Source organism: Malaclemys terrapin, chromosome 19, assembly GCF_027887155.1.
Source record: "Malaclemys terrapin pileata isolate rMalTer1 chromosome 19, rMalTer1.hap1, whole genome shotgun sequence".
Taxonomy (NCBI): domain Eukaryota; kingdom Metazoa; phylum Chordata; order Testudines; family Emydidae; genus Malaclemys; species Malaclemys terrapin.
This window is the reverse complement of record NC_071523.1, coordinates 11413109-11465458: the sequence shown is the minus strand read 5'-3', so window position 1 is coordinate 11465458 and position 52350 is coordinate 11413109. Positions and strand designations below refer to the sequence as shown.

Here is a 52350-nt window from a genome sequence, read left to right as displayed (position 1 = left end):
CTTGCTCTTGCTCCAGATGCTCCAAGGCAGCCAGGCTGGGGGCAGTGCCAGCTCTGGGACTAGCAGGGTAAATGTCCATCTGGGCAGAGCCTGGATGAGTCTGGTCCCAGCTGTGTCCCATTAGTGCCTCCTTAGGGCAGAAGCACCATGTGCTGCCTCGCACTCCCACAAGCAGCAAACCACCACCAGCTGCCCAGACCACTTGTGCCTCTGCACTGCACATGGCCAGCACTGAGCCCAGTAACCCTGCCCCAGCCTCCACTGGGCTCAATGTAAAACTTGGCATGGAGCCTCTCAGGAGAAGCCTGTCTCTGGTTGCTCCAAAATCCTGGTTAGGAGCACGTAGGGGATTTCCCTAGACCATTACCCCTCAGCACACTGTCTTGCCTGAACTGGCCGCCAGTGATATGAACTTCCTCCCAGCAGTGCCCAGCTAAGGCTCCAGCAGGCTGAGTTCTGGGCTTCCTCATGTGTGAAACACCTGTTATCTTTTATGCCTGTTGATAAATGTATAGTCAGTTGCTTGAGCACACTTTGGTTTGTTATGAAATATACTCAAGAGATCAACTCACCAACATCAGTCCAGTTTATTACTATGATGCAGGAAAAAGGTTTTATATGATCCTAGTCTCCGAAGAGCAGTCCTGTTCAGTCATGTGACATTCACCTTACACAGAAGGCATGCTCCCTTAAGTTATATCCCTTTTTGTATCAGTAAAAGGTGCTATATATGTATGGCATCTGAAACTGGATTTAAGGAATCAGGTTTTCACCTTGTTAGTTGCTGGTATCCTGATGCACCCCTTTATCTTCTGTGATGAACCCAGGTCATGATGCAACCTTATCTTTGTTCTGAGCACTCCACATACTAAAGGGCCTGGAGCCATCTCCTGGGCTTGTACCAGGGTAAATAGGTTTGTGAGGAGGGTAAATCCCTTTCTGTTGCTGTTAGAAAACATTTATATCTCCTGACACTGACAGTCTTCCTATCTACTTAAGCCAAAGTTTACTTCTGCTAATGCAAAGTGTTATGGGATACTTAGCACAACTCAACAGGATTATAAAAAAAATATAGGCCAATATGGGATATATAATTGCTATATTAATACTTAATAATATGTATACTTAAACGTTTGGAATATGTATTGTGTGTACTATTATCAGCATAATATATAGGTATGCTAGTCTGCATATATTAGTCAGCATGTCCTTTTCCCTCCAACACCTTTCAGGCCAGACCTTGACCTTTGCCCACCACCCACCGAGTGTGTCAGAAGGTCCAGATGTGTGTGTGTGCATTTAGCTGCAGCAGGCACAAACAAGCAGACCCATGTTCCCAAGGCGCCTCTCAGCCATGCTTTATTTGTGAATGGAGTAATAAACAAACAGAGCTCAAATCATTTGAGGAAAACAGAAACCATTGACATGTGGATGCTATTTACAATGCAGGTACAGTTCTTGTGTTCTAAAGGGGACAGGGGACATCTGAGGGGGCCTGGATCCAGGGCTGGTAGTGGGGCTTGGGGGTTAACAGGAAGTGAAGGTTTTCCAGAAGAAGTTTTTACAGGGGGCTTTGCGGTCTCGCTGTGATAGCTGGGCTAACCGCCCCAAAGCCAGCTGTTCCTCCTCCAATTTGCTCTCCGGGGGCTCTTCAAAGTCAGTGGAAGCTGTCTCGCGCCCCGTGTCCATCCCATCCAGGAGACCCACCAGCATCTTCAGGATCATGTCCTTCCGGGCCTTGGTCTGCTCCTGCAAGTGGAAAGCACAAGAGAGGTGATGCCATCTCCATAGGTCACTCTGCAGGTACTGGCCTAATGCTCTCCATTCCTCATCACAGACCCCAGCTCTAACCCTTAGGACACTGGGCAATCCTCTGCGGTGCTAATCCCCTCAGAATGGCCAGTTTCATAGTGCTGGATGGGAGTCATTGGGGTCTTCATGATGGTGGTGGTGGGGGGGAGTTGAGGCAGAAAGGTGGGGACGTTTGCCAGTCCCAGTTGGCCTCCTCCTCTTTCCTGGTTCACATCTTTTGGCCCGTGAGCCAGAGGGGAGGGGGACAGCATACACAGGAGGGAGAGCTAGCACAGAGGCTCTGGCATAGAGACCTGGATGGTTCTCTGCAGTGGCAGATTAGACATTGGGCCAACGAGGCCTGAGCCCAGGGGCCCCAGCCAACTGAGGGGCCCTAGAAAAATGGGCACCCCCAGGCCCTGACCTGCTCCACCCACCCAGCACTCCTGTCCCCGTGCCCTGACCCCATTTCCCCAGCAAGAGTGCCGGAGGTGGGGGGGGGCTCCCCACTTGCTCTGGCCCAGGGACCCACAAATCCCTAATCTGTCTCTGGTTCTCTGCTCAGTGCTCAGAAAGCCTGGGTCTCAGAGAGACAGGTGAGGCGGAAGAGGGGGACAAAGCCAGGATCCCAGTTCCCTTGGTTCCCCCTCCCTCACCACAGGATCCTGGCCTGAGGGGTCTCAGCACCTGTACAGCACTTGGTCTGCAGACAGGAGAGAGTTAATCCTCACCCTGTCTCCCAGGGTAACAGGAAACAGTTATTACTACCACCATACAAGAGGGGAAACCGAGGCACAAGGGGGCATGACTTGCTCAAGCTCACACAGCAAACCAATGACAGAGCTGAGATTAGAGCTCCGGAATTTCTGGCTCCCAGATCCATACTAGATCATGCCATACTTACCTGGCCAGCTGGGCTGAGACAGCAGCACCTGTGTGTCATTATACCAGTGAACAAACTGGTTCGCTCCGTTACAATCTCCCCTGCTCCTCCCACCCTCCCCAAACCCAGATAGCTATAAATCCCCCCCCCCCGACTCCATTGCCAGGCAGTCACAGCACCCACTTGGGAAGGGCTATGGAGGGGCAATGTGCTGAGGAACGTTATTAACATGAACAGGAGTACTTGTGGCACCTTAGAGCGGGTACTCCTGTTCTTTTTGCGGATACAGACTAACACGGCTGCTACTCTGAAACCTGTTATTAACATGGGGAAACGTCATGCTGCGACTCCTCTGGCCAATCATTGCCAGGAGGACAGAGTTAAGGGTGAAGGAAGGAGGCAGCCATGGGGGCGACGGGGGTGGGGGGAAGCTGTAGTTCCAAATGGCTGGAAACGCTACTTGTACCAAGGAGATATGAAACAACCCACATTGCCTGTTTTCAAATAGCCTAGGGTCAGATTCTGATCTCAGTTACACCAGCCTTGATCCGGAGTAACTCAGCTCGGTTTCTTCGTTACCCCCAGAAGAATCTCGCCCCTACGGATTCAGTGTTTGCTCCCCGCCGATGCTCCGGCAGTCCCTAGCCACGAACCGCTGGCCTAGGCTCTTCCCAGGGAGCTGCCACATTAATCCTCCTGATTCTTGAAGGAAACCTTTGTGGGTATTAGCCGGGCGCTAATGATTCGCCCTTTAGACAGACGGGGAAACTGAGGCACACCGCTGCCTGCGGCCGTGGCAAGGGCAGAAGCCCCACAGGGCGCGGGGAGGCTGATTTCCCAAATCCTGCCCGTCTGGCAACACCTGGGTCGCCGCTCCCTCGAGTCCTGAGCTGGGAAGCAGCGCTCCAACCTCCTACTGGGTGTCCCTGCTACCTGGGCACGGGCTGCCTGCCCCATTCGCCTACCCATGAACCGGGCGGGACAAAGCCCTGGCTCCCTGGGAACCAGCGGAACCAGACAGCGCTGGAAGCCGGCGGCCACTGGCCCCAGCGAGGCGCAGGTGCCAGGGGAAGGGGCCATGGAGCCGCCTTGCTCCAGCCCCGTGCGCTCGCCCCTTGCTCCCACCGCGGTGTCGCGGCCGCCCTCAGGGATGTCCCGCTGGCGAGCTCCGAGCCGCTAGAGCTGGTTATGGGTTCGCGCCCCTGGGTCTTACGGCTGCTGGCTGCTCTGCGCCGCTTCCACTGGGACGTGGGGATACCCCGGCCGGTGCTTTCCTGTGCATTGGGGTGTGTGTGTGTGTGTGTGTGTTTCATAACAGCTTATGTCTCAAACCCGGGGGGGCTGAGCCTGAGAAAGGGATCCGCGTCTTTCTTCTCCAGCCACCAACCCACCGCTATCTGCTCCTGACCGGACTTCGGGAAAGTTATTCACTCTGGATCTCCCTTCTAGCAGCGGCATGGGACCGGCCACTGAGAATCGTTCCTTGCACTCACTTCCACTGAGCCTTCGTGACTGGACTTAGCCGCCTAACCCCGCGCTCTTCCCTTCTCCCTGCGGTTTAGACTTGGGATAAAAACCTGTCGGACACACAAAGGGTTAACCTGTTGTCGTGGCGAGAATCTGCAGAGGATAGCGACTGTGCTCCCCCACCCCCAAAAGGGTTAAGGCCGATCTAAGGGCCGCTTGCTAATGGGATGCTGTCCCCCCAGCATCTCACTGTGTATGCCTGTCTCTTGTTCAGTCTCCTCGTTCGCTACTCATGGGACGCGCGCCCCTCTCCAAAGCGCCCCAGAGCCCCTCTCCAAAGCGCCCCAGAACCCCTCTCCAAAGCATTAACCTCGGACGCTGATGGAGAACCACCTCTGAAGCTGAAAAAGCGACACCGGGAACTAGACACAGGTGCCTTTACGGGGTACTCCGGGCCCCTTCCTTCCCCTTTTGTGCTGCCCCTGGTTCCCAGGCTGGGAGGCGAGTCTGCGAGCCGCGCTGCAGGGATGGACGCGCACCGGAGTGAGACTTGCACAACTAAAGGCGCAGGGCAGCTCTGGAGGCGCACAGGTGCTGGCAGGCGGAGCGCAGGGCGCGGGGCAGAACTCTGGACACAGTCTGGGAGCACAGGGCAGAAGCTGTTTCGTGGTGAAGTGCCCCCTCCCGTTGGCTGTACCTCCTGGGGTTTATCTATGAGGGGAACTGACCGGCAGAGGACTAGCGGTACCATTACACTGCTCCAGCTATGCTGGCGTATGTCCCATGTGAACACTCTATTCTGGTGTGATTATTCCGCTTCTTATTTCTTGTTACCTTCCTTCTTTCCTATTGCGCCGGGTCCTTCCAGCATTCTTCCGCCCCCGGGGTCCTTTCTGGAGCAGGGACAAGAACCCCCTCTAGCCTTCTGTTCTCCTACACGCCCCTTCTTTTCCTGCCCGGCTCCCTCTCGCCGGACTCTCCCAGCCATCTGCCTTTCTCCTCCCCTCCTTCCCCTCTCTCCCCTTCTTCACCGTGCCAGTTTGCGCCTAGCACCGACTCTGCTTTCGCGGCCCCCTCTGCGGTCTGCCTTGACCCCCTCCTCCCAATCAGGGGCCCAGCCGTCTCCAGTCCCCAGCGCCTCAGCTCCGGCGGATCCCGGAGCACAGAGCGCCCACCCGGGTGGCCCCGGCGGTCCCCTCTGCCCTGTCTCCCCTCCCGCCCCGGGGTGCGCGATCCTCACCCTGCTGTTCGCCACGGCGGCTCTCTCCTCGCCGGGCAAGGCGCTGGCTCTCACGCTCCACACCAGCAGCAGCACGGACACCAGGCTGGCCACCATCTGCATGATGGATCGGCGGGGACTGCAGCGATGGATCGGGCACGGCTGGGCGGGGGGAGCTGCCTCTGGGCTCTGTTCTGCCACAGACAATGGCTGCAGCCCCTTTTATAGCCCGCTCCCGAGCCCTGCAGGTGACGCAAACAATCCAGTCCCTATCAAAGGCAAATTAGACTCTGGAGGGGTGTCAACACTTGGCTGCTGGAGCGGGGCCCTTCAGCGCCCCGGGGCTTTCCAGGTGCCCCTGCTGCAAAGACCTCTGCGGGGAGAGGGAGGGAGCAGGGGGCTGGGACCAAAGTAACCCGCCCTCCCACACCCGCGGGTGCTAGGCACTGTCTGCAGCTGCCACGTCTAGAGGGGCTGCTCCTGGGGTCCTAGACACTGCCTGCCAGAGCAGGCCAATGGCCCCTCCAGTCCTGTAGCCTGTGGCCAGTGCAGAGGAAGGTGTCAAAGCTCCCTCCCCCATAGTTACAGATGGGCCTGGACCCGAATCCAAACAACCGCGAGTTCTTGGGATGTTGGGGTCCGGATCTCTGCAGCTCACCCCTGTGTCTCCCCACAGTGATGCTTACCGGGTTATGCTGAGCTGCTCCCTGCTCCCATTCTAGCACCTCTGGGTTCCAGGTGTCTGGAGACGTCCCCCAGTTCCGACTGTAGCTTGGCAGAATGGATCCCAGCCCCAGGGTGCTTGGGTTTCATGGTGCTAAAGAGAAAAGCAGAGGCTTAGCTGGGTTGGGCCGACTTGGAGCAGCTGTGCCTAGCAGGGCTTGCTCATGGCATGATGACCCCTGCTTTAGGTTCCTTCTGGGTCCCCCTTTCTCCCCAGCTCTGCCCTGCACAGCCCCTTTTCAAGCAGCCGTTCAGAAGGTTCCTCCTGCCCAGACTGATGTCCCTGTAGTAACAGGCTGTGGCCCAGGAGAAGGTTCTGTAAGGACACTGCAGCCTACCCCCCATTCCCCTGTCACTATGGTGTCATCTGGCCCCTGCCTCCTGGGATCCGAGGACTCAAAGTTCACATCTCTTCTCACCCTGGAACCCACTGCCCTCTCCCCTGGGAACACTCTTAAGGGGAGGCCCAGCATTGCAGCTCAGCTCTCTTCCTCCTTCCAGCACCCCCTGTAGATCAGGTAAGTTCTCACTTTCCAGATGTGGAGGCACAGAGAGGTGATGTGGCCAAGGGGACACAGTGACTGAATGGCAGAGCTGAGGATAGAACCCAGACGTCTGTCCCCACCCCACCCTCTCCATCCACTAACAGCCCAAGCACCTCCACTCCTGTTTGAACAAACAGAGACCCAGACCACAGAGCAGTGGAGCCTTCCCCTAGCACCTGATGCCCAAATATCAACACACGAGTGCTAGAAGAAACCTTTGATAACCTCGCTGAAAGACACAAAGGAAAGGAACTATTCTGTGTGAAACAGATTCTCCCTGGGAGATCCCTAGGCCTAAATTCTAATCAGGAAATACAGCACCCCAACAGGGGTGCTGGTGCAATTTGTATAGTGGGGTGCTGCTGAGAGCCATTAAACCAAACTGTAAACTCTGTATCTAATGGAAACCACTTCAAGCCAGGGGGGTGCTGCAGCACCCCTAGTTCCAGCACCTATGTGGCCTGACTGTCTTTCCCACCATGCCCTGGGATAGCTGGGGAGTTAAGGTCATTGCCAGCTTGTGCACCCTGATCCAGGATGAAACGTCACCTGCTCCCTTCAGGAACGATCACGCCGATTTATCCGAACCCACCCTGCTGCCCTCCCTAACGCAGTCCATCGAACTTCTCCAGCCCAGTGAGACGCCCTGGGGTGCAGGATGCAGAGCGCACTCACCTACTGAGCCCCAGTTCCTGAGCATGGCATGGGGACCTGCCGGCTGACCCAGGACTGAACTGCTTGGCGGAGGGAGCAAAACCAGGGGATTGCAAATGGGGCCTCAAGAGGAACTGGGGCCTCATCCCATTCCAGTCTGAGATGGGGCTGCGATAACAGACAGGCAGGAGGTGAATCCAAGACAGTCACTTACGAGACAGGACTAACCCAAAGGGCACATTAGCCCAAATGCTAGCCAGACAGCAGTGGAGGCGGACAGCCAATACAGCTGGGTCTCCACTCTGGGGGCTGTCTAGGTGAACCAGACTGTTTGTTTGCATGGATACAGCTCTGTGTGGTGCTGTGTCTTACATATGGGCTGTTCCCTGAGACACCACAACAGAGTGAATGGAGTGACAATCCAGCAGCAAAGGGACAGGTGAAGGGGATAAGCGGTGATGTCAGAAAAGAGTTGGAGAGGCAGGGAGATGCCCAGGGAGGCAGAAGCTGTGAAGATGGCTTTTCAACCACCAATGCCCAGACAATGACCAGCATGGAGGGCAGCCTGAAAGGTGCAGATGTTGAGCAGGTCTGTAGGGTTGGCTCAGGCTGCAGCAAGAACAGCAAGAGAGGCTTAAAGGGCAGGAACGCCAGGAAGGAATAGCACCCTCCTCAGGGAGCAGGCCCGGGAGACAGCATCTGCCCAGACGTGACAGCAAAGTCCCTGTCCCCACTCTCAGCTGCCAGACAGGCTCCAGCCGGAACATTCTACGATGCTTCTCCCAAGAGCTTAGCTGCTGTGTGAACTGAGGGGATGTGGCCGACGGACACTCACAGGTGGGATGGGTTCAAAACCACTCGGCCCTGGCTCTGAATGGTTCATACAGGCAGCTGCTGTGGGCCCCGCAAGAAGTGACGGAATTAGGTGCTGGTACAAAAGCTGCTGGCTTTTCTCTCGGTCTCCCTGTGCATGAGAGGCAGTGAGCCTGGCTGGGCAGCGGGATCCAAGCTGGCTGCCTCAGAGGTGGTGATGGGCCACACTACAGCTTCCTTTGCCTGCAGAAATGCCCGTCTCCCACATTACCCAGCAGCTCCCTTCCCTTCTCCACCACAGACTCCCCAGCCAACTCCTCCTCGGCCCTCCGCAAGAAATAACCCTGTGGGGCTTCAGTCTCACTAACTCTGAGGTGGGGATTGGCCCATGAGCCAGGCCGGGTGCCAGCTCAGACCTTTGCTCTGTAATCTTGCTGATCCCTGCCCCCTTCATAAAGACCAGCTAACCTCTGAGGCATTCCCTCCTCCTAGCCCCCTAAGCACCTGTGCAGAGAAAGTCAAGAACTTTTCTGACCGGGAGGGATTAACATGGCCCCTCCATTTTGCCCTGTCACTTCATCTCCCACAGCCCTGACCACACCCATTGGCTTCTCAAATCCCTGCCTTGGCTTCCCCACTGGGGTCACATCAAGGTAAAGCTTCTCCCCAGCTTCTGAGTCCTACATGGCTCCAGTCCCTGGCACCCTCCCTCCCCCACATTGGGGTCTTCTCCTTTCTGCTTCCACCATCTTCTCCTCCTATTCCCTAGCTGGTGCTACTGCTTAGCCTCCCAGTGAGGCTACATCTCCTTGTGCTCCTCTCACTCTCTCCTCAGGACGCAACTCCTCTTGGAAGCCTGTCGGTGGTAGCACCTCCATAACACTGCGATCTGCCTTGCTGGTGCCTCCTGACTGACCGCCTCAAGGCAGGGGCTGTTCCTTGGCTGGCATGTAGCTCGCAGCCCCTGGTGCTCGCCCTCCACTTCTCACTTACATAATCAATTAGGACTGTGACTGCTGTTGGACGTGGGCCTAGTACGGATGGCCCCGCTCTGGACTGCGACGCAGGAGATTGGCTTTGGGTTCCTGCCTGTGCCAGAAGCTCTCTGTGTGACCTTGGGCAAGTAACTTCATGGTGCTGTACCTCAGTTTCCCATTCTGTAAAAGGGGGATAATGAGCCTTCCTTTGTCTATTTAGCCTGTAAGCTCTTTGAGGCAGGGACTCTCTTCCTATGGGTAAGTGCAGCACCTTGCACAGCAGACCCCCCTAAGTGCTGCTATAAGAACAATCATAGAGCATTGTGGAGGCAGATTGTCACGTTGAGGGGTGGGGATGTCCCTCCCAGCTGCTTTACTCTGTTGGTTGGATGTGCCTGGTCTCCGGACTATTTCTTGCCTGGCCTTAGACCAGATCACAGTATTTTCTTGCTGCACAAAATAGAGTTGGATCTGGCTCCCAGAGGCCAGAAGCTCAGTTGCATCTGAAGGAAAGGGTTCAAAGGCCTTAGCTTTCCTTGGTAGCCAGACGCCTCCCCAACATCTCCACGGGGATCTGAGTGCCAAAGAGCAACACAATAAACAAAGCAACAGTCAGCTGATGGCAGCAATCCTCCTCGAGAGGGGAAACCAACTGGCAATTTGCTCACAGGCCTGAAATTGTAACTCATTTATCAAGGCAGTCTCAGAACGGTCCCCTAACACCAGCAGCCCCATCCCTGAGGCACCTCGGTGCAGCATGGCTACACACCAGATGGATGGTTCAGTCACAGCTTTCATTAGCACGAATATAACAAGCCAAGGAAGAGAGAGTATCTGAGTGTGGGTTGGAGCCTGAAGTCCCTGCTCATCTCTGAGCCAAGTCTTAAAGCAGGTGCACAGAGGAAGGAATATCACCAGAACATGGATGCCATGAATTACTGAGTCCTGTGTAGTTCTCCAGGGAGGCTGAGCTGGGAGACAGGTCCTACCTTCTCTGGCCACTGCTCCATAAACCCAGCTGGGATTGAGAGAGGCTGAATGTGGGTACAGGGGGGTGGTGGCCGCTTGCAGAGGAACGTTCTAAAACATCACAATGTTTAATTTCAACAATGTCATAACTTCAGCGCTATCCATACAGTGCGTTGTGGGGGAGTGGGCGCCCGCCCACCGTTGCGGCTGCATCAGAGTTTGCCATTTCAGGGTAATGATGTGTTCAGTTCTAAGGCTTTTGTTCAATGATACGAGGTAAAAGTCCAAGTGAAAACAAAACATTTCAAAAACTTTTCCATAGAAAATGTCACCAAAATCAACACGTTCCCATGAAACAATTTCGATTTCAACTACACAGCAGCTGCCTGTGGAAACTCATTGATGGATTCTAATTAGGAGGCAGTTCTAGTACTGGGAAACAGTGTGAAGAGGCCTGGGGTGGGGGCTTGGCAATCTCAACTGACTCTCACGGGGGCTGAGACTGCCAGACTCATCTGAGAGATGGCCAGAGATGCTGGGGAATGACCTCTTGTGCCATGAGATTTATGAGCGGCTCTTTCATACAGCAGATCATGGTCCCCACAACCCCTTAGTTAAATTTAATCCCAGAGATCAGACTAGTTGTATTGTATTGAGCCTACCTGCCCAAGGACCCTTCCCTAATGAGTTCACACAGTCTGCTCCCAGGGAGAGTCCGGCTCACGCCTCTGGTGGCCCTCTTGGAGTTGAAGTGAGGGACACGTGCGGTGGTACTGTACCCCGGTGTCTACAGATAGAGCTATAGCCTTGTTCAGCAAATCCCATATAAAGGAGTCCCCGAGAAGCTGAATCTTCGGCTGCTGTGTACAAATCACACAGAGCCTTTCAGTACCATGGAGAGGGCAGCCTCGCTCTTGTCAAGGAAGTCTCCTGCTGGAGGGAAGCGAGTGCTTATCATTTGCAAGAGCAAGAGGCTATTAAAATTCTATTAGCCGTGCAGCTGGCAGCCCTGAAAGATGGGCCACCTACTTCCATAGCATTTGTGATCATTCCTCCCCCACCAACTTTATCTGCTTCACACATCACTGTCCTATAATTGAGATCCCGGTTTCTAATTCCCCACCTTCTGCATATTTTAAAAGCATTTAACTCCCTCCTATGCAGATAGTCAGAAAAGAGCTTCACCCAAAGTGCCCGGCCTTTAACTCTGGGAAATTTCTCATTGTACTTTTTAATGACATTTTGCCTGAGTCTCTTTGTCTGGGCCCTGGCTGGTTCCTCAGACTTTCCCCTCCTCTCCCTCATCCCTGCAAAGGAAACTGCTTCCCCCAGCAGCTTGGGGGCAGTTGTTATCACTTGTAGATTGTTTGCCTGTGGAGGCCTCCTGTTCTCTGACAAAATTGTCCTCAGCTTGGCAGTCTCGCGCTCTGGCTGGGCGCCATCAATAATCCAGCCAGGCCCTGAGAACATTAGCACGGGCTGAATGAGGTACTCCTGCCAATTAAGTGGCTGAAAGGACATGGGCAAGATATTTTTCATAATGAGGTTGTTTTTTTTCCCCAGAAAAATGTATGAAACTTTTTGGGAACTGAAGAAGTTTCATTGGCAAAGTACAGGGTTAGGCGTCAGCCCCAGGCAAGCAGACTTGACAACGGGCCTCTGGGGCACCGAGGCTGCTGCCTACCACTACCCTCTCATTGTGTTCCTCTGTCCATCTCCACCTGTTGTTTCCTGTCATATTCTTACACTGTGAGCTGTTTGGGGCAGGGCCTGGTTTTTTGTTGTGTTCGTACAGTGCCTAGCACAATGGGGTTCCAGTTCTAAGATTGTGACGGGCCCGGGTGGTACCGCAGTACAAATGGAGACCACCCATAGACTCCGTTCTTAACTCTGCCAACTTCCCTAGCCTTGCACAAATCACGGAGTTTGGCTGGCCAAGCTTATCCCAAGTGACTATTGATTTTCAGGGCCCCGCTGGAGACACCTTAAACTGGCCCAGTTTTCAGATGACAGCAGACGCTCAGCACATTAAAGCTTCTTAAGTTTAGCACCGGAGATCACTTGTCACTTTTGAAAACCTTGATCTCATGTACCTGCGTTTCCCACGCTGCAGATCAGGGTTAACAGCTGCAGCCCCAGGTGGGGAAGGGATAATCATAGATGAAATTCATGTGCAGCAGCCTAGCTGAAACTCTATATGCCACGTAAGTCCCATTGTAAGGGCTTGACTAGTGCACAGAACCTGTCAGCCCTCTACGCAGGGGCGACTTTCACCCTAACAGTCAAAGTGCTTGGAGCTGCTCAGATGGCACTAGGTACTGCTGTGCAAACTATCCTTCCATTCCCTGGCTGCATTGTTCATGACTGCCAGATTCAGGCAGGGAGCGGTCTCTCTCAGTGTAGAGCACGGAAGCAGTTGAAACTGCCTATAAAGAACAACGGTCTGGCCATTACTGTGGAGATATGTGTAGGGCTCTAGCGGTAGATCACAGGCCACTTGGATTGCAGATGGCCCTCTCCTGCCAGGGTGGTAACTGACTTGTAAATTAGGTTATGCTAGTGAGATTAAATCTTTGCAAAGAGCTAAGGAAAAAGGCAATCAGGGCCAGCTGAATGGAGGTGCCTGGAGCAGTTCACCTCTAGGGCACGATGCATAGTGGGCAGTAATCTTACACATCACCAAACGGTGGCTGCTCAGGGGCCTTGCTTGACTTTGGTGGCAGACTGAGTCCCCTTCCCCATATATAAGAAAAGCCTCATTGGCATTCTCAGCAGAGATGTGAAGGATTGAACAGGTTATAGGGATTGAACCATCCTCTGCCATGGGGGGTATGGAGTAACTCCAAGGGGGGGGGGTGAGGCATGTTAACGGGGAAGCTTGCAATGCCCCCTGCCCAGTCTGTACCTGATCTGTGGACAAAGGGATTTGCAGAGATGTCAATCCAGCACCTTTCCCCAGCACCAACTTAGACTGTAAACTCCTGGGGGCAGGGCCTGGCTTTGTGTTTTGTTCGTACAGCACCCAGGGTCCCTGAGTAGGGCTCCTGGATCCTACAGCAATACAAATAATCAACAGGTGGGAAGAGCTTTCTAAAGGTGGGTCAGTATGAAGGGCTGTGCCCTGGAGCCCTTTAAACAGGGCAGAGGGGCAAAGCTTCAAGGTGAACAGAAAAGCTTTTAAAGTAAGAGAAAATTCAACAAGAACCACAAGAGCAAGCAGGAGGCGAAATCGCAGAGCTGGAAATCACCTCCCCCTGTACTTAGCACATCACCTGCGTGCAAGGGCCTGGGATTCTGCCACACCAGGGACACTTCCCGCCCGGGATGGAATGCAGCTCCCTGCTGGGCTTCAGGAGGATGTTATCAACAGAGGCAGGAGGAACAGACCCCATAGCCCCAGGCTTGGCAGGTACAAAACATCTTTATAGCTCTCCCTTCCCCCAAACCTTATCCATTCCCTTTTAGTGATCATCTCCCTAGCCTCCCCCGGAGGCTTTGACACAGGATTACTTCTTCCCTCACTCACCCATCATGCTGCTTTCATACTTGTAACTCATAAGACGACGACTGCTGACCCTCCTAGAGAGACTGGACCCAAAGTGCTTTGGTAGCCTTACCGAGACATCACGAGGTAAGAGAACGACCCACCCGTGCAAGGGATGGAAAGACGGCTTTTGGCCAAAATCAATCCAGGATGCCAGGGGCCTGATCTCCCACTAACTCCATTTCCACCAAGAGAACTACAGGTAGCAAACTGCATAGAACTCTGGTCAGTTGCCCCAGAGAAGGAAGGGAGGAATTGGGATCAGATCATGTGCAGGTATCATTTGGGGGGGGGGGGGGGGGGGCAGGGGAGGGAAGGGGGTCAAACCAGAGTGTAGGGGACTAGGGCGACCCCTATTGGATAAGAAAAGGCTCTGTTCTGGGGACCACACTAAGACACAACAGCTGGGGTGGGAAGAACATGTATATAGGGCAATAGGACAAACTCCTTGGAGGGGTAGATTGAACAAGGCTCAGAGGGCCCCAAGTGAACGGAAGGACACAAAGTTGTCACACCCACTTAAACAAACTAGTTCAAGCCCAGACACCAGGGTGAAATCTGGCCAGCCTGCCCCGGACAGACTGAAGGGGAGCCAGGCTCCACTCCTGCAGTAGAGCATTGCTTTGCAATGCCTCAGGCCAGCGATGGAGCTGTGCTGATGGGAATCTGAGGAGTGGGGCTGCACACTGAGGCAATAACTAGAGATAAAGCAGAAGGGGAGACTCCAACAGAGGAGGCAGACGTGACAGACAGTCGCTAGCTACATGAGCTGCAGGCACTGTTGAACAGCGGCTGTGACACAACCTAGACCCAACATGAGCAAAACATTGCACCTCTACTGTTACACTGACAGAGCCTGCCGGGGAACGCTCTTCCTTGGCAGCACAAGCCCTTTGATTCGGGTTCTCGAGATGTCCCCTAGTGGCCATTCAAGGTTTGTACAGCTAGAGCCCACTGCAGGATTGAAGAGCAGTCCGCCTTAGGGACCAGCAGCGGTTTTGCAGAGGACAATAAGAAGAAACAATGACGAGCTGGGAGGAGTCAGCGATTGAGCCATGCTTGCAGGGAAATGGGCAGCTTCCTTAGTTTGACAAGTAAGCGGGGAGGGGGGAGCAGACAGGAGCCTCTTGTTTGGACTAGAGAGTAGCTGAGGCCAAGGGGTGCTGACTTGTGCAGTGCACATGGGATAGCAGAGGGGCTAGAGCTCTTTGTGAGTGGGGGCTGCAATGCAGAGCATGCAACAGGTCACAGTTTACAACATATGCCTTGCAGGGCAGGGGGAGGAGGAGCCAGGCTGACTGGATGGTGCCCCGAGATCCTCCAGTAAGAGGCAGTAGGACGAGCACAGGAGTGTTAGAGCATCGCTCCCTATCAAGGAAATGCACCGACTCCAATGTCACCTTAACCCCCAGAACAGATTGTTTGCTTGGGAGTGACCGCTGCAGGGAGCTGCACTGAGAGAGGACACCAACAGCCCAGAGGCAGCATGGAGTTCTTTTAATGAGTTATGGAGAGGTGGAGTCTGAGCCTCAGGACCCAGTACACGTCGAGAACAAATTACACATCCATTGATCCTGGGAGCAAGAATACAAATCATGATACGCCTCCCACAGCTCAGCCAATACCCGGCCTGAGTCTTCTACTTATGGCTAAAAGGCGGAGGCCTTCAGGAGAGACTAGCTCCCCTGACATCCATCCTCGCTGCCATCCACCAGGCAACGGATGGATATAAAGCACCGCCCTCTGTATTGGGGAACATGCCTTGGAACCGATCCGAAAGCAAGGATTAAAAAAACAGGAGTCGCCCTGTTAGTGCCTCAGCACTTCGTTTCCAACCAATTTAAAAAACAACAAACGACTAGACTTCGCTGCCAGCCGATGAGCTGGCCCTGTAACACTGCTGCTCCAGCGGGACTAGAGACCTATTGTGAATGGCAACAGAGGATATGAATTGTGACCTCTCCAAGGAAAAAGTGGAGCTGGAGTTCAGGCCTGTTACCAGTTACAATAGTTCAGCAGCAGGGAGCTCTCTGTGGAGGAGAGCAGGCTACCTCCCTGCACACTATTCCCTTCCTTGTGTTTAAGACTGAGTTAATGAACCTTCCGGACTCTTCCCAAGTTCCAGAAGATTGCTACGCAGACACACACCAGTTATAAATACACCAAGTGAGCTGGGGCCAGGAGGAGGGGGGAGAAAAGGAAGAAAGGAGAAAGATATCTTACATTCCCAATACTGGAAAGAACAGTTTTGACCCCAAGCAATGAGGAGCTCGGAGAGTCTCATCTGGCTTATGCCCTGCCATCTTTAAGCGTTATCAGACGGAATGTTGGCTGGCAAAGGGTCAAACCCCCAGCCAGGAGGAAGAGTTGGCAGCCTGCTGAGAGAGTCCCCATGCTGCAGCGCCGAAGATCTCAGGGTCCAACTCACGGGGGGAAAAGCAGCTTCTCAGGCTCTCACACATCACTCAAGGCCTGGAGACCCAAGAGAGAGGAAGTCAGTTAATCGTCTAGAGAAATGACAAACCTGCTTAGACAGGGGCTGGGAAGTGTATTTCTGGGCATGCTCATTTCACATTACAACGCCACTAGCTCGGGCAACTCCTCTAGCACGCCAAGCAGGTCTCCTTTCTGCAGCTGCACCTTTCACAGCCAGGACTTAGGCCTGACTGCAACAGGGATGGTTTGAAGGGGGTGATGTAAAACATGGACAAATCCTTCAGCAATGCACAATGAACTCCACGCCCACCGTAGACCATCACCACAGCCCATGCCTGCATTACCCAGGCTCTTTGTGGGGCTTCTCGGAGGACTGGTGACTCTCAGGGCCCACTGGTGGATCTAAAGCCTGTTCGGGGCTTGATTCAGGTTAGTTCTCTGTAGTAATCTCCTCCTATACAGGTGTGTATGACAAGCTGGGGGTTCAATAAGCTCCTGCCCCACCAGAGCTATTGGCTGGCACTGGCTTCACCACGCCTCACCCAGAGCAGCCAGCATCCAGATCTCCATGCTGGTAGCTTTGCAGACCATACAATCCCACACCAACTCCCACGCTCCCTGGAATTAATCAGGGACAGTCCTTCGCTCGAGATCAAGGGTCCCATAAGCTGGATCTGAGCATTCCCTGCCCAAGAAGGAGCCTTGTACTTCTAATGAAGACATGGCACCAACAGCAGAGTTGCAGAGCAGCAGCGCCCTTCCTCCCGCCCCCCCGAGTGGGAACCCTTGGTCCCAGATCAGTGGTTCCACTCCACAGAACTGTGGGTTCTCACCAGCCTTTGGGGGGAGAGAGGGGCTACAGCCTCACTTACCTTCCGTGCAAACTCAGGCAGGATGAAAGCTGCCTGATGGATGTCAGAGTTGTAGTATTTCAGGTTCATCTTTTCCACTTGCTGCTGCGACAGCTGCTGCACGGGCTCCCGGAAATTTGTGCTCTGCGAAGAGGAAACATACACGCACTCAGTGTTTGTGTAATCATCTAGAGGGGCTCTGTGTCCTGGCTGCTGGGAGCAGACAGTGAGAACACACACAAACGGGCATTTTTTATGGCATTTTTCCACCCTGGGATCACAAGCCCTGCACGACAACAGCCTTTTAGGGTCTGGAGTCTGCAAACCCTGGACCACATGACTAGCCCTTATTCCCAGTCTGAAGTCAGTGAGATTAACTTGCACGACCAGGGACCGTCTGCGTGAGCCCTGTGCCAACCAAAGCTTTCATGCCGCGACTGAGTGCCTGAAGATCAAACCCCTCACTCCATCTGTATTCAATGAGGCACTGACCACAATGCAGCTGGCATTCTGACCCAGTGCAAGAACCCAGCTGTGCACTGCAACAGGCCTGAAGGGGAGAAGTTGGGGGACTGGAGGCTGTATGCAGAGCCTTTCACTTCAGAGCACTGCTCCAAAGCCAGTCCAGTTATTAACAGCCAATGACTGTTTGGGGTCCTGCATTCAAGGAGTTTGGTGGGTCTCAATCCGGTTCCCAGTGGATAGCTGCCCTCATCTCAAAAACAGAACTGCCAGAGACTGTCAAAACTGACCGTCTCCCTCATTCCTTGGCATGGCCCCTCCAGGTCAGGCCTGGGGCTCTTTGATGGGGAGCCTGGACTGCTGCTGCACCTGCTCTGTGGGAGCCACACCCTGCCTCTCACACATGTGCACAGCAGGCATCAGGACACTTGGTTACAGTAGCCAGTCAGTTCTGTCCCAAGGACACACGGGATGGGCAAGCAGGACCGTGGCTTCTAGACCCCGACTAGCAACGGCCAAGCACAGCATAGACCCGGGGGGGGCCCTGGTTCCTAAGAAGATGGGTCTAGGTGCAACATGTAGATCCTTCTGAGTTAGCCAGGGGCAGAGCACAGAGGCAGATTGCACATAAGCAGGCTTCCTGGTCTTTCAGAAACTAAGAAGTGGCTAATGCCACTAATTGAGCCAAGCCCGTTCCATGTCTCCCTCCCCCTCCAGCTACCCCACAGGCTGCAGGGAGACGGCAGCTGCTGGACACCCAATACTCACTGGGTTCTTACTGCACAGCATGAAGCCGATCTGTCCGCTGGGATACGTAGGGATGGTGCAGTAAGCGTATTCCACCACAGGGAACAGAGACTTGCAAAACTGACGCATCTCCTTAATGAGATCCAGATGCAGCCACTGGCATTCACCTGTGCAGGTAACAGGGACAGAAAGGAGGTTAGAATAGACAATGGCCACCTTTAGCACTCTGAGCAGAGGGTTTCAGGTTAAGGCTGGTTTTAAATCTGAAGACTAAGGCCTGGTCTACACTTAAGTCTTACCGGCATAGCTACATCGGGATGGGCTGTGATTTTTTAACACTGGGATAGCTTTGCTGGTAAAAGCCCTAGTGTAGACGCAGTGCGAAGATTACTGGAAATGCATAGGAAGACTAAGGCCAGACTCAGACAGCTCTGGGAAGTGAGATTTTTAAACAGGAGATATTAGACCACCGATCCCAAGTTTGGCTTTTTGCTGCCTCTGATATCTGTGCCTGGGGATTACAACATTTACATGAGATCCAGACCAGCAGGCACAAGGGGCCAAGATCCTCAGACCCACATTACCTGTTTGTCAGAACCCTGGTACACCCAGCCTCACCTACCTGAACTTCCCTATTTACATAGTTACCTTCAACTCTAGTCTGGGACTTGAGACACCTGGGCTCAATTCCCTGCTTCATCAGACTTCCTGTGACCTTGGGCAAGTCACTTCGCCTCTCTGTGCCTCAGTTGCCCAACCGTACCCTGTCTGGTCTCACCTTGGCAGCAGAGAATCCCATCCTCCCGCAGAGCCGTCTTCATCAGCTGGTAGTAGGATTCTTTGAACAAGCTCTCCGCAGGACCTGGGGGTAGGATGTCACAGAGATGGCTCAGGGTCCATGAAAATCCCTTTGTGCATCTCGGGCATGGCTTCGCCGGGCTCCGGAAGAGACTAGACCCCCGGGTGGAGCAAAGCTCTAGATACTCAAGTTTGATACCAGGCAAAACTCAATTGTTTTAGAAAAGAAGGTTCTGAATCGCTTTTTAATGTATTGCAAATAACTAGAGGTGAGCTGGGGCTGTGCAGTCTGGGGTGTTTGGATCTGGGGTTCCGGTTTGGCCCACCTCTAGCACAGCAGAACCACCCCAATTTTCTCTTTGCTAATCAGCAAACATAATACTCCTCGCAAAAATAAAAATCTCATGATCTCACCCCACTGCTCGGCAGATTAAAGGGAAGAAGATAACATCAGCAAAGGGCACTGGGGTTAGGCTACGTTGTTTATCAAGATCAGACAGTAGTGGCTGAGGGAACCTCCTGCTAAGGGAATCAGGAGAGCAGAACATCCCCCAAGGCATGTGTCCTCCACCCCTCCACCCCCTCCCAAAAGCGCGGTAGTGTTGCAAACAGGAGCAGAAAACAATTACATGGTCAAACCCCAGGCAGCATTGTGTACTCTGTCGAAGAGAGGAAAAGTGGTTGAGGACCTAGGGTGCTAGCTTGGGACCCAGGTTCAATACTGCCATGAATTCCCCGTGTGCCTTCAGCAAATCACTCTGGGGCCAGATTTTTTGAATGATTTAGGTGCCTAATTCCCATTGAGTTCCATGGCAGCTAGATGCCCAAATACCTTTAAAAATCTGGCCCTTCGTGGCTGTGTCTTGGTTACCCATCTGTAAAATGGGGACAGCAGCACTTCCCTGCCTCCCAAGGTTGTTGGGCGGCTAATGCATTAAAGACCTTGTGGCTCTTAGCTACTATGGTAATGGGACCAGTGAGTACATAAGGAAGGTAGCTAGCTCCCTTAGCTTCTCGAGGGGGTGGCGAGGCGCGGACAGCAGCTCACTGCAGGTAGGAAGACTGAGGAATTTTATATCACTATAGCTGTCTCCGAGGAGCATGACAAATCCACACTCCTGAGAGACGTGGCTATTCCAACCTAACCCCAGTGCACTCTCTTGAAAGAGTTCTTTCTGAAGAAAGAACTCTTTCATCGAGTTGGCTACCACCTCTTGGGGAGGTGGATTACCTATGACAGGAGAACCCCTCCTGGTAGCGTAGGTAGTGTCTACACAACAGAGCGATGTCAATGCGAGGCAGCTTACGTCGCCCTCACTAGGGAAGCGTCTACACTAAAATTTTGCTCCCTCCGACGTAACATCCCCGCTCTGCTGACTTAACCCACCTCCACAAGAGTCAACGGAGTTAGGTCGACACAAGGAGCGAAGGTGGACACGCAAAGGCGATTGAATGACTGCAGAGGCTGGATGCTGACGTAACTTAGGTCAACACAATTTTGTAGTGTAGACAAGTCCTTAAATGGCTACAGCTGTAGTGGTTTACATGTAGCCATAGGCTGAGTAGGCAGGGAGGGTTGGCAATTAGTTCTTTTCAGACTCCAGGATCAACTAGTTACTAGCAGCAGTAATTAGATCACCTCCCAGGACTGGGGCACAGAGCCACGAAAAGGGAAGCAAGAGGGCTGGCTGGCGGCCTTGCTCTTGTGCTGGCAAAGGAACAATTTTCAGATGCCGTTTCACCCCCCCACCCGCTTGGGGCCAAAGAGACAAGGACGGAGTAGTTCCAGTAGCTCCATGACTTGCATCTGGAGCCCCAACCAGATCACTTCCCATCAAAGGAACTGAAGTGAAAGGGAGGGAGGGATTTCTCTAGGCTGGGAGAGAAGATTCTCTCTTTATTCTTCAAAAGAGTCCTGGCCAGTTCTGCACTGCCTCAGTGAGGTGTTTAGAATGGAGAGGATGGGAAGGAGAGCGTGGATGGGACCCACCCCACTCTCCCCTTTCCTTTGGGCTCTTACCCATGGGGTCGGAGGAGTCTGTGATAATCACATCAAAGGCTTCTTGGTTCTGTTTCATGAACTCAAAGCCGTCCCCAACGTGCAGGGTCAGCTTGGGGCTGGAATAGCCCACCGCCATCCCTGGGAGGTATTTCTTCGATACCTGAATCACATCCTGTAACAGACAGAACAAGCAGGTCAGTACATACAGCGCCATGCAGCCAAGCTGATCAATGGCTGAGTCATTTCCTTCCACACCCTCAGCTAAGACCCACCTCACCAGCCGTTCGAGAGCAGTCTGTTTCCAGCATCTTAAGCGAACACACATGGCTCAGCCCTTTCCTATGGCCCCCGAGTTCAGCAACATTCTTGCACAATAAGTGCCAAACCCAAAGAGCCCGCAATTTCCAAAGGTGCCCTGAAGAACTGAAAGGATCCGATTACACAGACCTGCCTGCTCCCCTCTCCCCTGGGGAGATCACCATCTGCAGAGGCAGATCCCAACCAACACGGCGATTTTCTTTTAAACCCTGAAAATTGCCAATATGGTTTTCAATGAACGATATTCCCATCCCTGCCCTGAGCCCTCCTTTTCCTCTGCAAACTTCCTTGTCTAGGCCTCTCTGCCTCTGGGGGAGGAGAACACCTCGTCCCTAGTAGAGGAGCACTTTCTTCCAGGTGAAAAATCACTGTGTATCCCCTAAACACTAGAATCTTTACAGCTTGCAGAGATGTGAGAAGACACCAGTGTCAGCTGTTCTGAGCCACTCCTTGTGCTCAATGGCCGTCACATTCCCTAGTCACATCAAGACACACTCAGTCAGCAGCATCATTTGATTTAGTAGAGAGCTTAGGAATGGACTCTGGGCTTAGTTCTCATTTCTCACACAGCTATTTCCCAGCACAATGGCGACAGTTTCTGAAACTAATGCCAATATGAACTGACCAGTGGAGGAAGGACAGACCCACCTACCAGCAGAAGGCCCCGTAGGAAGCAGTAGAACACCAACACAGCAGTGACCTAACAGAGGGACAAGGTCCCTTCGTTGGAGCATGCGTGCTGTCCCCGTCAGGGGAAGAAAAAGGGCACTTCCCAAAGCCAGAAGAACGTCTCTTCTCTGGAGCTCAGCCTTCAGATCCTGCAATCTGGACTGGATTAGCCCCAGCTGTGCACGTGGAAGAGTCCGCAGGAAAGAATCAGGCTGCTGCTACAGAGGGCTGTGGAGGTAGCGCAGTCACTGCCATGCCAACATGGCAAGGAATGAAAGCGCTGTCTTTAGGGTCAGTTGCAGCGGATGAAGTAGCTGATATTTTGAAGCAGCTCTCCCATTTACCCTGAGCCACTCTGCAGCCTCACAGCCCATTGAAATCAAGGACACGCCAGCCTCACCTCCCGCATTACGTACCTCATCGATTTCACACTGCACCACAGAATCCACGGATGGGTGCTTGACCACTTCTCGTAACACTCCCCCATCGCCACCACCAATAATTAGCACCTGAGATAGGAGAGAGGCCGAAAACAGAAGAGAATCAGCTTGGTCCAGCCAGGCTGGAAGGATCATAGCAAAGTCTGGATCAAGAAAGTTAGCCCTGAAAATCCAATCAGGAGACTTCCACAGCTTTGCTACGGACACAGTCCCCTTCTGTAAGACAGGGATATTAGTATCTCCCAAGCTATAAGGGCTGCTTGCGAGATGCTTTGCAAGCCCCAGGTGAAAGCGCTACCGAAGTGTAGAGCGCTGTATTTGCATTGATAGGCCACATACTTGGTGCTTGGGTTCAATATGTCAACATGCAAATTAGGACAACTGTCATTTAAGCACAACTCCTAAAACTGTTGGCACAGGCAGTCGGCCATCAGCCAAGAAGCCCTGTACCTTGCGGGGCTTTGGATGGCTGCAGAGAGGTAGGTTGGCAATCGTCTCCTGGTAGGAGAACTCATCTCTCTCCGTGCACTGGATCACCCCGTCCAGCACCAGCACGTTGCCGTAGGTCTTACTGCGAAGGCAAAAGAAACGAAGGGGCCTCAGGACAGCGCCCGCGGAGAAGAGGCTCGTGGCATCAGGTCTCGCTCCGGAGCAGCACTGCCTCCGTCCCCCACTAAGTGTTGGGCAGGCCCCACTCTGGTGCCTGGGACTGGTGTCAGGAATCACCCCCAACCCAACTCCATGCCCGCCCGGGGCTGGGAGCCACCTGCCAGCACCCACCAGGACTGGACCTCGGCCAGGCATCCCGGGAGCAGCGTGGGGAAGGGGCCACGCTCCACCCTGCTCAGGCACCGAGGGGTGGCCAGGCTGCCCGCTGGGCCGGGATGGCTGATCCCCCCGGCGGAGAGGAAGGGAGCCGGGTCCCCGAGGGGCAGCGGCTGTTGCCCTGCGGTGACAGCCGGTAGGGCCCCGCCCCGCCACCTCACCGCCCCGCCCCCGGATCCGGATCCCGTCCCGGGAGCGCCCGTGAGCCGGCAGCCCGGCCCCGCTGCCCAGGGGCGGCAGAGTTGATGGGGAGGCGAGTCACCCCGTGCAGCCCGCTCCGAGCCCCGCTCATCCCCGCCCAGCCCTGGCCCCGGCCCGCGCCCCGGCTCATCCCCGCCCAGCCCTGGCCCCGGCCCGCGCCCCGGCTCATCCCCGCCCGCTCCCGGCCCGCGCCCCGGCTCATCCCCGCCCGGCCCCGGCTCATCCCCGCCCGGCCCCGGCTCATCCCCGCCCGGCACCTCCGGAAGACCAGGATCTCCTGGTAGCGGGAGCGCTGCTGGTGCAGCAGCTCCTCCACCTGCAGGGACAGCGCCTGGCCGGGCCACAGGCTGCAGGTCTCCCGGAACCAGCCCTCGCGGATGGCCCCGGCCGCCGCCCCGGGCTCCATCCCGCCCGGGCCCCACAGGCCGCGCCAGCCACAGCAGCGCGGGCACCTGCCGCCAGCACGCCGCCTCCTCACCCTAACCTGATAGCGCCCGGGGGACGGGCCCCGGCCGGCAGCAGCCAATCGGAACTAAGCGCCCGCCCCTTTCGTGACGTTGAAGGTTGCTATTGGTTCGCTGTCTCAGCGCGCAGCCTCTATTGGCGGCTCTAGCGACTGTGTCTTGCGGCGGTCCAGCGAATACAGCTAGCAGGTTAGTGTGGCCGGCTCCATGGGGGCCACGTGGGGGTTATGGCTGGGAAAGAGACCCTGACCCTGCACTGCAGGAAATGGGGGAGGGGGTGTGGGATTGCCCCCCCCCCGTCGTGTGTGTATCTGGGGGGAAGCGACCCCCCCTCAGGGTGTGTGTGTGGGGAAACAACAAGGAGCCTGGTGGCACCTTAAAGACTAACAGATTTATTTGGGCATAAGCTTTCGTGAGTAAAAACCTCACTTCTTCGGATGCATAGAATGAAAGCTACAGATGCAGGCATTATATACAGACACATGGAGAGCAGGGAGTTACTTCACAAGTGGAGAACCAGTGTTGACAGGGCCAATTCAATCAGGGTGGATGTAGTCCACTCCCAATAATAGATGAGGAGGTGTCAATTCCAGGAGAGGAAAAGCTGCTTCTGTAGTGAGCCAGCCACTCCCAGTCCCTATTCAAGCCCAGATTAATGGTGTTGAATTTGCAAATGAATTTTAGTTCTGCTGTTTCTCTTTGAAGTCTGTTTCTGAAGTTTTTTTGTTCAATGACAGTGACTTTTAAATCTGTGATAGAATGACCAGGGAGATTGAAGTGTTCACTTACTGGCTTGTGTATGTTACCATTCCTGATGTCCGATTTGTGTCCATTTATTCTTTTGCGGAGGGACTGTCCGGTTTGGCCAATGTACATGGCAGAGGGGCATTGCTGGCACATGATGGCATATATGACATTAGTGGATGTGCAGGTGAATGAGCCCCTGATGGTGTGGCTGATGTGGTTGGGTCCTCTGATGCTGTTGCCAGAGTAGATATGGGGACAGAGTAGGCAACGAGGTTTGCTACAGGGATAGGTTCCTGGGTTGGTGTTTCTGTGGTGTGGTGTGTAGTTGTGGGGGGTGTGTGGGGAAGTGATCTCTCCCCCCTGCTGGGTGTGTGTGAGGGCAGTGGATGTGGAATTGCCCCCCGCTCTGTGTGTGGGGGGGCTTGACCGGGCATGGGTGGACGGATGTGTGTTCCTCCCATCTCACTCTAGGGCTGTGGCTAGAGGGGGATGTGACCTAGTCTGCTCTATGTGCGACTAGGGGGCAGTTGGGCTTGTGACAGATGGGCCAATGGGGTGTATGCGCCTCTGGGGATGGGGGTGCATGACCACTCTCTGCTGAAGAGGAAACTGAGGTTTTGAACATATGACCTTCTCTCCCCCAGCTAGTGAGGTAAAGGTAGAAATCCAGGGTTGATTCCATCCTTTCTCCCCGCACCTCAGGGGAGCTCCTTGGAGCAGAGTGCATATCCCCTTTCTATTTTCTAATTCAAACAAAATAGTAATAAGTGAGGAGGGGAAAGGACATATGGATGATAGCTTCATGTATGAAGCTCCCTATATGATGCCACTCTTGAATGAGAGAAATTGCAAGTCATTTGTCTTTCATTTTTATTGATTTTTAGCACTGTATACCAAACGTGTAAAATATTCACAAATACTGGCTTACACTATTGTATACAGAGATATTAACATATTTAGGTGTACAACAGAAATACCAGTGAGTCTGGGGTGGTTGCATTTTAGAAGACAAGAGATTTATACAAAGTAACCCAAAGTAAGAGCTGATAAAATCCTATCCCGGCACAACTTTTCATAGTCTGTACATGGCCCATGTGGCACAAATATACTATTTTAGGAATGTTGTTGTAGTTTTAAAAAGATTAGTGGGACCTTTTCTTTCTCCTAGCATCTGTGAAAGAAGGCACTTGGTTCCACAAGAGTGCATCTACGTAGCAGGCAGGAGGAAAAAATAAAACTCCCTTTCCAATAAACTTTTCTATACCTAAAATGTCATGATTTTAAAAGCCAGTATCTCTTGGCAAGAATAGAAGCTTTTACTAGATTCCACCGGGAATAAGCATTCTTCCTTTCCTAATGGTATAGAGTTCCCATTGTAGCCCTGCAGGATACTGGAATAGAGTGGAACTTAAACCTAAGACAGTTCAGGCCTGACTATTGCTCATCTTTGGCCACTGGCCTTTCAGAGGCATAGGGCTGTATTACTTAAGAGTCAAGATGAAATGAGGTATATTACATCTTTAGAAGAATGGATAAATACCATCAATTGCAAAAGTGAGTATAACCCACTCTATATTCCCCACTGATTAGAGCCATGCGATGAACATGAAAGCTCCACAATCCAATCTGACTACTTAAATAGGCTCTCAGTAGTCTGTAGGTGTTCTGTTCATATCCACTAACACATCACTGATCTCTCTACTTTCTCTGAGACATGTGTGAAAATAGGACGGGGACTACAATATCGCTGATTAAAATATTTAACTAACTGCAAGGCAAGAATAACTCCAAGGTGTTTAACATCCTGCTATGTGGTTAGTTTGAGAGCTCAGGGCACTGTTACGTTCAACTGTACAATCCACACTAAGATTAGAACTGATGTTGAAAGAACTTTTGATGTATACATGATATCTAGAATGCCTCCCCTACAAATACTTTAAAATAGAGGACTCAGTTCTTCAACTGTTACTTACACTGAGTAGTACTTATTCCTGTGAGCAGTCCTATTTAAAAAAAAAAAAAAAAAAGTCTACTCATGTAAGTGCTATTCAACATGAGAAGGATTGCAGAATCAGATTCTTTATCAAGAATACTGTACCTGAGGGCAAAACCACTAAGGGACAATGCAAACACCACTTCCATACAATAATATTTAAAGTTACTGGTGTATGTTTATTTTCTAGTGCTTTCTGTAAAGCAATTAGATATGATTGTAAGTTGCTTTACTAAAATAATTCAATATGAAAAATGATGGGCATATTACAGATCGGAGGTGCAGATTTATACAAGGGGCCAACCACATGTACATTAAAGGATGTCTGTTCTCTTTACAAAAGTACCAAGTAACTTCTAAGCAGCCAAGCATTACACTTTTATATAGGTCCATTACTGTACAGTAATTAACATATGGATTAAGATACTAATAAATGACAAGTGATTTTGGGTGTCCATCTACACACATCTGAAGGGGGGCTGAGTTTCAGAAAGCGCTCAGCACCTGCCCTCTGAAAATTGGGTCCGTGGAGGTGTGACCCCCAAGAACTGAGGCAACCCAAAATCACTGGTCACTTTTGAAAAATCTTAGCTGGATTTTTTAAAAATGATTAGATGCTATGGGAGTATATTATGATGCCTGGGGATACATCCAGAAATAGTACAAGACACATGGCACATATTTTCAAGAGCAGACCTTAGTATAATTCTTGTGGGTTTTTTCCCTAAGACGTTATCAAAAATTATTTTTAAGCAAAAAAAGAGTTCCTTGGCTGTTGGTCGAAAAAAAATATCCCTGCAACATAAAAGTGTAGCATGAGGACTGCATCTGAATTATAGCTATAATCTCACTTATGTGGATAAAACGTGCATAAATTTGCCAGTCATATTCATTAAGGGAATTTTTAAAACCTATGACAAACCTCAATTCAAAATGGGGAAAAAAAAAAAAGAGATGAAATTTAAGCCCAACCTTTGAAAATGTTAATTGCACATACGTCTAAAATGAGGAAAAGGAGCCTCTAGCAACCAGAAGATTATTTTAATCCCCACAGTCAATAGGTCTTTCAACAGATTCACTGATACATCCATTAAAAAAGTAGCAGAGGTGGCAAAGCTGAAAGGGAATTGCAATTGGCAGCAAATGTGGAGTGGGCTGTGGAATGGCACGTTCACAAAGAAAACTGCTGTTCAACTGCACCCCTTCAAAGACTTTCTGCAGGTGTAATATTCAGCTGTGCAAATGGCTTTCATGAGCAGGAACGGACGCAGCTCTGCCACTCTTAAAATGTAATTTGCCTGACACTATTCATGGCAAAACTCCTAAATGAACAAAACCCACCATGCATGTCGCTAATTTTTTTGTGAAATAAAGTCCTCAGATTGGAAGCCTCTGAAAACAGAAAGGACCTTTTTGCATTTGCTCACCTGCTGCTTGTCACCAGGCCTAGATTAACACTTAGAGATTAGGCTCAAATAGGAAGATTAAAAAACAGAGCAGCATTATGCAGTGATGCAGGTCTGAGAAAAAAAAGGACAAGGACAATAGGAAAGGGAGCAGCACCCAGGGGTCAGAGCAGACAACCAGGAGTCCAGAGTTCTAGTATCTGCTCTGCCACTAACTCAAGTGTATGACTTTGCCAAGTGACTTCAATTTGGTGCTTCTTCAGCTGTAAAATGGGGATACCCTACTTACCTGCCTCACAGGGGCATTAATAAGCCTTCATTTTTCAACACGTGGAACAAGCTTTGAGATTCTTACACATTCAAATATAGAGTAGCACAGGAGTGAGCAATGTCAAATAGATCCCTTCAGTCTTCTCCAGTTGTGTTTTAACCTTCAACCTATTTACATGGCTTTCAGTCCCTGTGTTCATTTCTGTAACAGTCAAGCAAAGCAGTAATTGTTGGTTTTCATTCAATTCAGAAGTACCTGCACTCTTCTCTTCTAAGCACTGGAAATTACTGCTTGGGACGCAAATGCATTTTCTACATTACTGTGGCTTGCAGAATAAACAGGCAGTTTGGCGTCATAGGGACAGTCTGGCTCTAGTTCCTTTGCTGTTATATTTGTATAGGATTTGTTCCCCTATATCTAGTTCAAGTCACAAATATTTGCACATTTGTTGAATCTCTTGATTATTTCTGTGCTGGCTTTGGCAATACGAACCAGGTTAATCCCACATCCAACTGACATGTCGAATTCTGCTCTTCCAGACAGCGGAAGGTGGCAACAGGTTCAGCCGGACACCAAATACATTTTCCAACCACTTTTGAAAATGTAAATATAATAAAGGCCAAAGACAAAACAATTAAAATTGGTTTCCCCCTTTGGAAAAAGCGTTTTAATTATTTTTAAAAGATTTCTGTACAAAAATTGCAGCAGTGATTGATATTTGCCTCTCCACAGCTTGACAACAGAGACTTTTCTTCATTGGCAGTTCCCACAGGATCTCTTACAAAACACTATCTTTTTGGCCAGCTGTGCCTGGAGCCCCTGCAAAAACAGTTACAGAAAGAATTTAAAATAGCTTTGGTTCGAAGTTCACTTGAGCTTTAAAGCCCATGAAATGCTAGCAAGGCTGTAATGAGACGGTGGTGAAACAAGCTCTCTTGCTATTCCCACCTCAACGAGAGTCAAAGTAATGCTGCTCTTCTGCAGCTGCAGGGGATTTATGGGCCACAATGGGACCCTCTGGCTACATCCCCATAAGAGTTATGCCTGGGAACTGCAAACTAAATATCTTGGGAATTAATCTCTGCGGAATTTTCATATGAGCCAACACCATCGCTTTCCTTTCTAACTCCCTGGTTAGACATGTGCTCTCTCCGTACAGCCTGATCTTTGGTCCAGGGCTGCATCTCCCATAATACTAGCACCACTGTGACCTCAGGATTTCAGATCTTCTGCCAGGGTTGTCTTTATTCACATTAAGCTTGGACTAGATTTCTGAGGCTGATGTCAATGAACACCAGTAGGTGCTGTGCAGCTCTCATGCTAAGCATGTCCAGATACTGCTGTGTGAACTAGTATAACAGTGGCTTTTTGCCTAGGACTCCAGGGCACTTGAGTGGGGAACACTCCATCACTTTGCAGAGAACCGTTCAACAACATACCGATCACTTTTCCCAGCCAGGTAGGACATGCTTTTATTTCCAGCTGGGTGCTGAAGTTTGTTGGCTCCGGAGAATTTCTATATGAAAGGAAAAATGACCCACCAGTGCATTAACTAACAAAATAGATTCACATGATACTTCTACTCGCATCCAACCCTGTCTTGCCCATCATACCTTCAAGGAACACTTTCTGCTCATTTAAGTTGTGAGTTTTGGAATACAACATATTCTCTCATTCACCTGAAATGAGCATTCCTGACTAGGAGCTTCTGCTTGACATTTCTGTCTACAGAATCCATGGAGATGAAATTTCTACAATTAGAGAGGGATCCTGAAGAGGACCTATCCCTTTTCTTCTCCCCGACTCATCCCCACCACCATGCTTCATTTTATTCTACATCTCATCTCTCTCTGCGGAATGAGTTTGGACTGACATTGAAGTGACTGCACAGGAAACTGCATTTCCCACAGTATCACATGTAAACTGATCACTTGTTAAACTCTACACATAGCTGTAATGATCTGAAAGAGAAGCTTGTGGGTACCATCTGCACATCAGTCAGTGGGGCAGGAGGAGGGTGCACATGGGAAGAGGGCTTGTAACAAGCCTTATGGATTCGTGATTGAAAGCCTGCATCTCAGCATCAAGTGGCTATTAGGGGAGGTTTGACATGTCTACAGACACACTGTATCACCTTTATTTCTGTTCCTCATTTCAGAGTGTTCCCTTACCTTGCCTGTGTGGGCCTGCTTGGCTGGATCAAACTGGGATGACTGCTTGGATTTGCTGTTTCCTGAGACAGACACGGAGTGGAGAATAATTGATATTAGAAAGGTTCTTTTAAATGAACAGTAAATTCACACCAATAGCAAGTGCTCTTTGGCTGTAATGAAATATACAGGGCTGTCTTTCCCTCACTATGAAACACAGTATACTGCTAAGGAGAGAATAAGCTTTTAAATGGATCCTCATTACACCTGATTCAAGTCTCTCCTATTTCTACTCTGCAGGGTTTAATGAAATACATTACTCTATTGTGCAGAACAAGGAGCCACTGCCTTTGGTAATTCCAAGAACATTTCAACTGGTTTTGTAATTACATGGATGGATGGATGAGCAATCCACTTCACCAGGCTGATTTCTTAAAATCATTCCCAATTCTTCCATCAGTACAGGGCAAAGACATTACTGTTTGGATGTCACAGAGCTCTACACACCCACACCGCCCCAGGGCTCAGCCAGCCAACGGTCTCCACAGCCTGCAGCCTCGTCGGGGGGAGTCCAGCTCTTACCAGCGAACACCTTGAAGTTAGACTTGCTGTAATCAAAGGGGGTGAACTGCTTTGGCATTTCCTGCTCCTCTGGCTGCTGGGAGGCTTTTGGCCGTTTCTTCTCTTGTTTTGGTGTCTCGGTTCCTGGTTCACTGGTGATTCTCTCCCTCTTCTTGCTGGCCTGTTCCTGCTGTAAAAGCAACACACCCAAGGAAGGAAATGCGATAACCTCTCTGCCCGGTCACACTGGGCTCAGATGGCAGTTGCCATGGATACCATAAGGGGGGTTGGGAGAACATCATTTCTGTACTGAGATCCAAGGTTAAAGATGCTTTGCTCCCATAGCAGAGGCTTCTCAGATTAGAAATACTGCTGACAATCATAACACTAGAGGCCTGAATCTGTTGTTGGTCTATGTACACATTTTGGGGGGAACCGAGAAAGAGGAAGACAGAGATAAGGCCATGGCAAGTATTCTCTAGGATAGAGGAGAGCTGAAACTGGAGTAGGGTGAGGCCCAGCACAGATTCACTGAGGTCTGAAACGAGGCCTGTGGCTGTGTACAGGGTCAGAAGCCCAAGAAAGGTTCAATCCATAGATTCAGAGTGCCTGAGAGATGTTAAGTGCCCTGGATCGAGAGCAGAGAGTTTATATTTGCGAAGGCTAAAGGGGTAGCTTTAGAGATATTTGTTTTGTCCTTCACACTCAAACATTTGTACGTACCACAGCTTGCTGACGGACTGAGACAATATTCTCTGCTGTTGCTTTGCACTCCTTCTGCACCTGTTCACGAGCGGCTGTGAAAAGAACAAAACAGAGATTCAGCCAAGAGACATGCAGGAAAGCAGGACTGCATTAGCAAAGATCGCTCTCAAGAAAGAATGAGGAGCTTGTTTTGCAAGGGCAATCCTCTTACCCCAGATACCACATAGAGACAATCTTCATGATGTGAACCTCATTCATCAGAAAACTTGTGATCTAAAAAGGGTTCTATCCCCCAGACTATGGCAGGACAGGAGCATACCATATCTAGATTATGGGGAAGCCAGCGGGCCGATTCCTCAATAGTCTGTGGGCGGTGGGGAATGGTTTATCTCAAATCTCACTCCACCTTAGCTCTCAGCTCCCCTAGCTCTCTCTAACCCCCTCTTCCTGAAACACTCCCACCTGCTGAATAATTGAGGGCAATCAATCAGCAAACTAAGGCACCCCGCTGGGCTGGCTCCCTAGAAAAGATTTTGGGTGTCCCCAAGACGACTGACTAATTACTAAAAAGCAACAAAGAGTCCTGTGGCACCTTATAGACTAACAGACGTAGTGGAGCATAAGCTTTCGTGGGTGAATACCCATGTCATGCGTCTGACGAAGTGGGTATTCACCCACGAAAGCTTATGCTCCACTACGTCTGTTAGTCTATAAGGTGCCACAGGACTCTTTGTTGCTTTTTACAGATCCAGACTAACACGGCTACCCCTCTGATACTTGACTAATCACTGTTCTGCCAAAGTCTTAAGCACCTTCTCTACCTGAGGAATAACAAAAATGGGAAGTGTTAAGGGTTTTTTAGTAATAACTGTGCAGATTAACGTGCCAGCCTTCAAACACTGGATACCTGCATTCTATGTGGAACTGGTTACAGAGGAAGTGAATTTCGAGGAGTCAGCCTGGAATACATATAATTAAGCACTATTTGCAGTCTCTTGTCAGTGAATGGCTAATACGCAAACAAAAGGGATACTGCCTGTTAGCACAGAAACACACTGGAAGAGTTGTGTGTATGGAAGTTTGCAAAGCACTAGTTTACAATGGGCCTTGTTCCACTGACTGCATCAATCTCTCCATTTCAAACAGCAGTATGTTTTAGCCCCTTACAAATATACCAGGATTAGACAGAGGAAAGAGGTGGCCTGCCATGCTGAAAGGAAACTTTCTAGTTAAAAACTATGGATTATGATGATGGTAGTTTTAATGCAAGCACTCTGAACCACCAAACAATCAGATCTGCATTTGATTTCCAGTCCTGACCTTTTATGCTCTGTAAAGGTAAGGAGTACTACGGATGTATTGCTGGTAAGGCAGGAAGGAGAGGAGGACCTTATGTCATTCAGTGCTAACCACCCAAATCAGCTAAAATTGGTGTTGACTGGCTCTGAAAGGACTCTTGCTCAGAGTGTCTTGGTTGAAAAGGCTGTAGTTAAGATGCAGGGCCTGAACAGTGGTGTTACAGGGAAAGGGACATTCAGGGGTTTGGAAGATCCACCTTCCCTCCCCTCAATCTCAGTCCAAAAAAGTGGATGTTACCTCTCTGCTGTACTGCTTTCTTTTTGGCTTCTTCCTTTGCCTCTTTCTGCAGTTGTGCCTGACTCATCAGCTTCCACCGATTGCTGATCTACATCAAAAGAAAATCATCCAGGATCACTCACTCTGAAGTCAGACAGAATGGGGGAGGAGTTTACAGACCTGCACCGGCATTCATTTTGGAGTACAGAACACCAAATTTGACTACGCTGGAGATTAAAATTTGTTGCATGAACCATGGTTAAAATATGACTTTTTTTATTCTGTAAAGAGTCCTGAGCCACATGAATTAGCACCAAAGGATCCAGGTCAGGTATGGTGTCTAGTTGTAATTCAATGTTTTGCAATGTGGGAGATATGAGCTGGCGTTTCCCTTGTTCTTTGGAGGAGAGGAATACTGTAGAAGTCTGAAAAACGTCTCCCCTTTTCTGAGGCGAAAGGGAAGCAAAAAGGAAAAAAGTAAATCCAAGTAATCTCACGCCCCTCAGAAACTTCCAAAGGGGACTCGGAATTCATTTGTTGTCACCTGGTTCTTTCACAAAGAGCTGAGCAGTTTTCAGGAAATTTGGCAAGGAGACACTCACTTCATAAATTTTTGATGATGGGTCAAACTTTGCTGATTGTGAGATGTGGGCAGGATTCTGTTCTGAAGGCAGATACTACGAAAAGGAAAAGAAAAATTTCTTTTAACACTGCAGGCAGCATACATGTCAGGGGAAGTCACTGACGGCTGAGATGCACACTTAGTAGGTGCTAACTGGAAAAAAAGGTCACATTTAACATCAATTCTACAGAAAGCTAATGGTTCAAAAGAATGTCAGTTCACCCCTGTCCAAAATTACAAAGCTTGAGGCCAATAGAAATATTTCTATTAAAAGTAAATCCAATGGAAACACTTTTGATTACATTATCCTCCAGTTTGCAAGTCTAAACACACTGGCAAAATACATTTTAGAACATGGCAAACCAGAAATGAAATAGATTCAGATCAAGAGAGAACTGACTAGTTTATTTTCACCATCAAGCTGAGAGACGTAAAATACAGTCAAAGATGAAAAACTAGATTAAAAAAATGGTTTTAAAGGTATCCAACAAAAGTTTAAGTTTTTAAAAACATACGATTTTTTTAACCTGTTGAAGTGCCTCCTTAACATCCACTCTACAAGTTTCAAAACCAAATCCCATTGTTTTCCTTGCAAAATACATCTAAGCGTATAACCTTGTGATTCCAGTAACTGAGCAGTAGCTGATTTCATGCTAGGCTTTACTAACCCTGCCTTGTGAAAACTCCTGCTCTTATGGGACCCACGATATTGCTCAATTTACCAGCTGTCACTACAAAGTATATACAGTGCCCTTTACCATTCTAAACGGATTTTCAAAGGACTCCATTATGCGCTGAGCCTTCTGCTGTGCGACTGTTAAGTTCTTCTCATTCCCTTCATCCACATCAGGCTCCTTAAGGAATGCAGAAAAACCATTAGCATATAAAATACATAAAAGTTACTTACAGATTGTATGTAGACAATGAGTCCAGCATTGTTTGAAACACAGGATATGTGACCTGAGGCTTTTAAGGGCTAGTAGCGTTAGTAAAAGCCAAAGACATTTAGGATATCCCCTAGTGTCAAAAACGGAAACATCATCAACTAGGTTTCGCTTACTTGCAGCAGCGGCAGGCGGGGGAAAACAGAGAAAAAGGGGGAATGGAGGGAAGCGAGATGGGGAACTGAAGCAGTACTGAATTTTACTTCTATACTTGCAAGCCTAGAAAGTTCTGTTCTCTAACAGGACCCATTTCACACTTGCTGCTTGTTTTAGTAGTAGGTGAATTTTCAGTTGTATTTCTGGGCTCCTCAGGTTATTGCCGTATCATGTCCTAATCCACCTCAAGGCCCAGTGTGGGCAGTGACCCTGGGACTGTAAGAAGAGCTAATCCACTTGCCAGCTTCCTTCTTGCTGAACTTGGTTATGCTGTACACCTGACAGGGAGCACAGCAATATCTCCAGGAATACCCTATTCCTCTGCAACTACCTTTTGTGCAGCATTACTAGAACGCTTCACCAGTTTATCAAACCTTTATTTTCTAAAATTCAGATGCAGACCCCTTCATATTACTGGAGCTTACACTGAATATACTGATAGTGGCTGTAGCAACAAGACATGTGGAATTGGATAATATCCTTGTGCCGTCCATCTCCCCGTCGCTGTCCGAAAAGAGGCTCCCGCATTCCAGAACTGGTGCAGGTTCTGCAGAGAAAGGAAAACGAAGTTTCTGGTTTTGAATACTCCATTCCTATTGGATTTGTGTTCTGCTATGATCTCCCTGGCTCTGCAAATGAGCTTCCACTGAAGGTGAAATGCTTATTTTAAGGTGTCAAAGAAAAAACTACTTGATTTTTTTCCATATTAGCAGAAGTCAGAGGCTGTCTCCCATCCTTCCCAAATTACCTAAGGCTGAGAGGTTCTGAATATCATCCAGAGGAACACGTGAATTGTCATGAGGTCCAAACAAATGATTCTCCAGCCTCTGCAAACAAATTCAAATTACATATGTGATCAATACAGAACCTTGCTCTGGGATGCTTTAGGGGAATTTACAGAGTGGAAAATGACAGGCTAATCACAATTTAAATGTATGGGTGATGTTCTGAGGCTAAGTATTTCTAATATAGCTCATCTTAAATTGCACAGTGAATCCGACACCAAAAGGATGGCTGTGCAAATGGCTATTAAGAATGCTTTGCTTCATAGACACAAGGTAGATGACTGGGACAGCTGTAGTAACTCATCTGAAATTTTCCTTCTTAAAATCAGTCAATAGAGATTATAACAAACGTACACAAAACTTTGTCCAGCAACTGTAGCGTTTACTGATGGAAGACTTATTTACTATAGTCTTGCTTGGAGCTTTTAAAATATTGACTCATGACTGGTAGTTTTACAAGCATTATAGCACACAAGGATAAAACTGGGTTAACAGAGGGACATGTTTGTCAAATGGAAAAAACTAGTCAGTGGATTTAGTATAACTAGCTAGAATAAAATTACAATCTTCATGCTTCATGATATGGACCTCTGCTATAGCAGTTTCTATGAGTTTATGGTTTAACACATTAGCATGCTTAGCATGACACAGATAGTACCTCTGGGTTGGGTAGAGACCCTTTCTTCTTCACCGCTGTTGCAGTTTCAGACTAAGGGGGGGGAGAAAAAATAAGAAAATTACTAATGGTTAACTTTGAAGTATCTAATCCAGCAGGCACAAGCTTCCCCCTACCAACATTTTCAACACAGCTAGCAGAAGAACAGTTCTACATTTCCCTCCCGGGGGTGCGTGTCTGTGTGAGGATAGGTAAAATTACGACGCTGTTCACATAGCAAGGCTGTGTTTGTGCTCAGGAATGGCTTAATTTCCCTGTAGGAGGATGCGCTCCACTGTAGTAACAGCAGGTATGTGCTGACCTTTATTAAACCTCATTCCAAGCCTCTAGGTTGCGTGTAGGTTTCTGCTGTGCCAGCTGTGTGGGCTTTGTCATTGGTGATTTCTTATGTGCATCCAACAAGCTCTTATTCCCTTTGTAGGTAAATGTGATGTGTGCATAAAGGCAGAATAGGGGTTATGCCCCAGAAACCTCACTGTTGATTGCTTTGCTCAAGACTGAATATTTCTACCGTGTTACTCCCTTAGTTCCCTTAAGGGCCTGAACTACATTGAAGTCTGCAGTGAGATTTCATTGCGGGGGTAGGACGAAATGCCTACAGGAAGTGCTTCTATGTGCACTCTAGCATACTGTACAGTACTCAGGCTTCAAAGTGAGGTTACTGTCTCACACACAAATGGCAATCCCCAGCAACAGCCTTGCACTATAGCCTTGCGTGTAGACTATTTCTAGATTTCAAAACCTATGAGATCAATAGGAACCTCTGGAAGACAAGGTGCAAGAGATATTCCACAATAAAGTCCATGTCTTTTGAGTTTTGTTATGTGTTGGCAGAAGATCTTTGTACCTTGAGCAGAGGCATCTCTCGGGCCTGTTGGATGAGGAGATGCATTTCGTTGATCTGTTGGCGGACTAGTGGTGGGATCGGGTTGCAGCAAGCAATGATGCCCTGGGGTTCTCTAAAGACATAATGAATGAAACCGAGTTTGCTATATACAGCTAATAAATCAAACCTCCACATGCAAAGGACAGTCAACCAGATGTAATCAGAGGCCTCGCTTCACTGAGTAAGGCAAATCAGATTAGTCATCACTGTTTATCCAGTACAACTACAAAATGTGTCAATACCAAGTCTGAGCACATAAGAAAAGCCCGTTAGCTCAGCCCTCCTGTGTTCTTTCTGCATCCAGATTTAATTTCTCTCCTTGTCCAATATCTATTTTTCTTACAGAGGGAGTGTGGAGGGTTTTGAAATCACAGATGCAGTTTTATCTCCTTTCAAGTGTGGATGGTAAATTGTGAATACCAAGCCCTCCGAAAAAAATCTTGTTTACGGGAGAATGTCGTGGGGGACATAAGAGGGGTGTGGCACCTACACATTTTCCTTTACAAACTGAACCAACACCTAGGTGTATACTATAGAGTACTGATGGAGAGCTCAAAAAAGAAGGGAGATGCAATGACTGGCAGCAGTGTGACCATGTTTTGCATAGTAGGCGGAGTATTCCTGACACAAAGACACATGTATTTCATAGCCATCTGGCTTATGCTAGAAGAGTTTAGCATCTTAATTCTTTTGTGCATGGAATTTCTCTGCTTTGAAGAACTAAAGGCAAAAGCAGTGCTAATTACTGGGAACAACAAGCTAACCACAGAATAAAAAAAATAAAATAAAACAAGGTAAGAGGAAAACCCAGCTGACTGATGGACCTGGGATCAACTGGGACCTGGGACAAGCAAATTACATTCAGAGTTGTACAAAAACAGGAAAAAAACCAAAAAGGCACCAATACGTACTTGGGCAGCTCCTCTGCTATCTTCAGTAGCATATGGTTTGGTAGCACATACCTGCAACATAAAGAGCAGTAGCACTGATATCATGGTAATTGTGTTAATGTTAAACTTGTTTACAGAGAAATTTAATGGGGAGGGGGAAAAAAAACCAAACACCTTATGTATCATTTTGCACTGGATCCAAGTTCTTAAGAGTTAGAGTCAGTTAAGGAGAAATAAATCAGGATTGATCTAGAAAACCATAGAGGCAACTCCTCCCTCCCCCGATGTGATTTCTGATCTGGGGTTTACGGGGGTCAGAGGAACAGGGAGGAAATGGTGCAACTAAAGTACGGCGCCTTTCACTGGATAGTGTCTTAGATACACAGGAAGCACCCAAATCAACCATTCTTAGCAGATCCAGTGTTTCTTTCGACGAGCTGCACCACGCTGCAGAGATCCATTTAAAACTGTGTCTAATGAACGACTTCCTACCCTGTACTCTCATCCTCTTGGCGTGCCATCTTGTCCCTCCAGGCAAATAGCAATTTAAAAGCTGTTAGCTGCTGCGTGTTCAGATGCTTTTTCTGCCTCCTGTAGAGCTCAAGATAGCTGTCCTCTGAGAAGATGGGTTTGATGTATTTCTGAACAGGAAGAATTAGAGAGATTGGTGATCAATATCAAACAGAGTCATGTACCAACTCCCTTTGGCACTTCCCAGGCTGTGTTCTCTCTAGCACAGAGAATCAAGCACACAAGAGAGGACTGGATGGTTTGCAACAGTGGCTCAGGAAGTCAGGACTGAGGAGCCACTTGAGGTTTTTACCTTAAGCATTTGGGGCTGACAACTGTTTATATTTTAGTTCCAGCCACGCTCATTTTTTTAATTTGGATACATGAGGCAAGGAAGTTTTCAAGTCCAAGAGCATCCATAGACATACCAGATCTTTAAGTCTTGGTCGATTAGAAAACTACCCACCTCTTGTTCTCACTAGTGTTCACTTGGCAGTGTATGTTTGTCATAAAGTTACAGTGTGCTCCAATATCCGGGGCTTTTATTCGGGCTATCCAGAGAAATGTGAATAAATATTGACTCACTTGAAAAGTTTCAGTCTCTTGACACCTGCAGGTGGATGTGGATCAAGAGCAGCGGTTTTGAAGATAACAAAAGGTCTAGGACATCTAGAGCAGGGGTTCTCCATCTTTTTCTTTCTGACCCCTCCCCCCCAATGCTATAAAAACTCCACCATCCACTTGTGCCACAATAACTGGTTTTCTGCATATCAAAGTCGGGGCCGGCATTAGGGGGTAGCAATCACGGCAATTGCCTGGAGCCCCGTGCCACAAGAGCCCTCACTAAGCTACTTTGCTCAGGCTCTGGCTTCAGCTCCAGGCGTTGGGGCTGAGGGCCCCGGGCTTCAGCCCCATGCTTCGGCTTTCTGCCCTGGACCCTAGCGAGTCTAACACTGGCCCTGAAAACTGCTCGTGGCCCCCCAGACCGCTGGTTGAGAACCACTGATCTAGAGGTCCCTTAGCTAGTGGAACAGCTGAGCCCACACTAGGTGGGAATGGAGAGAGAGTAAGGCTGTAAGACTATTTCCTGATATACATACTGAAAATTAGGGATTCTGCCAGAAGGTAGGGAATGGGCCAGGCCCAACCTGGGGTGCTTCCCATCCTAGACAGTCTGTATTCTGACCCAGATAATTAGTCCCCAGGTGAAGATTTACCTTCAGGCAGATGTCCTTGCTGCGCTGCCACACCACCTGCAGCTGAGTGGGCTGTCCATTTCCTCTCTCCCATAGTGCCTCTCTCACTTTATCATAAATGTAGAGCAGGTAGTGAGTGTCGTCTCGGGCGTACTGGATCATTTCCTCTGGCAAAGGGCTGGAAGCAGAGAACTATCAGTGTTGCACAAATGTTTTATAGTAGCCCATCCCTCATCCTTGCAGTGCCCTCTGCCACAGCACGTAAAGACAAGCTACATCTGGGTCTACTCCCAAGAACGAATCCAGGAATTCTATGGATTCCTCTCACCAGAATCTCATTTGTGGGCACCATTACAATGATTTTCTCCATCTGACCTCTTGCCTATATCTGGGAGACCAGGATCCCCAGGGCAGCCATTCAATCAGATGGCAGGGGGTACCTTGTATAGTAATGTGGCTACCACTGTGTGCCTGCACAGACTATGTACCGCACCTGTGCTCTTCGTAGGCCAGGGGAGATTGCACTGCAGAGATCATTCTCAAGCTAGAATCCATCATTCAGTCCCTGTACTGGTTTACATAGCAGTTTTGTCTGGAAGTTAGAATTTTTTTAGTGGTGCATCTGTTATAACAGAATTGCAATTTTAGAATGCTAGGCTGAGCAATGCAGGGAAGGTGGCAGCAATTACTTCTTCAAGGAGGTGGCAGCTTTTGTCATAACATTACACTGTAGTTATGCATTGTTCCTATTGCATTAACTCAGCTTCCAAAAGTCTTTTGTTTCGCTGATTTTAAAAAACACATATTACAGCATTTGGAGAGAACTTAGTGCTCATCAAAGTAAGGGGCTAAAATAGACAGCCAAGCACAGTGTACCATAGGCAGGTGCTGTACATATTAATCTCAACCCCATTCAACAAATCTGCTAATGCATTTCAGCTCTGTTTTGAAGCCTGTCCCTTTTATTCCAGTTCACCACCACCACAGTACTAACCAAAAATCCCAGTGAGCTATGTGGTTTGGGGGTCGGCTGAGAAGTGAAACAGTCACCCATTAACATGCAAACAAGTCCTGAATTTGACTCTTAACTCTAATGCCAACACGTCAGGATAAAACTTTTACCGAATCCTCCAGTCAGCCAGCTGATACCGCTTGTCAGTTTCCACATGGCAATAGAGTTTTAGCAGGTGGTCCAGGGAGTGCCTGCCAAGGTTGAGGAGACGGGCAGCCTGGTGAGTATCAAACATGTTCACTAAGTACAGACCAAAATCTTTCTGTAGCCACTCCACATCTGAGTCGGCACCATGAAGGACCTGTAAGGCAACACAATCAAATGCATCAGAAACAAGAATGTGAGACAGTGGAATGTGGAATAGCACTTGGGATGAGAGGATAACCAATTCCACTTAGGGGCCTGAAGCACTGAAGCACCAGAGTTAGAAAGTTATGTTTCTTTGCTGGCATTTCTCCTTCCACTGTCAGTGGCATAACAGCAAGTACTTGGTTTCACCCAGACCATGTTTCCACACTCAGCCCTCTCAACAGATAACTGGTAAACTACTGAAAAAGTATTTCTCCCCTGCCCCCACTTCCCAAAATAGATAGTAAAACCCAAGAGCTTTGGGGCTGAGAAGATGCCTGCTAACTGTTCAGTGACATTGCTTATGATGTTCCCCATCCATTCCCTCCTGTTTTTACACATTTTTATCTAGTGGGCAAGCTCTTTGGGGCCGGGACCTTGTCTTCATACTTGTCAGTAAAGCACCTACAATCAAGAACAACAGAAATGGTACCTGGTTTGTGTCCAGCACAGTCTGATGGATACAGACCTGCCTAAGACCTCCTGATGGGTGGTCATATCCATTTTTGGGCCATTACCAACTAAGCAGTGCTCATTCTCACAACAGTGACTTAGATGTTACTAGCATCTTATGGCCTGGTCATACAGGCTGATTCAGTGCTCACTGAAGTCAAGGGGAATCTTTCCAATGATTTCAATGGGGATTGGATCAGGCCCATACCATGGCTCTCCCACTTGTGCCAACCTTTCTCTGGAAGGAGGGAGTGGCCAGGGCAGGAGGATAAAGCATGTTTTCGGACAGAGTTAAGCCAAAAATAAGTTATCCAGCATAATTCTGAATAGGTTGGAAGAGTCTACTGACCTTCACAATAGCAGGGTCCGTGAAGGCCTCATTCAAAATATACATGTCACTACGTAGCTCCAGAGTGTCAATAATGAAATCTTCCATCCGGGTGGAAATCTGCATCAGACATGTCAAGCCCAGGAAACTCCTATAGGAATGGTGCTACCAGACAAAGGACAGAAGTTAACTCAGAGCCCCTGCAGGAGTGGTACTATGAAACCCAGAATGACCAAAAGCAGAGGAAAAGATGACAATAAATGAATGAAGAATGCCTCTAGACAAAAGTTAATGACATGAACAGATTTCAGGTCTTTGCAATCATTGCTACTGTTTTAATAATACATCATCTGAATTAATTTTGAAGTTGGTCCTTTCCATGGATCTTAACATAACCCAGAGGATCATAGAAAAAATTCAAAACAGACTAAATTCATTATAAAGCTTATAATAGAATAAAGTTTGAGAAGTTAAAATGGCAGCCAAAATCCCATGCAGCCTTCTGAATAATAAAATGTAGCAGGCTTCCCACATCAGACCTGGGACATATCACCTAACTCAACATAAAAAGGATATAGTACACAAAGCAAAAGATGATGGACAATAGTATAACGTGACCTGCTAAGTGCTAACTCAGCATATGTAATTTAAAACAAAGAGCAACACACTTACCTCCAAATCCACAGCAAATTCTTTGCAGCTTACAAGCTTTTCGTTCAGTTCTACCAACTCATCCAGGGTGGAGATAAAATGGCAGGGTGTGTCCTCAACAGGCCTGTACATCTGACAAGGCAAGTTATTAGATACCCACTTGTGGGGACATAGTGCTCTCCTCCCAGAATACCCAAAAGTTTCTGAATTAAAGACTGCTATCACAGGCTGTAACTGCTCCCCTCAATCATAACTAGGCTACAAGCAGGGTCTACTGCAAACTGATTATCTACTTCTTCCAACATTTTTTCTAGATTCGAATGCTAATTTAACCTGGGAACTAACCTGGAGTTGTGGTTTCTCGAGAGCTTCATCTGGTGGAACAAAGTGCTCCAGTTCATACTGGTAAGGATGAGCAAACCTGCACAAATAACAAAAAAGGAATCTGTATCATTCCAATCAACTTCACCAAGCCACAGGAAGTAGTTACCAAGAGATACTCTTTGTGAGCCACCAGTTTGCCTAGTATTGACCAGCAAGCCTAGCACAGAGCAGATTTGTTATGCATGGGTATAAAAAAATGATGAACATATATGGAGGCAGCTATAAGTGAAGAAGCATGCATGTGCACAGACACAGAGAAGAGCCACATAAGGTGCTGCATGTGACAGGTACACGCATAAAAGGATTGCATACAAAATGCATATAAATCTAGTGTATTTCCAGCATCCTGTTGCCTATTTAATTTCTTACATGTCTTGTTCAGTCTGCTGAGTTCTCTGTTGATGGAGGAAATCGGCTAGAGCAGCCGGTACATCCAAGTCCTCAGGACGCTCCTTTCGCTCCCGCCTGCTTTTTGCGAGTGCTGAATGACCAAGATGAAAAAATTAGACAATGCTGTACAAATAATGTGTATTCCTAACTCAAGTTTCTCTCCTCAATGCCTAACCTAAAACCCATTAAAATCATTAAGTACTATAAAACCCTAAACACTCCTGGCCTACTGCTTTTAAACACAAGATTTCTATCTGTGCCTCATTTTATAACTCAGGAGTAGGTATGACAAGAACATATGTCACCCTGCAAAGATTAAGTAAGATGCGCAATGCTAATATAACAAGACATTTTTTAAATTTAATCACTTGGTGCGAGCATCCCAAAGATGAATAATTCTGGCTGCCAAACATTGCTCTGCAATGGAAAGGTAACTAGCAGCTCTACCTCCATTATATTTGCTATTAGAAAGTGATGAAAAATAATAAACGAAAGTCAAATCAACTGTTAGCAGCTAGAACTGCAATTGCATTTTAATGGAGGAATGCTGATTAAACAACAGAAGACAGATCCCAAAGACTTGGGATGTTATTGTGTGCGGGGGGGGGGGGGGGGGGGAGGGAGGAGGAAGAAGAGAAGAACTACTGAAGCTTTTGGTTGCCTTGTGCCAACTATTTGGTTAAGGAAGCCAAAGCAAAGAAGCTCACATCTAATCTTTTTTTCACTATACCAGTAAAATAACCCATTATTTCTTCTAAGCTCAACTGCATTTACGCAGGACCTGGTACTTCTTGACATCAATAAGAGCCTGATCCCTGACTTTAGCGGGAGCAGGATTAGCTGCGAAATATATTCTGTTTTACAGATTGTTACATGTGCATCCACAGCAAGACATTTTACACAGACTTGCCTTTAATAAGATTAACAACATCCGAATGGCATGCTTACTACTTCCAAAGGGTTTTAGTCTCCTTCTGAGATATACGTTCTTTAGATTCAATGATTTCTTTTGGCTTGTGAGGTTTGGTTTCTGTTTGATGTTCATTATAAAAATAATAATTAGGGCTGTTGATTAATTGCAATTAACTCATGCGATTAACTTACAAAAATTAATCGCGACTAAAAAAATTAATCACGATTAATCGCAGTTTTAATCTCACTGTTAAGCAATAGAATACCAATTGAAATTTACTAAATATTTTCGATGTTTTTCTACATTTTCATACATATTGTATTCTGTGTTGTAATTTAAAATGTATATTATTATTGATTATAAATATTTTCACTGTAAAAATGATAAAGAAATAGCATTTTTCAATTCACCTCATACAAATACCATAGTGCAATCTCTTTGTTGTGAAAGTGCAATTTACAAATATAGATTTTTTGGTACACAACTGCACTCAAACAAAACAAACAATGTAATGCTTCAGAGCCTATAAGTCCACTCAGTCCTACTTCTTGTTCAGCAAATTGCTAACACAAACAAGTTTGTTTACATTTACAGGAGATAATGCTGCCCTCTTCTTATTTACAATGTCACCAGAAAGTGAGAACAGGCATTTGCATGGCACTTTTGTAGCCGGCATTGCAAGATATTTATATGACAGATATGCTAAACATTCGTATGCCCCTTCATGCTTCGGCCACCATTCCAGAGGACATGCTTCCATGCTAATGATCCTCGTTAAAAAAAATAACGCGTTAATTAAATTTGTGACGGGGAGAATTGTATGTCCCCTGCTCTGTTTTACCCGCATTCTGCCATATATTTCATGTTATAGCAGTCTTGGATGATGACCCAGCACACATGTTGTTCATTTTAAGAACACTTTCACTGCAGATTTGACAAAACGCAAAGAAAGTACCAATGTGAGATTTCTAAAGATAGCTACAGCACTCGACCCAAGGTTTAAGACTCTGAAGTGCCTTCCAAAATCCGAGAGGGATGAGGTGTGGAGCATGCTTTCAGAAATCTTAAAAGAGCAACACTCCGATGTGGAAACTACAGAACCCAAACCACCAAAAAAGAAAATCAACCTTCTGATAGTGACATCTGACTCAGAGGATGAAAATGAAAAAGTGTCGGTCCGCACTGTTTTGGATTGTTAGGGTACATCCAGACTACCTGTCGGATCGGTGGGTAGCGATCAATCTATCGGGGATCGATATATCGTGTCTCGTCTAGACGTGATATATCGATTCCCGAACGCGCTCCCGTTGACTCCGGAACTCCACCAAGGCGAGAGGCGGTAGCAGAGTCGATGGAGGAGCCGCAGCCATTGATCCCGCGCCGTGAGGATGGGAGGTAAGTCGAAATAAGATACGTCAACTTCAGCTACGCTATTCCCGTAGCTGAAGTTGTGTATCTTACATCGACCCCCACCCAGTGTAGACCAGGCCTTATTGAGCAGAACCTGTCATCAGCATGGACGCATGTCCCCTGGAATGGTGTTTGAAGCATGAAGGGACATATGAATCTTTAGCGCATCTGGCACATAAATATCTTGCGACACTGGCGACAATAGTGCCATGAGAACACATGTTCTCACTTTCAGGTGACATTGTAAACAAGAAGCAGGCAGCATTATCTCCTGCAAATGTAAACAAACTTCTGTGTCTGAGCGAGTGGCTGAAGAAGGAGGACTGAATGGACTTGCAGGTTCTAAAATTTTACATTGTTTTATTTTTGAATGCAGTTTTCTTGTACATAATTCTACATTTGTAAGTTCAACTTTCATGAGAAAGAGATTGCACTATAGTACTTTTATTAGGTGAATTGAAAAATACTATTTCTTTTGTTTTTTTACAGTGCAAATACTTGTAATCAAAAATAAATGTAAAGTGAGCACTGTACACTTTGTATTCTGTGTTGTAATCAAAATCAATATATTTGAAAATGTAGAAAACATCCCAAAAAATTTAAATACATGGTATTCTATTATTGTTTAGCAGCACGATTAATCGTGATTTTTTTAATCACTTGACAGCCCTAATAATAATACGAGCTAGGCGGTATTATTATTATATGCTACCCAAGGCAAATGAAGCCCTCTTGCTCTGGCCTTCTTACCTTCAGGCAGCGGTTTCAGAGCGTTGGGTTTGACAAAAAGCTTAGGTACAAAGGGAGTGTTGGAATTGTCAATCTTCTCTCGAAATCTGAGCTGTGGTCGAGTGATATTCTTGGCATGTAGCAATCGGAAGGTTTCAGACTTTGTTCGGTGGGATTCTCCACTCTGTTTAAAAAACACATTTGAATGGATTTTGAGATAGTCTATTAAGACTCACTCTATATGCATTTGAATATTAAACTCCAGACACAATAAGGAAAAACTCCCCTGAAATTAGAGCACAGTATCTAAGGTCCATACAATAGCATCTAAATTAGGTGCCCTGGGGCCCTGAATTCAGGTTAGAGAGAGATCTGTGTGCATGAAATCTAGATCAGAAACCCAGAGATCCTGAATCTGGAGTGAAGAAAGGGGAAGCACAACCAAAAATCTAAAGGGACGTTGGGTTACTGAACTCCCAACCACCATCACTACAACTCAAGCCTACACAAATAGCTCAAGTTAATTAAAATCAGCTGACTGTCAAAGTCTCACCTTACGGTTCCAGCTGGAAACAATTGTCTTTGGGAGCTGCATCCCTGCAGGGAGGATAGGCTGCTGGTTCTTGTTCACTCCTGCTGCTTCATCCAGTAAAATACCCTGAAATTCGGGAAAAGAAGCTTAAGCAAAACTGTATGAAACATCCTGTACTTGGCAGTCTAGCCTGACTGAAAGGAGAGAAATGTGCAACTGCTTCCAAGCTCACCAACTCCGAATTTTGTAAAGGGCAAGAGTGGCCAAAGGCTAAGTATGGAATTCTAATTTTAGGGATTAGGAGAAGCAATTGCCAAGGAATCAAAGGAGAGTTTCTTCAGAGGTATTCATGTGCTGATCATCCCAGTCCCACACTCTCCTCTCATATCTTATCCTCCACTCTGCCCAGTTTTTAGATTGGGCCAACACAGAGTTAGTCTTGCATCTAATTTGCTTGGCAGAGCATAAGTAAACAACTCTCAGCCCTGCTGAGAAATGAACCATTGTTATAGTGGCATTGTCTTCTAGTGGCTGAGGCACTGGCCTGGGAATCAGGTTATTTATTTATTTATTTATTTGCATTATGACACCATCTAGAGACCCCAACTGAGATCAGGGACATATCATGCTCGGCACAGTACAGGCAAATAGTAAGAGACAGTCCCTGACCCGAAGGAGATGACAGTCTAAATAGACAAAAGTTTGGAAGGAAAACTGAGGCCCAGAGAGGTGATGTGACTTGCTCGAGGTCACACCACAGGTCAATGGCAGAGCCAGGAATAGAACATGGATCTCCAGATTCTCAGCCCCAGATGCAATGGCCTTTCTTAGGCGTCTTTCACACTCACTTTGCACAAGTGTAAATGACTGCATGAGGTTCCAGGCAGCAGAGAATAAAGCTGTGGGAGGCTACAGCACCAAAGCCCAAGGTGCCATTAGTGGGGTCTGGGAAGCACTGATTTAAATGACTGGTTTAAGAGACTTTACTTTTGAATGCGACTGGTCCTGAGGTCTCTGCTCTCAGCCGCATGTCAGTTTAATCAGCTGCCAGCCTGTTTGCTTCTTTATGGCTGGGGTAATTATTCCAGTTCCCTTGCTCCCCTGGGATAGTATATGATACATCCGCTCTGGCACCCACACAGGCAGCCTTCTCTTCCTCATTTGCAATGGAAAGGTTTGATTGACTGTCTCTGTTTTTCAGGAACAGTTGGAGCCCTGGTTTCTATTCCTTCTGCTGTGTGACTTAGGGCAAATCATGTCACTTTTCTGTGTCTCTGCTTAACCTTCCGCCCTTTGTCCATTCTATTTAGATTGCAAGCTCTTCAGCCAAGGGATAGCTTGTGTGTATGTACAGCACCTAATACAATGGGTCCCAATCTCAGTTGGAGCCCTTAGGTGCTGCTGTCATACAAGTAATCATTCTCGTCCTTACAGGTTCAGTTCCAACCTACTGCTGTGATTTGAAATACAAAAAGAGTGACAGACAGCTCAGAAAAATAGCCTGTAAAAAATAGAGGCTGTAATTTAAAAAAACAAAAAACAACAACAAGAGATACCTAAGAAATAGTGACTATAAGAGAATAAATGTTTAAAATGAAAGCGATCTAAAAGTGAAGAACAATGTGTAATTGCTAAATATTGCCATTTTAATTTCTGTAGAAAGAGTGATCCACTGAATGGTTACAAGACAAAAAACCTCATGGAAAGTTTACTCACCACTCTTTCAAGAATGACATCATTGGAGTCAACCAGCAAATCAAATTTGTCTTCCAGCTCTGTTGCTTTGCTGCGATCCTTGATGTGACTGCGACAGCCATGATACTGCATCACCTTGCTCATACTAACAAGAGAATAGTTCAGTTACTCTTTAAATGACATTAAAAGCAAGTATACTAAAGACTGGACCAATTAAGATCCTCCCGGAGCTCTGGCTACTCTGACGTTTGCAAAATCAAATACAGATCCTTTAGATACTGTTGTAAGAGCTTTGAACATGAGAAGCTCTGAGAAAGTGCTAAGTATTGCTATTTATTTCCACTGGGTCTATGGAACTTAGATTGGGCCATCTGGTTAGGAAGTCACTTTTCCATCAGCCCTCACCTGCTCAGTTCTTCACCTAAATTGTTACAGCTACTTTACAGTAGTAAATTGAATGACTCAATTTTTATCATCACCATTTAAATTTCATGTATCAGAAAAGCAGCTGACACATTTTTAAATACAGCTGAAATATACGTAATAAAAAATGCTCATATATTGTTTTATTTTGAAATTTGCAGAGAAGAGAATTCTCTGCCCCTCACTCTGTTCCCTATCGCTAGGTTTTCACCACTGACACAAGAAAGCCAAAATGTCCTTACCAGTGAAGCAGCCTGTCACCTTGCGTTTCACAGTATGCCCGGAATCCAGGAAAACTGCGATAGAAGTCATATTCATCTCCAGGCTGAGGGAGCCCATTAGATGCCTTAGTAGCAGCCACCACAGTGCCAAGTGCATGCTGTTAAAAAGCATCACATCATTAAAATATAATTCCACAATATATATTCATTTTTCTATGTCCCTGCCAGATGAACACACTGTAACCCCATTCCTCGCATTATATTACTATTCCTAAACCAAGACACAACTAGGCCTTTTAAAACAAGAGAGTTTACAACCATTTCTATCCGAGTTAATGAAACTAATACTAAAAAGAAAAGAAAAACCTTAAACTGAAGATGTTTTGGTTTAATGGAAATATTATGGGTATACTAGCTCCAACTTCAGAACCAGGAAATGCTGTCTCTCTAGGGCCATGTCTACACTATAAAATTAAGTCGACCTAATTTACATCGGCATACAGCCACTGCAGTAATTGCATCGCTTGTGTGTGTCTACACTTTGCTCCTTGTATCACCAGTGCATGTCCTTACCAGCAGCGCTTGTATCGATTTTATCGTAGGGCATTGTGGGAAGCTTCCTGAAAGCCAGTAACCATCTATGCAAGCAACATCGTGTCTACACTGACACTGCGTCGACCTAACTACATTGATTTTGATTCTACGCCACTCACAGAGGTGGCGTTATTAAGCTGGTGTAGCAGGGCAGTTAAGTTTGCAGGAGCGAAATTTTAAGCGTAGTCACTTCCATTGTGAGGTCGATGCAAGGCAGCTTACATCAACCTAACTCTGTAGTGTAGACCAGGCAAATGAAAGGTCCCTGGGTGAGGGAATGTTTAGGAATAAAATTTGTAATGATGGAGATGGCAAATACTATGTTTTTTAAATCAGTTTGTAGAATGCTTTGTCATGCTTGGATTAACAGTCCAATATAAGTGTCCACCTATATCCCAAAAATCAAGACCTAGCTGCTAAATGCATATTGAAAACCCTTCTTACTGTAGGGAGAGCATTACAAAAAAATTAAGAATATAGAAAGCAACAGAGGGTCCTGTGGCACCTTTAAGACTAACAGAAGTATTGGGAGCATAAGCTTTCGGGGGTAAGAACCTCACTTCTTCAGATGCAAGACATCTGAAGAAGTGAGGTTCTTACCCCCGAAAGCTTATGCTCCCAATACTTCTGTTAGTCTTAAAGGTGCCACAGGACCCTCTGTTGCTTTTTACAGATTCAGACTAACACGGCTACCCTTTTGATACTAAGAATATAGAGAATCCCACCACTCCAGTGTTGCCAAATCTGAGGGTTTCCTTTGAATTTTTTTCCTGTTAAGACACAGATAACTAAATGTAGGGCTGCTTTTGGCATCAGGGGCCATGCATGAGCTAGTACCAGCTGTTTAGATTCAACTGATCTCATCCCCATGATTCTAGTTCTCCAGCCTCCACTGCAGGGAATGCCCTAACTAATGGGAGGGGTTATGCTGACAATTTGCCAGGAATAGGAAGACTGCATGAAATTAGGAAAAGGGAGACTGCCTCCAGTGCCCACGGAGACAACAGGCCCTAGCTTACAATTCTAGTTCCAAGTATCAGGGAGTCCCGTGGCCTACACCTCTCCATGCAACAGAACTACAAACACGGACTCACTTCACGGCAGTGAGATGCAGCGTGTCCCCCCACTCTCCCGGGGCAAGATGGGTTAAAGTGGGCGGCGCTGGGAAGCTGCACGGGAGAGCTCTGGCTACGCGTGCTGTGCGGGGAGGTGTGGGGGGAAGAGGATGTAGGTTGTATGTGGGGGCAGCATCCCCCACCCCCCGTGCCCACGCTGGCGCCCGGGTGCCCCCCCCTCCCGGGCTGCCCGGCTCACTCGAGCTCTACCCCGCCCATGGCGACCAGTCCTGTGCTGACAGGGTGGGTGGTGCAGGCCCCGGCTGCAGCAGCAGGAGATGGGCGCAGGGTCACTGCTCCAAGGCCCCGCTTCCCCACCGCCTTGCCCCTTAGAGCGAAGGCCCTGGGCAAACGGGGGCAAGGCCCATACTACAACGCCCGGCATGCAACACTCCGCCTCGATCTCGGCCGCCCAAACCCCGCTACAGCGGGCACGGAGACTGCTGGGAAATACAGTGTAGAGAGCGTCCCCTCAGGCCTCAGCATCAGCTAGGACCGCCAGCAGGAACTACAGTCCCCAGCATGCCCCGCTGCGGCGTGTGTGTCGCAAAGCACGCCGGGAGTAGTAGTCTGCGGCGGCTCCCTCGCGTACCTTGACGAAGGAGTCGGCATCCCTGAACCCCGGTAGCACGGTGTCTGAGCAGCCCCCCGGCGGCTCCTCGGTGGCGCCGCCACTCCCCGTGTCCATTATCTGGCCCGTCTGAACTGCTGCGCTACGACTCCCCAGTCCGCCGGCAGCCGCCATCTTCGACACGGACCCACGTGACGCGACAATAGCTTAGTCTCGCGCGATAACAGAACCGCGGGGGGGGGGGGGGGGGTTGCAGGGAAGGCAGAAGTGCGGCAAGACGCATGCGCACGCACTGAGCGACGGCGGGGAGAGCAGGGGTTGCCCTATAACTTTCTGGGTCTTTCCCTCTTTTTACCTCAGAGAGGCCGAGCGAGGCGAGGCGAGGCACTTGTCCGCCTTATGGGCCCGGAGCCTCCCCCACCGTTGCCGGCAGCGTGCTCTGGGGGCGCTCATCCCAGCACTGGCCGCCCCCCTCCCCGGCACGGACCCTCCCCACCCCAAAACCACCTTTCAAACTCACCCCCCCCCCAAGCCCGCTGCTGTCCCTGGGAGTGGGGCGCTCTCCCTGCCAAGGTGCAGGGCCCCAGTGCAGCCGACTGCCCCCCACGCTGTAGGGTCCTGGCTGCTGCCCTTGCTGTAGTCGGGCCATGAGCCTGAACCCACCCCCTAAACCTCAGCACTCCAGTCCGGGGCTTGACTTCAGGTGAGGA

General features: G+C 48.5%; 3 protein-coding genes across 3 annotated transcripts; all 3 read right to left on the bottom strand.

Annotated features, from left to right (window-relative positions):
* Positions 1–1329: 1329 nt before the first annotated feature.
* On the bottom strand, positions 1330–5564 carry LOC128826192 (somatostatin-2-like). Its single transcript, XM_054009345.1, has 2 exons — positions 5382–5564; positions 1330–1749 (listed from the first exon to the last, which is right to left on the bottom strand). The coding sequence occupies exons 1-2, from the start codon at positions 5481–5483 to the stop codon at positions 1528–1530; spliced, it is 324 nt and encodes a 107-aa protein (XP_053865320.1). The 5' UTR covers positions 5484–5564; the 3' UTR covers positions 1330–1527.
* A 9503-nt stretch (positions 5565–15067) lies between these two features.
* On the bottom strand, positions 15068–23944 carry SRM (spermidine synthase). Its single transcript, XM_054009160.1, has 8 exons — positions 23592–23944; positions 22759–22879; positions 22285–22377; positions 20900–21053; positions 18860–18943; positions 18103–18248; positions 16894–17016; positions 15068–16057 (listed from the first exon to the last, which is right to left on the bottom strand). Exons 1-8 carry the CDS (start codon positions 23738–23740, stop codon positions 16040–16042), a joined length of 888 nt encoding a protein of 295 aa, XP_053865135.1. The 5' UTR covers positions 23741–23944; the 3' UTR covers positions 15068–16039.
* A 1454-nt stretch (positions 23945–25398) lies between these two features.
* EXOSC10 (exosome component 10) lies at positions 25399–51815 on the bottom strand. Its single transcript, XM_054009210.1, has 25 exons — positions 51662–51815; positions 49382–49518; positions 48738–48861; positions 47043–47147; positions 46511–46673; positions 43417–43528; positions 43009–43084; positions 42685–42795; positions 42034–42177; positions 40994–41184; positions 39893–40049; positions 38658–38806; positions 38187–38237; positions 37237–37348; positions 36372–36422; positions 35677–35755; positions 35354–35475; positions 34587–34682; positions 33809–33883; positions 33228–33315; positions 31650–31723; positions 30948–31116; positions 30387–30448; positions 29655–29731; positions 25399–29034 (listed from the first exon to the last, which is right to left on the bottom strand). Exons 1-25 carry the CDS (start codon positions 51812–51814, stop codon positions 29004–29006), a joined length of 2709 nt encoding a protein of 902 aa, XP_053865185.1. The 5' UTR covers position 51815; the 3' UTR covers positions 25399–29003.
* Between the last annotated feature and the right edge of the window lie 535 nt (positions 51816–52350).

Excerpts from the sequence above, each read along its gene's own strand:
- LOC128826192 (XM_054009345.1), bottom strand. The coding sequence starts at position 5,483 with ATGCAGATGGTGGCCAGCCTGGTGTCCGTGCTGCTGCTGGTGTGGAGC. Across the intron at positions 1,750-5,381 it reads CCGCCGTGGCGAACAGCAGG|GAGCAGACCAAGGCCCGGAA; the intron begins GTGAGGATCGCG and ends TTCCACTTGCAG.
- SRM (XM_054009160.1), bottom strand. The coding sequence starts at position 23,740 with ATGGAGCCCGGGGCGGCGGCCGGGGCCATCCGCGAGGGCTGGTTCCGG. Across the intron at positions 18,944-20,899 it reads AGACTCCTCCGACCCCATGG|GTCCTGCGGAGAGCTTGTTC; the intron begins GTAAGAGCCCAA and ends TCCTACCCCCAG. Across the intron at positions 17,017-18,102 it reads TGCTGTGCAGTAAGAACCCA|AGCACAAATTTCCGGGAGCC; the intron begins GTGAGTATTGGG and ends TCCTCTTCGCAG.
- EXOSC10 (XM_054009210.1), bottom strand. The coding sequence starts at position 51,814 with ATGGCGGCTGCCGGCGGACTGGGGAGTCGTAGCGCAGCAGTTCAGACG. Across the intron at positions 34,683-35,353 it reads CCACTATCAGTATATTCAGT|GAGCCTGATGTGGATGAAGG; the intron begins GTAAGCTCCAGT and ends GCATTCCTTAAG. Across the intron at positions 30,449-30,947 it reads TAACTTCAAGGTGTTCGCTG|GAAACAGCAAATCCAAGCAG; the intron begins GTAAGAGCTGGA and ends TGTCTGTCTCAG.